Source organism: Trichosurus vulpecula, chromosome 3 (assembly GCF_011100635.1).
Source record: "Trichosurus vulpecula isolate mTriVul1 chromosome 3, mTriVul1.pri, whole genome shotgun sequence".
Lineage (NCBI taxonomy): Eukaryota > Metazoa > Chordata > Mammalia > Diprotodontia > Phalangeridae > Trichosurus > Trichosurus vulpecula.
This window is the reverse complement of record NC_050575.1, coordinates 377,516,322-377,577,269: the sequence shown is the minus strand read 5'-3', so window position 1 is coordinate 377,577,269 and position 60,948 is coordinate 377,516,322. Positions and strand designations below refer to the sequence as shown.

The window sequence follows — 60,948 nt, the reverse complement described above, 5'->3', positions numbered from 1 at the left end:
GACAATGGAGCTATAAGAGATCTATAAGCCATCTAGTCTAACCTCTTCATTTAACAAAAATGAAGAAACTGACACTCAGAGAGTGTAAGTGACTTGCCTGGTATGACACAGGTTTTAAGTGTCAAAGGTAGGATTTGAACCCACATCTTCCTAATTCCAAGCTCAGCACGTGATCCACTAAACCAGGCTACCTCCCTTCTATCTCACTAGCATAAGGCCTCATCTGGATATCAGTTAAATTTTTCTCCAGCAGTAATAATGATTGAGTCAAAATATCTGACCCAAAGTAGAATATATTTAATTTAGATACTGAGGAATTATTCAAAGGAAACCACTGGAGGTTTTTGGAGAGCAGCAAAAGCAAAAATGATTTAGGCTTAGGACTCATGACTTCTTCTGGGCATCTGGGTCCACTGCTTCCTTCTTCTGAGGCAAGCTCTTCAGCCAGAACTCCATCTTGTCCTCCTTCAGCCCCTTTCCAACAGACAGCTGGAGATCCAGCTGCAGGTACTCTTCACTCTGGTTATAGGCTGGCCAGTGGAGCAGATCTCCACCATTTGGGTCCCTAGATACAAAAAAACACATAGGTTCAGGAAGAAGAGAGGTCAGTGAATTAGCAAGCTGACATGTGTATGACCAAATAACTGTCTAGTCTGAGAAGGTGGGGGTGGAAGGGAGGAGGGAGGGGAGGTGGCAACCATGGAAATGAAACCTGTTCACCTACATTGAAGCAGGCTGCTTAATCTCTCATATGGCTCTTTGTTGAGAGATGACGTGTTCCAAGTGGAGGGTAAAGAATAACTGAGCTAAAATTTGAATTCATCTGAGTCAACTAAGTTCAGCTGAGGCCAAACCCAACAACATCCTGCCCCCAGACCACATCCTGCTGCTTCTCAAGGAGGAAGAAAGGTCCCAAGAGCTCAGAGGGGATGGTGTGGGCTAAGCAGACTGCCTCCCAAACTTGTGTTTCTTCCAAGGTGAGCGTGTGCTCTCCCTGGGCCATGAGCTAGAGGAAAGGGCTGGGTTTCCTCACCAGACCTTACCCAAATAGCCACAGATAATTTTGTTTCCTCTGAACCAAAATATATAAATCATGGAATTTCTTTCCCCCGTGGAACAAGGATCCAGGTGGCCCCTTCCAGGGAGCCTTGCCAGAGCTGCTGGGAGACCCAGGAGGCAGGATCCTCACCCATTTCGGGCAAAGTTTGCCCAATAGGTCATTATCTTCTGACTGAGTAGTTTTTCCTCTTCTGTTGCTCCACCTAAAACTAAAAACAAGAAAGGAAACAGCTCCACTTAGGTCAATATTAGGTATAAAAGTTTTTTTTTTTTCTACTCCTCCAAATGATCCTGTTCAGGCCACCAAAGTCATCTTCCTAAAATGCCGTTTTTTCTACATGTTGCTTCAACACTAAGAAACCTCTCAAGGTTTCTATTGGCCTGCGCTATCCAGGACCAACTCTGTCTGAACCCAAAGCCAAGTCTCACCCTGAAGAGTCAAACAGTTCCCTGACTCTTCAGGCAAAGAAAGGAACCCTCCCTGCTCAATACTTTCAGAGCATTTGGTACCTCACCTGGGCACTTCTCACATTTGATTTTGTATTTGTGGTTTTTTGTGCCCACCACACAATGCCTCCTCATTGGGTAAATGGGGCCTTAGCCCTTCCTAAGCTACAACAGCATAGCACAAGCTCTGGTAGCTGTAAAGTCTTTACATATGGCCCCTGCCCCAGACAATGCCTGCCATTCAAGACCCCTGCCTGGAGCAGCGCAGACAGTCTCAGTGGCAGCAGCTGGGCCACAAGGTAATGAATTCATTGGCCATGGCAAGTCATGAAACAGATAAAGGTATAAACTGGCCTTTCAGTTCTTCCAAGACAGGAGGAAGGAGGTGAAAATAGGGAGAGAAGACTTACAAAAACACAGATTTGGGGCCATCTGCAAATAATAACTCCCAAGGTTGCTAAATGAAACTTTTGTCCAACGACCAACAAATAGATGTGCTACTGGAGAAACTGAACCAAAAATAATGGAAGGAAGGAAGAAAGGAAGGAAGGAAGGAAGAAAGAAAGAAAGGAAAGGAGGGAGGGAGGGAGGGAGGAAGGCCTTCCAGCACATTGAGCAGAGCCTCTGTGGAGGATTTGTGGAAGCACAAAGACAAGAGTCACACAGGATGAGATGGTGGGACAGGTTAGGGTCTACATCAGAGGAGAGAATGAGGGCATTGGCAAAGTCACAGGTTCATTGACAAACAGATATGTGTTTTTTGTGTTTGTGGCTCATCTTCTGTTTTGGGTAATAAGCTTCAGGAAGTCAGAGACTTATCTATCATTCTTTCTTCCCCAGATCCGAACATAGGGCTTTATACATAGAACGTGCTTAATAATGTAAACTGAATCGAGAACCTGGTTCAATTCTCCTGATCACCTGAATAAGCAAGTTGAGTTAGGGGACCTCTGAGGCTGACCTTAACAAAGAGATGCCAAATCCACCCCTATTCACATTCAGACTACAGACCATTTGTCTTACAGAAGGCAAGCAGGGCCAGCCTGGTTTCTTGTTCAATGCCTCATGGAACTTTAGACTCGGGGTACAGCTCAGGTGGAATGAAATCCCAGCTCTAACATTTACTAGCTGTGGGCTAGTCACTTAACCTCTGCTTGCCTCAGTCTCCTACAGAATAAAATAGGGATAATAATGGCTTCTGCCTCACAGGTTGTTGTGAGGATCAAAGATAATGTATATAAAGTCATTTGTAAACCTATACACACTGTAAAAACGTCCACGGTTAATATTATTATTATTGGCTGTGTGACTTTGGTGAGTCTTTTTCCCTCCTCTAAAGTCTCAGTTTCCCTCTTTCCAACATGGGGCTAATCATCCTATACACACACACACCCCACCCTCATAGGGCAGTTGTAAGGATTAAATGAGCTGATATACGTGAAGGTGCTTCGTGGAAAGGTGAGGCACTGGCATTCATTCTGATGTCAGAGAGAGGAGAGCAGGTGACGGGATGATGACCCACAGCCCCAGGGATTCTGCCCCTTCTCAAACCCCCATCCCCTCCAATCACAGTCTCCACTGCTTACGAGGCATTCCAAAGACAAAATGTAGCTCATCACCATGGTCCGCCTTCACAAAATCTGGCTTGAGGCCCTTAAATACACTTGGTCGGTGCTGAAATTCATAAAAGTAGACCGGAGAGCTGGGACCTAGGCAAACATAAGAAATGCCCATGGTTATGGACACATTGAATACAGGGCAGGGCCACATGCCAGGGGCCCCTGGCCTGATTCCCTCCTTTGGAGTGGGGAGCAATGGTAGCTGGCCATGAACAGTTCCTGAAGGGCAGCCCCTTAATAAATACTATCCAAGAGTGATGCTGTGAGAGAGGACAAGAGCTGGGGTCTGGTGTAACAGGACCTGAGTTGGAATCCTGGCCCTGCTGCTGACCGACTCCAAGACCTTGGAGGAAAGCTTTTACTTCTCTGAGGCTGATTTTTCAACTACAGAATGGAGAAAACAATCCTTCACCTATTTATCATCCTGGGACTGTTGTGAGGATCCAGAAGGATAATGCCTATGAAGTGCTTGGTAACCACAAAGTGCTACAGAAATGTGGGTAACCATTACCGCTATTTTTGGTTGGCAATATCTACCCAGCACAACCTGCCTGGGGATGGGAAGAATGGGGAGGGCAGGAGAAGGAAGGCCACTGAGGGGGTTCAGCCAGTCTGGAGGTTTCCATGCTAAAGCCAAGGGCAGAAAACCTCCTTCTGTGTGTGTGCGGGTGAGAGACCCATCACCCCAAATATGAGACCTTTGGTCACTGTTCCTGTAAAGGGTCAAAGCCATACTCACTCTGTTGATATTTGGCCACTTTGAGGGAAGGAACAACAAAGACTAAGTCCCCCATCATCTCCTGGAATTGAGCCCGAAGTTCTCTGGGATCCTCAGTATCCCCTAAATACTTGTCCATAATCATATATACAATCACAGGTGGGATTCCCTAGATGAGACCCAGAAAGAGACATGTTAACAGAGAAAAGATTTTACATGGGGGTGAATCATTTGTTGATCATACGGGATGAGCCCACACAATCCATTGTTTGTGGGTCCCGGGTCCCATCAGAATCTTGTGCGACCTCCCCAGGGTTTATTCTTTTGGGGTTCAGTTCTTCAAGAAAATATTAGGCAACCACTTGTTGGGGATGGTGGAGAAGATATTTGGGCCTCAGGGAAGGGATTAGACCAGTATGAGTAGTACAGAGGCTGGAGCACAGGACCTGGAGTCAGGAAGAACTGAGTTTGAATCTAGCCTCAGACCCTTACTGGCTGTGTGACTCTGAGCAAAATGCTCAACCTCATTTTTTTCATCTGTAAAATGAGGATTATAATAGCGCCCACCTCCCAGGATTGCTGTAAAAGTCAAACCAAATAAATTTGTAAGTCACTTTGCAAACTTTAAAGTATTACATATACAAAGCAGCCATTATTTTTTATTATTATTATTATTGTTATCGTTATAAATGGTCTCTAAGGGTTCCTTCCAACTCTATGGCTCTATAAGCCCAGGACTATGAAAGAAGAAAGTAAGGAAAGTAAGTTTGCCTTTATACATCTTACCATGAGTGGGCTTAGCAATATTTCTCTGATGGTTTCTCTAGTCATTTCTTCTTTGAACTTAACCATACCTAAGCTCTATAGGGAGAGAAAAACCGCATCATGAGTACACTTGGAGAACTTTACACACTTTAAAACTAACTTGATCCAAGGAAGCCATTTTGCTCTTTAAGCTGACTCCATCCCCACAGGCTTGTTCAATCATTCCCAAATAATACCCAGCACACACTGAATAATGATGCAAAATCTAGTGCTTACTGCATGTAGGCAAGCACACACCGGACAAGATCGGGCCTACAATGTGATATCCGGTGTTTGCTGCACATGGCCCAGTACACATTGGACAAAATCAGGCCTACAATGTGATATCCAATGTTCACTGCACGTGGCCCAGTACACATTGGACAAGATCGGGCCTACAATTCGATATCCAATATTTACCGCACATGGCCAAGCACACACTGGACAAGATCAGGCCTACAATGCGATATCCAATATTCACTGAATATGGCCCAGTACACACTGGACAAGATTGGGCCTACAATGTGATATCCAGTGTTCACTGCACATGGCCCAGTACACACTGGACAAGATCGGGCCTACAATGTGATACCCAGTGTTCACTGCACACGGCCCAGCATACACTGGACAAGATAGGGCCTACAATGCGATATCCAGTGTTCACTGCACATGGCCTAGTACACACTGGAAAAGATCGGGCCTACAATTCGATATCCAATATTTACCGCACATGGCCAAGCACACACTGGTCAAGATCAGGCCTACAATGTGATATCCAATGTTTACTGCACATAGCCTGGTACACACTGGTCAAGATCGGGCCTACAATGCTATATCCAGTGTTCACTGCGCATGGCCCAGTACACACTGGACAAGATCAGGCCTATAATGTGATATCCAATGTTTACTGCACATGGCCCAGTACACACTGGATGATGCTCAGAACACACAAAGCAAGGCTTAGCATAGATTGCATAATGTCCAATATACACTAAATAATGCTAAATACTCACAGTGCTCCATCATACTAAAACTGAAACACACTGAATTCTCTTCATCTGACACATGCAAATAGTTCGATGTTACCCACATGGGCATGAGAAGCAACCTAAATGTGAATCCTTCAAACAGTCAAAGGATGTATAGTTATCTCACTATTAATGGCATATCTAATATCCCCAAAGACCCAACAGCCTTCACTTCTAAATAACCACAATCCCTTAGGAAAGGGGTTTGGCCTAGAAGTTAGGAGACTCGAGTTCTAGGCCCATCTTTACCACTGATTTGTGATGGGATTGTAGGTTAATTGCTTCTTTTCTCTAAATCTCACTTCTCTCATCTGCAAAAATTGGGATGATTGTCTTTGCGGCCTCTACCTCATCAAGGGTGCACCGAGGACAACTTTTTTATTTTTCTGTAAACTATAGAGTGCTGCATCAATATGAGCTGGAATTACTGTGCCTTTAAGATAAAGAAACTTGCAGAGAATATTTTAACCAAAGGGAATTAGAATCATCTTGGGCCTCTCTGAGGAAATCTGTAGGCAAAATCGGTCATCTAATTCTTGGAGAAAATGACCAGGGTTTGAAGTTACCTCTGACTCTTCTAGAAAAGCCTGGGACAGGGCAAATTTGCTAAAGTCATAGCTGGTAGGCATATCTAATTTGCAAATGACATAGAGCTAAGAGGGATATGGATGATGGAGTCAAGCTATCAGAGGATCTTAACAGCTCAGAGCACTGGATCAAATTTAAGAAGGCTAAATTTCATGGGGACAAATGCAAAGTCATACAGTTGGGATCAGGAAAAATCGGTTTTACAAATACAAGATGAGGAAGGTATGGTTAGACAGAATTTTGTTTTTAAAGATCTGGGGGTACTGATAGACCACAAGCTCATTATGATTCCATAATGTAATTTGGCACGGAAAAATGCAATGTGATCTGGAGTTGTACCAAGAAAGACAGAGCTTCCAGGAATAAGAAGATGACAGCTGCTTTGTACTCTGCCCTAGTCATACCACACATAGAGTACTGTGTTCAGTTCTGAGCACTACATTTTAGGAAGAAAACAGACAATTTAGAGAGTGTCTTGGGGAGGGTAAGTAGAATGGTAAAGGGCTTCAATTCATGCCATATGGGGATTGGTTAAAGGGATGAAGGATATTTAACCTAGAAAAGAAAACTGGGTAGGGTATGGAAGGGTGGACAGAGACAAACATGGTAACTGCCTAAGTATTTTCTGGGCTGTCATGTGGAAGAGGGAATTTGGAAGAAGAAAAAGACAATTTGCTCTGTGTGGCCAGAGAGCAGAACGAGGAGTAACAGTGAATAGAAGTTAAAAGAGGCTTTATGGAATGATGACCCACTGAACAGTAAGAGCTGTTTAAAATGGAATGGGAAGCCTCAAGACATAGCACTTCCTTCTCCTTGGGTGTTTTCAAATAAAGGCTGGATGCTCACTTGTGAAGTACACTGTAGAAATTCATCTCTGGGTTGGCCTCCGTAGCCACCCAAAAAACTGTCCTACTCTGAAATTCTCTGATTCTTTAGAGATTAAAAATACGAATACAAAATCCCAACAAGATCCCAAAAGTTGTGTACAGCTTATCCTGTCAGCCCATTCCACTCATGTAGGAGAAATAATGGTAGAAAAATCAAGGATCTTACAACAGGAATGACCCAACCATATTCGTGATTGTTGACACCAATGATGCTGGGGACATGGTGGAACTCTCCAGAAGCCAAGAGATTTTCAGGATGTTTGGGGAAGAACCGGCCATCCACCAGGCCAGGGATTATCTTGAAAGTCTAAAGAAAAAAAGCAGAAGAAAATAAAAGGCTAGTGTCCCTCCACAATGTTCATCCCACCCATCCTTTCCCTAGTTCATTACTTCTTGGCCACCATTCTGCACTATTGCAATAGCTTCTTATCTCCCTGCCTCCAATCTTCCTCTCAAACCCATCTCAACTGTCCTTCACAAAAGTCTACCTCTTTATGAGACAAAATTTGATCATAGTACTCCCAAAACCCTGACCATAGAACTATAAGATATTAAAGTGGGGAGGGGTATTAGAACAAAATATTAGAATAGGAAAGACTCTTAGAAAAAAGAATTATAGAATGTTAGAATTGAGGCTTAGAACATACGATGTCCAATGCTGGAAGAGGCCTAAGAACACCAAATATTTAAAGCAGAGGATGCTGGGATTGGAAAGGATTCTAGAAAGTAAAAATGTTAAAGCTGGAAAAGACCTTGGAAGGACGCTTAGAGACCATTAAGTCCAAGTTCCCCATTTTATACTGGAGGAAATTGAGACCCAGAGAGCTAGTGACATCCTCAAGATTCTTTATCCTTTGTTCATTCTCCACCGAAGGAGGGAGTGAAGAAAGAGTGTTAGGCATGGATGTAGCCCCTGCCCTAGGCTGATATGGCAGCCCTCTCCCTGTAAACCTTCAGTCTCAGCTTACAAACCTTGCTAACCGCCAAGATCTCACTTTCAGTTCTGTTTCTTAAGTACTCAACTAGAGAGGCCGAAGTACAATTCTCACAAGCAGACAGGTTGGTGATGCGCTGCAAAGAGGAAACCAGAAAGACTTAGAATTCTCATAATTGAATCCTTAGCCTACAGCCCAAAGGAAGAATTCTAGCATATTCAGTAGTACGCTAGCAAGGCATTTTTCTATAGGTGATGATGCAGTAATGGCAAGGAGACCAAGCTGGAACCTGTCTGTCCAAGGGGGTGAGTCCCCCAACCTTAAGCCTGCTCTGTACAGGGCTCAGTGCCAGCCAATGGGGATGGGGATGGGCAGGGGCAGGTTACAAATACACAGTCCCTGCTCCCAAAGAGTTTACCATTAATTCAGGGAGAAAAGACCTAAATATCCCTAAATGACACACGATGGGGTCTGGTACATTGAAAGAGCCCTGATATTGGCTCAGAGAGCTCAGTTCTGGTCCCAGCTCAGTCACCAACTCATTGTGTGACCTTGGACAAGTCACAGAATGACAGACCCAGAGAGGTAGAAGGGACCTCATAGATCATGCCATCTCACCTGTACCTGGGTCCCCTTGAGGAATGCTTCCTGCTGTTCTGGGGGTGTCAGGAAATAGGATTTGGAGCTAGAGAAGATTTTACAACCCATCTAAAAAAACCCACCTTTACAGAGGAAGAAACTGAGGCCCCAAGAAGGAAATGCCTGACCTACAATCACAGGCAGAGGAAGAAGCTGAGCCAGGAACTGAATCCTTGCTCTCTGTGCTTCAGTTTCCTCCACTGTAAAATGAGGGAGTTAGATTAGATGATCTCTATGGTAACTGTCAATTTGAACATTCAATGACATTCCATTGCACCTTTTTATAGTCCAGGAGAGCTGGAAAATCAATGGGACACCAGGCCATGGGGTTGGGAGGCCAATAAGCCTAAGGCAGGATAAGAGTGATTGCAATGGCAAAAGAACAAGGAACTTACATTTATAATTGATTCTGATCTGGAAGAAATCAAGCCAGGGAGGATGGCCACACCACTCTGCATGATTGCTCTATGGAACAAGCCTTCAGACATGGGGGACAGAACCTGGGGGAGCAAAGCACAGCAGAGGGGAGGAGGAAGCAGTCGTAGGGAGGCCCAGACACTCCTGGCTTAGCAGAGAAAGGGAGACTGTGAGTCTGAAAGCCAGGACTGTTACTTACCCTGTTAGACCCCTAAGCTAACACTATAGGACAGTCCCAAAGAGGGGCATCTCTATGGGACGCTGGCCTTCAGGCCCTTTGGCACAGCCAGGCCTAAATCCTAGTTTAAATTCAAATGGGGCCTAGTTAGTTCTGGATGCTGCCCAGGCCTCTCTGGGTATGATAACATGTCTGTACCCATTCACTGGATCTGGGCATCCATGTTCTTTGCCCTAACTACTTCCCTGAGCTTTTGAGAGCTTTAAAATGAGATAATTGGTGTAAAGTCCATTGTAAACCAGAATATGCCATGTCAAGATCATAGATTCACAGCTAGGAGAGACTTGAAGAGTCATCTAAGTCCATGCTTTTCATCTGATAGATTAGAGAAGTTTTAAAAGTCTATTAAAGTGCTGTGGTCAGCACTGGAGGAAGAGAAACAAAAAAGCAAGACACATCCTGACCTCCAGGAGTTTACAATCTAATCATGAGGAAACCAAGGCTAGGGAAGTGAAGTGATTTAGGATTTGAACCCAGGTCCTCTCACCCCCAATCCTCTATCACGCTGCCTCCTGTAGCTTTATTATCCTCCCCATCACTACCCCTCCACTGATGTCTTCATCTGATTCCTCCTCATAGCCTTGCCCCTGTGTCAGGAGGACATAGGTAGGTCATGTCAGACATGTCAAATGCACTGCTCAGAGGACCACATGTGGCCTGGAACACTCCTGAGTGTGCCAGAACCAGATAAAATATAATTGGGAGGGGCAGGCGAGGTGGCGCAGTGGATAGAGCACTGGCCCTGGAATCAGGAGGAACTGAGTTCAAATCTGACCTCGGACACACACTAGTGGGAAAGTTGATTAATCCCTCTCAGTCATGGTGCTTTCTTTCATCTGTAAAATGGTGATATTTCATGCTGTCAGGAAGATCAAATGAGATCCCATACATAAAGGACTTTGCAAATCTTCAGGTGCTATCTGTACAATGCTATCATTATTACCAGTGGCATGAAAGCTTCTCCTAGGTCCAAGCCATCTGGAAAAGCTCTGATTATAGGCCTACTAATAATCGTATGCCTATGAACCTGGCTAAGTTGAGGGCAGAGTGATGACTTTCTCAGCCACAGAAAGGCTCCGATTAAGTTTTAGTAAGAAAGGCATCCATAGCCATGAAAATAGAGAGCCCCAAAGCATCAAATAATGGTTATTGTTATCATTCCCTTTTCTATTTCTTTTACCTTTTCCCTTTTGTTGTTGATAAACTTTTAAAAATGCATCCTCTATCTCAGATGAAATAAAAGGAAGAAGGGTCTGGGTCCACCCTTAGGCCTAGATGATCAGTTAGGACTAGGGCAGGGGAGTGTAGTGGCATCTCCAAATGAAAGGCAAGGGCAGATGAAAAGAAGTCAGCAGCCCCAATGGCTCTGAGAGGGAAGAGGATAAGAGAAGAGGTAAGAAAAACTCAGGTTCATATTGGATTTGGCTATAGGAAGCCTCTTTCCAAACTGGGGTTATTCCTTTATCACCCACATGTGAGGAAACACTCATTGCCCCAGCAGACTGGCCAAAGATGGTCACTCGGCCAGGATCTCCTCCAAAGTGGGCGATGTTCTTCTGGACCCACTTCAAGGCAGCCACCTGATCCAGTAAACCCCAGTTGCCAGATGCATGCTCATCCCCAGTGCTGAAAGACATATTAGACAAGGATTGAGGATTCTGAAGAAGAGCACCAGGTTCATAGGCTCACACAATCCAGCTCACTCATTGTGTAAATGAGGAATCAGAGGCTCAAAGACTGACTTGATAGAAGTCACATACATCAGAAGCAGCACAGTCATAATTTGAACTCACATTCTCTGGCTACAAATGCAGTGCTTTTTCTACTATGATAGGCTTAGCATGTGGGGGAGGCAAAGATGACAAGAAACCTAGGATCTCATCAGGACAAATGACTCACATTTCACTGGGGTCAGATCTCACCTGAAGAACCCAAGGATGCCCAGCCTGTACTGCATGATGACCACTACCACATTCTGGGTGGCAGACAATATCGAACCGTCACACATGGAAGCAGAGCCAAAAATGAGACCTCCACCATGGATCCACACCATCACCTGCAGGGAGCAGACATGGTTTTCCTTACAGAAACAAATTCCAGCCAGTGTTTATTGCTGCTCCCTTGCTCAACAGGAAAATACTGTATCCTATTCCCTCATGTCCCATGATTAAGTAGTACTAAATGTGAGTGAATTTACTTCTTCTTAAGATATTGTATATCAAAAATAGAAAGGATATACATCAGAGCTATTCTCAGATAAAGAGCCCATTTGACCTGACTCAGAGGCAGTTCAGATTCCCCTTGGAATCTTCCTGGCACAAATCAGCTCCCTGAGGTCCTCCTGTTGACAAAGATACACACAGAAGCAAAACAGCCTCTTCTAAAGGATCCTTGCTCCCTTGGGAGCAGGGAAAAGAGGCAGGACTCCCTGGATAGATTCTAAGGGACACAGACCCAATCAGATAATAGAGAATGCACCATAAACAATGTCAGTAGTGTTCATAGGACTTTTCTATGCAACATTAACTGTTCTCAAAGCCAAACTAAGCAACCAGAACAGATCACCAGCAGAGGCTGTGCCTTCTGCTGGTTCTTACAGGCTACTCACTTTGCAAGGAAAAAAAGGATCAGCTGATGAAAACCCATTTCAGTGGCCAAGCCCGTACTTACTCTGTTGTAGTATATTTGCCAGCCCCTTTTATTATCTGTCCTTGCATAAGGAATATTGTTTTGCCCCAGAACATATGGTGGTATTACCATCTGTCAACCATTTAACACACATACACTGGATTGGGGGGGAGTGGGTCTTATATCACTGACACCAAATGCTTGCATTATTCTCTGTGCTCAAGACACCCCAGCTCCTGCATAGAAGTTCACGGTGAGTTCTGTGAGGGAAACTTGCCATTTGCAAACCAGAACCAGAGAGAAAAAAAAATGTTAAATTGAATGTTGGTTTGTTGAGATTCAGAGAAGGTTTCATGGGGGAGCTGACATTTGAGCAGTTTTTTTTCTGTTTATCTTAAGATTGTTTATTATTGTTTATCTTAACAGAGGAAACTTGGTGTAAATGGGAGAGGAATGGCCTTGAAATTGGGAAGAACAGGGTTCAAGTCCTGTCTCTGACATTTACGTAATGGCAACTGATACATTAGGCTAATGCAACTTCTCGACATGGAGAAACTGGCACCTGCTTCTAAAAGAGCTGTGATGCTCTGGAAAAGAAGTGCCCTGGAAAGATCATGGATCATGTAGAGATAATCTGGACTTGTTCCAGTTGGCTAACCATGTGGTTAGCTCCCTAACCTCTCCAGGTGGGGTAACCAAGTAAGTGGATACAGTCTACAAAAGCACCAATGCCCATCCCACCTACCAGCTCAGTGACCACACATCAATTACTTAGCATCTCGGTACACCAGCAACTCTCCAAGACTTTACAGAACAGGTGCCTATCTTCATCAGCAAAAGGAATTTCCTCTTAGTGAAACTCCCTACAGCAATGAAATGATAGATCTAGACAGGATCGAGAAGTGTTTTAAAGGCCCTCAATGCATTCCTCTAGCAATAATAACATGTAGAGAAAATTGATGCCATTCCAGATCACAGAAATAACTCCCTGAAGTTATGAGGAGGCAGATTACAGCCTGACAGAAGCAAATGCTTGCTATCAGTGTGAGCAACTGTCCAAGGGTAGAATGAATTACCTTGAGAAGCAGTGAACACCCTGGCCTGGACAACTTCAGGGAAGGCTAGATGACTTGTCAGAGATATTTAGAGAGGATGCCTGCTCCTCTGCTAGTGGGAAGAGGTGACCTCCAAGGTCCCACCCAGTTCTGATACACTAGGATTCTCATCCCCTGCTGTGGAAGTTAGAGGTCTGGCTTACCGGCAATTTGTCCCCCTCCTCTGTGTGGTCAGGAACGTAGATATTGAGGTACAAACAGTCTTCAGACTTGGCAGTAACAGGGATGTTTATTTTCAGGAACTTCTTCAGCTTTTCTATGATAGTGATATCCTGCAAACATCTGGAAAACAGAAGAAAGAATGGACCTGAAGAGAATCACAGAAGGGAGCCTCTCCATTTGGGAGCACAATGATGTCCGATTCCAACTGGAGTCTAGCTCCATTTCTACTCTTGTCCCACAATCCAACCTTACTTTGAGCCAGGGATGATAATAATAATAAAAACAACAATAATGATCTCCAAGCTACATGAAACAAAACATTTCCAATGTATAGAAAATTAGCAAAGGAGAACAAAATCCCATTAGAACAACCAAATGATGGGTGAGCCATCCCTGTTGTCCTGCCTGTTACTGGAGTCATACCAAGGATGATTTCAGTATTGATTTGGTGCAGAAGCCTGCAGAATAGGTCATATCTTAATAATTTGATTCATCTGCCAGAGCTATAATAGTTGACAAAATATTAAATCTAAAAATAAATTTTTGGATAGCAACTTTTCCCCTGACTGTTTCTATCTAAAATCCATAGAAAAAGATGAGAGCTTTGGTACAGTGGGTAAGAGTTCAGCACCTAGAGTCAGAAAGAACTGAGTCCAATCCCATCTTAGATGTTAATTAGCTGTGTGACCCTAGGTAAGTCACTTAACCTATCTCAGCCTCAGTGTCTTCATTAATGAAGATAAAAATAGTAATTATCTCACAGGGTTGTTGTGAAGAGCAAATAAAATAAAATATATAAAGTGTTTTTTAAATCTTAAAGTGCTATATTAATACTAGCCATTATGATTTATTATTGTTATAATAATAATTAACAATAGATGAACTTCGTCATGAGTAAGCCCTCATAATAGTTTGATAAATGTTTCCCTTTGAAGTAGCTAGATGTCACTGTGGATAGAGCACTGATCCTGGAATCAGGAAGACAGAACCAGTCCTTGTAGCTCCCAATCAGGATTCTTTTTTTTTTAATTAATTTATTTTTCATTTTCAACATTCGCTTCCATAAGATTTTGAATTCTAAATTTTCTCCCCCTCCTTCTCCTCTCTCCTCTCCAAGATGGTGTGCAATCTGACATAGACTCTACATATACATTCATTTTAAACATATTTTCACATATGTCATGTTGTAAAGAAGAATTAGAACCAATGGGAGGACCCTCCAGAAAGAAGAAACAAAAGAGAAAGAGAGAGAGAGAGAGAGAGAATGCAAATAGTCTGCTTCGATCTTCGTCCAGACTCCATAGTTCTTTTTCTGGATGTGGATAGCATTTTCCATCATGAGTCTTTCGAACTTGTCTGAAATCCAGGCAGGATTCTTTCTGCTACACTTTCTGACCCCTCTTGTTATTGGCTTTGTTCTCCTAGAACAATGATTCTCAAAGTTTTTTGTGTCAGGACCCCTTTACACTATTAAAAATTACTGAGGACCCTCCCAAAAAAAAGCATTTGTTTATGTGGGTGTATCTATTGGTATTTACCATACTGGAAATGAAAATATCTTAATGTTATTATAAAAATAGTTTTGGCCCTGCGGACCATCTGAAAGGGTGCCCAGACCACACTTTGAGCACTGCCAGAAACTGTTACTAAGTTAATGGTGCAGAATAAGGCCCAACATGTACATTTGGCACTCATGTGGTGAACAAAGCATCCCTTTCTTACTCCTAAAATAGTTCTCTGGGACGAAGTAGAAATAAGTAACTAGGCAGCTCAGTGGACAGTATTGAACCTGGAAGCAGTAGTACCTGAGTTCAAATCCAGCCTCTGGGCAAGTCACTTAACCTCTTCTGCCTCAGTTTCCTCATGTGTAAAATGGGGATCATAATAGCACCTACCTCCCAGGGCTTGGGAGAGGATCAACTAAGATAATATGTGTAAAGCTCCCTGCAAACTTTAAAACATTATGTAAATGCTAGCTGCTGTTATTAGTAGAGGTCAGAATACCTGGTTTTAAACCTTGGCTCTGCCACTTAGTACCTGTGTGATCTCAATGGGCCTCAGTTTACTTCTGAAAGAGTTAAGCTAAATAAACTCTAAGGTTCCTTCCAAGCTCACTCTCTGATACAATGAGTTTCTGAGAATGGTTAGTATGGACAATTATAGGATGGCAGGGCAATAGAGCGGAAAGTTCAAATGAATGAATATGTAGAAAGCCCTTTGTAAACCTTGAAACACTATATAAATAATAGTTAATATGTTTTTTCAACACAAAAGACATAATATTAGAAGCCTACGTTTAAGCCAGCCTTGAATAAGTTACTTCTCTTGGCTTTAGGTTCCTCGGCTGTGAAAAGAAAGGTCTGGCATTCAGGCTACACTAAAGCTTAAAAGGCACTAAAACCTTTGGGATTCTCTGTATATACTGGGAAATTGCTAGCAGCATTTGATTTAGTAGTAGCAAAAACATGGAAATCAGACTGATTCCCATCAACCATAGAATGGCTGGGCTAATTGTATTATATGAATGAAGCAGAATATTATTACACTGTAAGAAATAATGAGGGACAATTTCAAAGAATCCTGGGTAGTATGAGCTCCTCCTGCAGGGAGAAGTGATCAGAACCAGGACAATCATACATGCAATGATGATGAAAACCAAAACAACCCAAGGAGGTAGCTGAACTCAGATTTAATACTATAAATAACACTAGTTCCAAAGAACAGATGATGAAATCTGCCTCCCCTCAGGAGGGGGTGGGGATCTAGGGGTACAGAATGTTGCCTATGCTGTCAGACATGGGCCCTGAAGTACGCTAGATAGCCTTTGTTACAAAGGAAGGTCCCATGGAAAGTAGAAGGTGGGAAAGGGGTGTGTGCATATGAGGAACTGTAACATATATATGAAAAAGAAGGCATCCTTAAATCTTTTAAACACACACACACACACACACACACACACATACACCCACATTGAGTTGGATGGTCTCTGTGACCTCTTCCTACTACCTCTGTGACCTTAGATGAGCCATTTAATCTCTCTTAGCTTTAGTTTTCCTCTCTATAGTGATATGGGTACTAACTGCCTCACAGCACGGTTCTGAAGTTCTAAAATCCTATATAAATGTAGACAACAATCATTAAGCAATTCTTCAAGGGTGCATAGCCCTAGGAAGGAAGGGACATTTATTCCTTCAAAAAAAAAAAACAGGTATCAAGGGCAGCTAGGTGGTGCAGTGGATAGAGCACCAGCCCTGGAGTCAGGAGGAGGTGAGTCCAAATCTGACCTCAGACATTTGATGCTTACTAGCTGTGTGACTCTGGACAAGTCACTTAACCCCCATTGCCTCGCCAAAAAAAAGAAAAAGAAAAAAAAGAAACAGTTATCAAATGTCTACAGAGAATTATGCTCTAGTCCAGGGGTGGGGAATCTGCAGCCTTGAGGCCACATGTGGCCTTCTAGGTCCTCAGGCGCAGTCTTTTGACTGAGTCCAAATTTTATAGAACAAGTCCTTTTTTTAAGAGGGTTTGTTCTGTGAAGTTTGGATTCAGTCAAAGGGCTGCACTTGAGGACCTAGAGGGCCATATGTGGCCATGAGGCTACAGGTTCGCCACCCCTGCTCTAGGCACTGGGGAAGATATGAAGTCTAGATAAGACATGATGATGCCCCTGTGCCCATCTGGTAAGAGAAAGATTGAGGAAGCTACTTACATGGGTGGGTGAGAAGTTGCATTTCTCACATCACTCCATGGCTCTGGTGGTTGTGGAGGAGAAAACCTCAGGTCTCCAATGGGGGGTCTGGCAAAGGGGATTCCCAGGAAAACATTGACATCTTTGTCAAGCCCCTTGATGCTGATGTGAGTCCCTCGGATCTGTCCAGACTCAGTGGTCCTGATGAGGTCATCTCCATTATGCCCTGTGAACAAAGGGGAGAGAAATCCTCAGGGACAGAGGGCTGAACTGACATCCAAATACTCCATCTACCCAAGCCCCCTCCCAACATTCATTGGTCCTGATGTGGTTTGTGCCCTGTGAGCAAAGGTGAAGGAGATCCTCAGGGATAGACAACAGAGGGCCAGGAATTGCTGGAGATGTCCAAATAATTGCAGAGAAAAGGTCCAGGGAAAGTACTAAAAAAAAAAATCTAATGAGGTTCCCTTCTTTGCAGAAGTGGGAAGCTAATTATGGGTGCCGAACTTAGGATATGCCATCAGACATAGTTGATGTATTGGTTAGTTTGACTGAACTGATTTTTCCTTTCTTTTTAAAGTTTTGTTATAAGCAATGGTTTTAGAGAGAGGAAGACTATGTATAGGGATGAAGGTCACATAAAAACAGAATCTATCAATAAAAGCTTGGGGGTAAAAATCTGAAGATGACCAGGAAAACTTCTGAAGGAAGTGGCTCCTAAGCTGAGTATTTAAAGGAGACAATCAAACAGAATTGTCCTCCCAAACTGTCTCTCCTAGACATGGGAAAATATCACTTTAGGATGGATTGGAAAGGGAAGAGACATGAGCAAAGAAAGAGAGAAACAGAGGGGCCAGGCCAAGATGGCAGGGGAGGAGTGTGGAGAGTATTAGTAGGAGCTAAGGTTGGATAGACAGAATGCTGGACCAAGGGTCAGAGGATGAGGTTTGCATCCCAGCCTTCCCACATAGTACCTAAAGGAATTTTTGCAAATAATTTCCTCTCATTGGGTCTATTTCTCTCTTCTCTAAAATGAAGTGACTGACCTTAAGGACCTTTAAGGCCTCTTAAAGTCCTAAATCCTTTGCTCGATGTTCTGTGGTCCACAGTAACACCATCTCTCTGACGTACGAGATCAGGGGTATTTAACCTTTCTGTGTTAAGGAGCTCTGTGGCTAAAGTCTACAGACCTTTTCTCAGAATCATGTTTTCAAATGCATAGTCTTGCCAAGGAAAACAATCGTAATGTAATTGTTATTAAAATATATTTCTAAAAACAAGTTCACAGACCCCAGGTTAAGGAGTTGGAAGAAGGACTTTATAGAATAGACATATAAACATTAACAGCTCAGCCCAGCACCTTTGAAAGCCTGTCAGTCTTCCCTGTCTAATGGAATTCTAAACAAATGCAAAATACATGAGGATGTACTGAAAAACATAGGTCACTCACATACTTTGAGTTTTCTTCTCTATGACAATAGGGCTTTTTTGAGGCTGAAAATCAGGAAAATCTAGCTTCAAATCTGCCACTTGATCATTGCGTGACCTTGGTCAAGTCATTAATTTTCCCTGAGCCCTCAGTTGATTGATCTGTAAAATCAGAGGAGGACACTAAGGGCCTTTCCGGCTCTAAATCTGTGCTCCTATAATACATATCTCCCCACACACAGGTCCTATTTCTATGGTTTCCACCATGGTTTCTTTTGTCCCACCATCTCTGCTAACTGTCATGGTTCCTTTGCCATCCGTTTCTCAGTCATCCTCTTTGAAAAAGGCCACCTACATACTTGGTGTCTTCCTCTCCTCTTGCTTGGTTCTAAACGCTCTGCAATCTGGCATCCAGCCTCATCATTCAACTGGAACTGCCTTCTCCAAATTCCCCAGCGATCTCTTAATGGCCGACAAGAACAGCCTCTTCTCAATTATCATTCCGCTGCAGCATTTGGCCCTGTTGACCAACCTGGATACCTTCTCCTCTCTGGGTTTTCATGAAATTGCTCTTCATCAAGTTTCCTCTTTATCGGATTCTGCTCAGTCTCCTTCATCCATTCACCATCCATGCCAGATCTGGCTCTCTCCTAGGCCCTGTTCTCTTCTCTCTATGCTCTCTCACTTGGTGACCTCATTAGCTCTTATGGGTTCAAATATCAACTCTATGTCATTGTCTATCAGTTCTAAACACCCAGCTGTAATTTCTCTCCTGAACTTCATTCTCACATCGCAAACAGCCTATGAGACATTTTGAAACAGATGTTCTGAAGGCATCTCAACCCAAAAATGTCCAAAGCAGAACTCATTATCTTTTTCCCTAAATTCTCCCCTCTTCGAAACTTTCCTATTAATGTGGAAGATGCCACAAGTTCACAAGCTCAATGCTTTCCTCAACTCCTCACTCAGTTGACAAATCTTGTCCTTTCTACCTCTCTCCCTTCACACACCGTAGTTCCAACTCTTCATATTTCTTAACTGGACTATCACAACAGTCTCATGCCTTTCTGCATGCCAATACATCCTCCGCACAGCCACCAAAGTGATATTCCTAAAGTCCAGATCTGACCACGTCACCCCCACACACTTGGCAAAATTCAGTGGTTCCTATTACCCATCTGGGGGTCAAGCATAATATATTTAAATAAATATAACATATTTAAATAAATATATTTAAATAAACATAATATATTTAAATAAATATATTTAGAAAAATATAACATATTTAAATAAATTTATTTAATGCTTTTCAAAACCTGATCCCTTCCTTCCTTCCTTCCAATGTCCTCCCACATTTTTCTTTTCACACACTCCGCTATCTAGCCATATTAGTGAGCTTGTTATACAGCCCACATGATACTGCATTTCCCTTCTCATCTCTGACCCTCAAAATCCCTGGTTTCTTTGAAACCTTCATTCAAATGTTACATTCTACATCAAACTTTCCTTGATCTCCCCATCTACCAGTGCCCTCCCTCCCCAAATTACCACATGTACTTTTTTACATATTATGCATATACCGTCACACGTCCATTCCATCATAAGTTTCTTGAGGGCCGGAACTGTTTGGCCTTTGTCTTTGTGTTCACCAGTGCCTAACATAATGCCTGGCACTTAAATTATTGTTGTAGATGAAATGGTTGTTTTCCACAGTGAGTTCCACTGATAGAAGGATTTTGCATGTAACATGTATAGAAGGCATCAGTTTCTTAGTAGCAAATCCAGATCTGTCCCAACGAAACAAAACTAACTATAACCTCTCATGTCCAGCCCTTCCAACCAGTCAGTGAGGTCAACAAAAGAAAAAATAACCCTCAAGCCTCATACTCTCCCACCTTCCCCCAGAAACTATCCCCCATTCTGGGTCAGCCTGTAAGAGCTGCTCACCTTGGGCTGGAATCAGGAGGCCCAGGACCCCCAAAGTCAAGACCTTGGGCAGCATGGAAGTCTTCTTCCACATCTTTCTCTCTGCACAGCTTTCTGGTTATGCCTGCTCAGATCCCAGGCCTGGGCTTTAATCTGAGATGAGCTGGCTCAAAGGGCAACTAGAAGCTAAGGGCTTCTGAATTGATTTCCTTGTTAAAATTTGCTCTGCAATTGCTCAAAATGAGAATTTAGACTGAATCCCTGAAAAGCAGATCAGCAAGTTCACCCACACAGCAGAGATATGCTGGTAAATGTTTAACAAATGGCTCTCTAAGGACTCTCTGTTCCTGACTCCTCCTCAAATGACGGAGCATCCCTGGCCATCTTCTTAATACTGCAAGCTATTGCTCTGATGCCTAGCCTTTCACTTGATATGTAGGAGCAGAAAGATAGTAACAATAGCATTTATATAGCAACAAAGCACATGCATTAACTAATGAGGTCCTCACAACAGCCCTATAAGGTAGATGCTGTTATTATCCCCACTTTACAGATGAGCAAAATAAGGATCACACAGCTAGGAAGGATAAGTCAGACTTAGAACCCAGGTCTTCTTGATTCCATGTGTAAGACTATCCATGCTCCTCATGAGCATTTCCAGCCAGTCCCTCTGAACTCAGCAACCTCTCCTTCTTTGAAGTTCACTCTTTCCAGAGGGATCCATCCAGATCCTAGTGGTTGTTATCTACAACTCCCCAGATACTCTCATTTCTCTAGCTCATAGTCTCCCTCTCCTTCCCAATTCCCAATTCACCACTCATTTTTTAGACCAAGTCTTTAACTGTTCATTAGAAATAATGCAGGCAAAAAAAAATCTAAATTTAAAAAAAAATTTTAATTAAAAAATAAAGAATGCAGGCACTTTTCAAAATCCCCATTGTTCTGAATACAATTGGGGGAGGGTTGGGGTGGGGGTGGTTTAATCCTATTTTACATGATCCAGACACTAACCCTCTTCCCCCACCAAACCAATCATGTGTTAACATTTTATCACTTCTTTTCCATACTGTCACATTAACAAATATGGATTTGGTCTCAATGTATAGGCTAACATGCAGCCACTCTTCCTCCATTCTAAGAGATGCAAATACTGAAGGACCCAACAATACCAAGGTACTTGTTTTAGAACCATGTATATTAGGGCTTCAAATAGGAAGGGAGGGAGGAAGGGAGGAAGGGAGGAAGGAAGGGAGGGAGGGAAGGAGGGAGGTCAATAATGGTTTAAAGGAGACAAAAAAAAATCAGTATTGCCTTCAGTGCTACTAATGCAAGAATTCTCTAAATTATAAGATTTTGCAGTGAAATTGTCTTTCGCTACCCAAACTCCAACGATGACACTTTTCTTTATTTCAGAATTGACGTCTTTTTGTCATGACCATCTATTAAAGTATCATCTGTTTCATTGGCTTTTGGTAAATCTACATGCTTATCAGCTCCCATGTTGTTCAATAGCTCTCCAGTCTTTTCAGGGACTAAAGTGCACCCCCAACCAATTGAGTTTTGGCCTTTTCTTTTGAAAATCCTAGCCATGATTGTCTTTTCTATAAATAAGATAAATCTTTCTTTTATGATTGGAGTCATTTGGATCAAAATACTGAAAAGGTCAATTTCATTTACAGGTTTAAAATATGTTTCCTCTAAGACAACTGGATTGGGTTTTTCAAGATTTACATTAATATCTTTTTCAGGATTATATCTGTGACTAACAAAGTGCAGTAGAGACAGGCCCTTCAGTTATGTCACTTTGCAGAAGTGGGGTGCATTGTGAATAGGGGATAGAGGTAAAGTGGGTTTGTTGTACCAGAAGCGAGCAAGACACACCACAGAGTATAAGTTTTAAGTGGAGAATTTATTAGCCGGCGGCCATTGGGGTACTGTACCACAAATCAATGGCCATGTGTTGGGGTGACAGCTTGGCTTATATAGTATATGTGGGGGTACAGGGTGGGGGGAGCAGGAACAAAGGTCCTGGCTGATCAAAAGATTCAGTCAGGTTATCGTACTAGTGGGATAATCTCATTTACATTCCTTGGTGGAGTCATGGAGCCCCAGGGATATCTGCTAGAAAGGGTCTGCCAGGTTATCCTTCAGTGGGATGGTCCTATCTATTGACATTCCTTGGTGGAGTCATGGAGTCCCAGGGGGTTTGCTAAATGCCAAAGATATCTGAGTCCATTCTTTCTGGGGGTGCTTGTCAGTAGCTAGGGGTTACTCAGGGGTTCCTAATTTTCCTTGTATTACAGGTTAATAGATAGATGGGCCTTCTCTAGCTTCCACAAAGCTCAGGGTTTGGGCACTTTCTCTTCCTCTGATCAGTATTCTCCTTTCTTTCCCTTTGGTTGTGTAGACCTGAAAGTTTGGTTAAAGGAGGCAAACAAGCTAGGTGACATGTAAATTCATAATGTTTATTCCCTTAAAGGTAGCAGAGCTAGCTTACTTGTACGTACAAAGAGCCAGGGCATAAATTCTGACTGTCTGAACAAAAGAATGAGAAGGCTTAAATGCATTTCAGAACAGCCCCAATTCAGCATGCCTGTGTCACTCAAAACTTATGTTCTCCATGTATGTTTAATCACAGTATAAGAAAGTAATTTCTAATTGGATGGGTTGTAAATACAATAAGATGAGAAAGTTGACAGCATGTCCATTGAAATTATGATCCAGGACATTTGTATTTTCTTTACCGTTAACATACCATAACAGAGTATATGTCCATAAAATATTAAGATAAGAAAAAGTCACATTATTCAAGATAGTTTCTCAGGTTAAGGGTCTCATCCTTAATGGCCATAGACAGAGGAAAGAATGCTCTTAAGTCAACCCCATCTGGGCTTGTTGACCTAGGAAGAGGTATTCTCTGAGTTTACTCAGAGAACAAAGAAGTTGTTACGTCCAAACTTTTCCTCTCGTTGATTAGTTCAGGCTCTGGTCTTTATTGAAGTTACTAAATTGATATTAAATGACTATCAGTTGGCAACAGGGAAATTGGCCTAGGTCCCCATTTTCAACATCCATGTTGATGTTTACTCAATTATTCAGTCAATAAACATTTATTAAGGTCCAACTATGTGCCAGGTGCCACACTAAGCACTGAGAATACAAAGAAAAGCAAAAGACCACTGCTGCTCTCAAAGACCTCATAGTCCAGTAGGAGAGACAATATGTAAACAATTATATACAAACAAGCTAAATTTGAAATAATCAACAGAGGGAAGACTCTAGAATTAAGGGGGATTGGGAAAGACTTCCTGTTTAAGGTGGGATTTTTAGCTGGGACTTGAAGGAAGCTGTGGAAGCCAGGAGGTAGATATGAAGAGAAAAAGTATTCCAGGCATAAGGGATAACCAGCACCCAGGCCTCCCAATTTATCAAACTCTTCAACTCCCATGATGTTCACCCTCATTCCACCTTAGCTACGCATAGAAATGGTCATACCTTTGACTTCAACATCATGAATGTTCAGCCTCCATGTGCCATAACTCCATAATTTCCCTTTCAGAAAATTACCTTTAGGAAGCCTTTGGTGAGGAATGGGTGGTGAAGCTTTTATTCTTCTTTCCCCTTCCCCCAGATTCCCAGAACCCATGCTGACCCTATGAAATTTGGGAGAGTCTTGGGTGGTCTTTCTCCCCCAATCTTTCCATCAGTACAATTACAACACAGCATTCAAGCCTGGATCATTCTCCTTATTGGTAGAGAGGATGATGACCCAATGCTGCAGCCTTCATGAGAAGCATGACACTGAGCTCTAAGCAATTAGGTGGAATCAGGAAGATCTGAGTGAATGCAACTCCTGCCCTAGACATTTACTAGCTGTGCAACCTTGTCAAGTCATTTAATATGGACCATATCAATAACAAAAACAACAAAAATCATATGATTATCTCAATAGATGCAGAAAAAGCTAAAATATAACATTCATTCCTATTAAAAACATTAGAAAGTATAGGAATAAGTGGAGTTTTCCTTAAAATAAGTAGTATCTATCAAAAACTATCAGCTAACATCTATAATGTATAGAATAGAAGATTTGGGGACAAGAACTCACTATTTGACAAAAACTGCTGGGAAGCAGTTTGGCAAAAACTAGGCATAGACCAACATCTCACACTGTATACCAAGCTTAGGTCAAAATGGGCACACAATTTTGACATAAAGGCTAATACCATAAGCAAATTAGGGGAGTATGGAAAATTTTTCTTGTCAGATCTATGGATAAGGGGAGAATTTACGATCAAACAAGAGATAGAGAGGATCATAGGAAGTAAAATGGATAATTTTGGTTACATAAAATTAAAGTTTTTGCACAAACAAAACCAATTCAGCCAAGAGTAGAAGAAAAGCAGGAAAGTGGGGGGGGGGGCAGGATTTTACAGCAAATTTCTCTGATAAAGGCTTCATCTCTTAACTATATAGAGAACTGAGTCAAATTTATAGTATAACTCATTCTCCAATTGATAAATGATCAAAGGATATGAATGGGCAGTTTTCAGGTGGAGAAATCAAAGCTGCATATAGTCATATATAAAAATGCTTTAAATCACTATTGATTAAAGAAATGTACATTAAAACAGCTCTGAGATAGCATCTCACACTTATCAGACTGGTTAATATGACACAAAAGGAAAATGACAAATGTTGGAGGGGATGTGGAAAAATTGGGGCACTAATGCACTGTTGGTAGAGTTGTGAACTGATCTAACCATTCTGGAGAGCAATTTTGAACTACGTCCAAAGAGCTATAAAACTGTGCCTATCCAGCAATACCACTACTAGGTCTATATCCCCCCCCCGAAAAAAAAAACAAAGGAAAAGGAAAAGGACTTATATGTATAAAAATATTTATAGCAGCTCTTTTTCTGGTGGCAAAGAACAGGAAACTGAGGGGATTCCCCATCATCTGGAGAATGGAACAAGTTGTAGTATATGATTGTGATGAAATATTATTGTGCTATAAGAAATGTTGAGCAGAATGGTTTCAGAAAAACCTGAGAAGACTTATATGAACTGATGCAAAGTGAAGTGAACAGAACCAGAACACTGTACACAGTAACAACAAAATTGTACAATGATCAACTGTAAATGACTTAGCTATTCTGATTAATAAAATGATCCAAGACAATTCCAAAGGACTTAAGGTGAAAAATGATATCTACTACCAAAGAAAGAATATGGAATCCGAGTACAAATTAAAGCATATTTTATTTTCATTTTTCTTGCTTTTTTTTGCAACATGAATAATAGCACATTTCTTACCTTCTTAATGAGTGGAGGAGGGGTAGAAAGAGGGTAAGAATTTAGAACTCCCCCCAAAAAAATTTTAAAGAATGCCAAAAAATAATAAATTTAAAAGAAAAAACATTTCTTAAGTATCTGATCTTGTTGTTATGGAGTCATTTCAGTCAAGCCCAACACTTTGTGATCCCATTTGGGTATTCTTGGCCTTAGGAAGTGCCTAATAACTGCTTCTTGACTTGACTAGAGACCAGGGAATTTTTTTTGGGTGAAATCAGTGGCTCTCTTTTGACTGAGCTAATCTGTCAAAGAGTTCATTCAGTCCGTGTATTTTCTGGCATATTGCAATCTGATTTCTGTACATTCGCTACTTGGATAAATAAGTTGACTCACATTTGTGATGATCATGCTAGTGATGGGGTGCTTGGGTGCTTGTGCTTAGACCCTAATTCTAACAGCCTCTGCTTGGTTGCCTGTGCCTGAACCCCAATTCCAAAACCACATCCAGTTCTAAAATCACATCTCTCCCTAGCCTCAAAATACTGTCTCTCTAATTCAAGGGCAGCATGCCCCAGCAACACACTTATACCTACTGCTTTCACAGTAGGCAGCTGTGACTATCTATAGACTGACTCCCTGTGTACTGATAATTGGCTGTGCACTGGGTCATGACAATATTTACTACTTACTGACCTTACTGATATGTATCCTAGATATAGTCAAATATTTACTCTCTCATATCTATTTTGTCTAACAAGACATTTGATGAGAGCCACCTAGATATTCCCAGTCAGCCCTGACTGTTAGTTAAACTAGTGACCTTTCTCAGTCAAAACCACTCCTCCTAGTAGCCCCTCCTTGGGCTATTTCCCAGTGAATTCTGGGTAATATGCCTGCACAGTAGATACAAAAAGTGCATGCTCCTTTAAGAACTGACCATCCCTTAACCATTCCCTAATCTTACCCCAAAACACCTATTCCACCCCTAAATCTCTTTTTAAAAACTTTTCCTGCATCCCTGTAAGGTTGCAGGTTCCCTAAGAAGTCTTGCCTGCTGTAAAGTGTAACAATAAACTTTTGCCAACTTGACTTAAAGATTGCTTGGGTCCGTGAATTCATTCCTGGTGACCTTGCCCTGGGAACATTAGTTTTGGGATTCCTGAATCCCTGGGTTTTTTTTTTCTCCCTCAACATTAGGAAACATTGGTAGTGATGGGGATGGGATCTAGACCCCCAAAAGGAAAAGACCATGTCTTTGGGACCTGGACCCCAAAGCCCATGATCTCTGCCATTTGCCTGAGGCATTCAGCCCATCCTTGTCAATAATCCTTTTAACTGCCCTTTTACTGGGGCTCTCCCACTACCTAACTCCTTCCATTGTCTGCACCTGGCCTCACCCCAGACTACTTGCCACTCCTTAATCCCATACAGATCTTCCCACAGTCTTTCTGTATAAAATATCAGCCTTACCCTCATCAATTGCTCAGATTCTTAAAATCTGGTAGGCTTGTATTGGTGGCACATATAGAGTGGACTCACTAGGAATCTTTTCCATTCCAGCTGGTGTTTAAATAAACTACTTGGACTGAAAGAAAGCTTGAATGGTCAAATTCTTTCAAGGTAGACCTGTGCCCTTTGCCCTTGCATTTTGGGAATGTCTGGCTACTTCTCCCCCATTAAAAAATAATGGCCAGAAAAGCAGGCTGAACCTAAAAAAAAAAAAAATCATGCTCCTAGACCAACAACATTTAGGGGCACAGATATAATTCTGATCTAATAGCCTTCTCTCTCAAAGGTGAACTGAGTGGCCAACCAGTAGTCCCGTCTGTTCCCTTCCAGGCAAAAACCTGGGCAGCAGGCAAGATTCCAAAGATATCTATCAGTTCCTCCTAGTGAGCTACATTTAGACCAGAAAGCAACAAAAATTTTGACTCAGTCAAGGCCAGCAACGGCACAAACAAACTTAAAACAAAGATTCCCTTGGAATTGAAGCCTGGAACTTTATGGCCACTCAATACAATAGCCCACCTGGCCCAGGAAAGTAGAAAAGCTATTTAAGCGTTGCCAGCAGAAAATAATGCACCTTCCTTAAGACAAAATATCAATGCCCTCAAAACCATGGTTAAAAAAAAATTTCCAAAGCTTTTTTTTAAAAATCAAAAAGCAATTTCTTGCAAAATAAGCTATCAGAAATTATTACCATATTCTTGCAAACAGGTTCCCTCATGTAAGGTATATATTACTCACATAGGTTATATATCTCACAATGTTGAGGTCTCCAGTAGAATACCCCTGGGATCTATGCCTGGCCCTGTGCTGTTTAATGTATTTATCCGTGACTTAGAATAAAGTATAATCCATATGTTCATCAAATCTGCAGATAATACAAGGTGGGAAGGATGGTTAACAGAGCAGATGATAAGAGTCAGAATCCAAGAAGATTCCAAAAGGTTAGAATATAGGGCTGAATCTAATTAGATGAAATTCAGTAGGGATAAATGTATTGCCTTATACTTAAGTATAAAAAAATTAATTTCATGAGCATAAGATGTGGGAGGTATGGTTAGAAAGCAAATCTTAGAAAGATCTGGGGGATCTTAGTGGAAAGCTCTTAGTGGATTTCCAACCTTAATATTAGTGCCAAGTAGGTGACACAGTGGATAGAGCACCAGGCCTGGAGTCAGAAAAACTTGGGTTCAAATCCAACCTCAGACACATACAAGCTGTGTGACCCTGGGCAAGTCACTTAACTCTGTTGGCCTCCGTTTCTTCATCTGTAAAATGAACTGGAGAAGGAAATGGCAAACCACTCCAGTATCTTTGCCAAGAAAACCCCAAATGGGGTCACAAAGAGTTGAACACACTGAACAACAACAACAGAAACCTTAATATGAATCATGATTCAGCAATTAATCAATAAGCATTTATCCAGAGCTTACTATGTGCCAGACACCAGGAATACAAAGAAATGCAAAAATGTGGTCTCTGCTCTCAGGGAGGTAAGTAGATACATGTAAGATACATACAGAATCGATGGAAAGTCATCTGAAAAAGGCAACATTAGCTGCCAGGGATGGGCAGGAAAGGCCTCTTGCACAAAGTGAGCTTCAAGCTGAGTCTTGAAAGAAGTCAGATAAACCAAGAGGCAGAGGGGAGGGAGCAGAGTATTCCAGGCATGAGGGACAACCAGTAAAAAGGTATGGAGATAAGAAATAGCATTTCACATTCTTGGAACAGAAAGTAAACCAATGTGGATACATCATAAAGTAAACGGAGGAGAACAAAAGTATAACAAGACTTAAGAGGTACCAAAAGGGATCAAGTCAGGAAGAGATTTAAGTACCAAACACAGGGCTCTCTATTCAACCGTGGATGCAATCCAGTGATCCTCCAATAGATTTCCCAATCTGACATCCCCTTTCTATCACTTGCTTTTAATCTTCCTGTGTACTGGCTCATTCCCAATTGCCTGATCCTTCCACCCCCTCTAATTATCATCCTTTATCTCTTCTGCCCTTTGTAACTAAACTCCCCAATAGGTGCCTCTGACTTCTCTTCCCTCTCTCTCTCTTTAACCCCTTATAATCTGGCTTTCAACCTCATCCTTCCACCTAACTGCTCTCTCCAAAGTTACCAACAATCTTAGTTGTCAAATCTAATGACCCTTTTCTCTGTCCTCATTCTCCTCAACATCTCTGCAGACTCTGACACTGTTGATCACCCTGTCTGCCTTGTTACTTTTTTCTCTCTTGGTTTCCAGACAGCGTTATCTCCTGATTTTCCTCCTTCCTATCTGACCACTCCTTCTCAGTCTCCTTTGCTAGATCTTCAGCCAGAGCACACCCTCTAACTGGAGAAGTCCCTCCAGGATCTGTCCTGGGCCCTCTTCTCTTCTCCCTCTACATTACTTCACTTGGTGATTTCATCAGCTCCCATGAATCGAATTACCATCTTTATCTATGCTGATGATTCTCAAATCTATGTACCCTGCCTCCAATCTTGCATCTCCTACTGGATATCTGATAGACATCTTAAGCTAACCATGTCCAAAAAAGAACCCATTATACTTCCCCTAAACCTTCCCCCACTCCTACCATCCCTATTACTGTAGAAGGCAACACCATTCTCCCAGTCTCTCAAGATCACAACCTAGGAGTCATCCTTGATTCCTCACTATCTCTTACTCCCATATTCAAGCTGTTGCCAAGGCCTACAGATGTCAGCTCTACAATATTTCTATTACAAGCCCCTCTTCTCTACTCTGACATTGCCACCAGTCTAGTATTGGCCCTCATCACCTCACATCTAGACTACAGCAATAGGGGCTGGTGCGTTTGCCTGCCTTAAGTCTCTCCCTACTCCAATCCAGTCTCCATTCAGGTACCAGAGTGATTTTCCTAAAGTGCAAATCTGACCATGTCACTCCCCTATTCAATAAACTCCAGTGAGTCCCTATCACCCCCAGAATCAAAATATAAAATGCTTTGCTGGGCATTCAAAGCCCTTCATAAGGCCCCTCTGTGACAACAACCACACTGGCATACCCAGGATGGCTGATAGTGCAGGTTCTTTTATCTGCCTTACTAGTAAAGACAGCTATTTTAAGGGGTCAACAATCTTTAATTACATAAAATATAAACAGAGAAAATACAGAGAAGAGAAATAAAGACCAACAGACAGGGCTCTACTGCCTGAATCAAAACAACACTTCTATATATACTTTACATTCACCACTGGATCAAGAAAGCCTTTACCTCTGAGCAGTTGGGGAGCTCTGAACGTACAACTACTCAGAGTCTCAACCAGCGAATCACAAGATCCTCCTTGTAAGTGAGCCCCCAAAACAAAAAGCTCACCTCTCAGAATATATATTCTTTCAGCTAATAGGCTCAGAGCCAGAACCCTCCTGACTCAGTGCCTAATTAGAAATTAACAATAGTTGTGTAAGCCTTCCTACAAGCAAGCTTCCCTTAATGGGCTCTACATGAGGCCTCTTGATGGGCAGGGAAGATCTTATTCCCCATCATTACACCCTCCTACCTTACCAGTCTTGTTACACCTTACTCTCTGACACACACACTCTTCAATCCAGGGATATACTAGCCTCCTGGCTGTTCCGTGAACAAGACACTATTTCTTGGCTCCGAGCATTTTCTCTGGCTATTCCCCCATTCTTGGAATGCTTTTCCCCGCATCTCTGCCTACTATCTTCCCTGGCTTCCTTTAAATCCCAACTAAAATCCCATCTTTCCCTATAAGCCTTTCCCAATCCCTCTTAACCTTCTCTCTAATTATTTCCTACTTATATTGTATATAGCTTGTGTGTATATATTGTTTGCATGTTGTCTTCCCCATTAAAATGTAAGCTCCTTGAGGGCAGAAATTCTTTTCCCTCTTTTTGTATCCCCAGTATTTAGCGCAGTGCCTGGAACATAGTAGGTGTTTGATGAATGCTTGTTTGTCAATTGATTGGTTGATGAAATAGAGAGTCACTGAAGCTCAGTGAGCAGGTGTGGGGTCCCTAGTGGGGAAAAGCCATAAAACACAGAAATGAAAGCCATAACTTAAACACTGTGACCGGTGAAAACCATAACTCAGTTACTGAAAAGCATAACTTAGATATAGTGACTAGTAAAAAACCATAACATGGACATAGTGACCTGTACATAACCAGTCCAAACCCTGTGTTTGGGCATTTACCCAAAAGTACTGGCTTAATGCCCAAGCTTGGAAATAAGCTTATTATTAAGCAGAAACCCCAAAATATCCACCAATCTGTAATGATGTACTCTATAGCTCCTCCTCCCTTTGTCTGTTTCCTATACTTATCACTAACTTCTCTGTTTGGGAAAGCTGAGAATATTCCAGTACACAGGGATGTCAGACCTTACAATTAGCAGAGTCAGCAGAATACCAAAGAAATGATGAAGGGAGTAGGGGATAGACCAGGGGGAATCCCTGGATGGCCTGTGACCTCCATGCAGGGTGGGGTGCCCCAGCGTTGGACACTTGTGGGCCACCTTGTCAGTATAAGGATGTCCCCAAGGCACCAAAAGGAACTATTAGGTTGGGTAAGGAAGGGAAATGGTTGGTGGTTGATATGGGATGGCCCTTTCTCATAGTGTTGAGCGACACTACCAAGGTCCTAGACCTAGAAACTGAGATTAGGAGACTGCACAAGGAGATGCAGTTGGAATGAGACATGCAGAAAGCCACTGGTCTCGTAGCTGGGGACTTGGGGGACAAGGTAGATAAGAAGGTGACAAGGTCGGGGACCAATGGGAAGATAGCAATACAGGGGAAGATTCAGAGGATAGTATATAGGATTTAGAGTCTTTTTCTCTTTCTCTTTTCCCCTCTCCCTGATTGCAGCAGCCTCAGAGGGGTGGGTGGATGAGAGAGAAAGCAAAATATATTCAGTGAAGTGAAGATTATTTGAGATATGATTGGTTAAAAACAAGTAGAAGAAAGTAAGAGAAGAGTCAGATCAGAATGAGATAGAAACGAGAGAAGTGCAATTTTAAAGAGGCTTTAATCAAAGTGCAGTAGAGGGATACGTATATAGAAGGAAGGGAGAGAAAGTTCAAGCATGTAGGAATGAGAGGAGCAAGGACAGAAAGAATGTTGAAATCTGCTTGCACAGACAGTGTGAACAGAGGATTTGAAAGTAAATGGTTTGGAAACTTTGGGAAGAAAAGTTGTTGGTCTGTTTCTGTTTCTTGTATCTGTGCTTATATGTCTCTCTGTGTCTTGTTGGTTAATTTTATGCTTTTAGAAAGATTTTGTTCTCTTCCTCTGAAATTTCTGAACTGTGGTCAGGTTTCCAACACACAGAGAGAAAAAGAGAGAGAGAGAGAGAGAGAGAGAGAGAGAGACCTAGAATGACTGGTTTATTGTTTTAAAGCAAGAGAAGGTCATTTCACTGATTATAAAGAGGCAGGTTTGGGGATTATGTCAGTGAAAGTTTCAAGGCTTGCACTCTAGAACTGGACTGGCACCTAACCCTTTCCTGGCTCATGAAAAAGGGGAAAGCTTTTGTGTACCAGGACACAACCAAAAGGTAATTGAATTCATTCTGGTCACATTATAATGAGAAACATTTAGTGTCTCTCTGAATATGATGTTTAAGAGAAGACAGAATTTATTATATTATTTGGCATTAAGACAAATTTGGAAAATGCATGGATCTGAAATTCATTAACTGAGTAACCTTAAGCAAGTTACCTCAGTTTACTTCTCATGAGTATAAAGTGCTTAACAGAATGCATAGCAGAAGGCAGACACTATCTATGTTAAATGTTATTATTTCCTTAATTGGGTGTAATTGCTTCATACTTGATAACTTTATATGGGATTTTAGATGTGATCAGTATACAATGCCAGTGGTGATGAGATGCCTGATTTTCTTATAAGGTAATTTGGGAATGCATTCAACAAGATTGGAGTCACCTGATCAGTAATGGATTTGTGTCAGGTTTCAAATACATAATATTGTGCAAATTGGTAAACTTTTGTCTCAGGTATGTCAAGCAACTTTTTATAACTTGGATGTATCAGAGTATGAACTGAAAGAAACTTTTAAAAGACAATGGAAAAACTGTATGAAATCAGTTACGTTATTTCATCAGCCTTGCTAATCCTGTTTTATAATGTTTTATAAATGCAATTTAGGGAACCCGACATTTCCACCTTTGCCTGCAGTTAAGGGGAAGTTAAATCCACAACAATTTGACTATCACTTATGAAAGTGTTTATGTTAACTAAGTGCTAACTAAGTTATTCAGGGTTATTGTCATAATGTTGAAACCTAAAATTGGCAATTGATTACCATGCGTGGAAAGGAGGGATATGGAAGTCTGCAAAAGAGTTAGTCTATTCCGTCTTGCACAGGGTGGGGGGAGGCTGTCAAAGAGCACAGCCCACAGCAGCTCTGAAGGGTAGATGGGGCAGATAGGGGCATCAGGGTCAGCCCCTTCTCTGGGGCTCCTGCCAACTCCCCTTGTTTTGTAAACTTACCTGGTTCTTGGAAACCAACTGTCTGGGCAAGGTCATCAGCCCTGGGGAAGGAGCTTATTTGGGTTATGGAGTTCCTAAACAATGAACTTGGCTGGCTGAGGACTTGCGAGTTTATGTATAATACAGAAATGGTTTCTAATGATTGGTCTTTACACCAGGACAAATTTAAACTTGAAAAGAAAATAAAGGCGAGTGAAGAATATTAAGTAAAATCATTTATATATGTTTGAGTCCTGGTAAACCTTTATTGCTTATTGTAACTCCATGAGAGGAAAAATAACTATATCCAATCCTAGCTGTGATTGGTGAAATTTGCCATTTGAGATAAAAGCTCTTGGGACTGTAATTGATTTTGTTTTGAGGTTTGAATTTAGGTATAGTTGTCTGACATATCATTAAGTCAGTAATCCACCATTTGAGAGAAATGCCACAAGCTACTCAAGAGGGAATATGACCCTGATCTGTCACAGGTAAAGGTTTGTATCTGGGAGAAGACAACCTTTGGTTTAGCCTAAGGTAGGGCCCTTCTGGCTCAGTTTCCGCATTGTGTTCCTTTTGAGCAGAAATGTTTCCCACCAGCTGTTCCTGAGTCTGGCTATGAGGTGGAATTGTTACTACATGGTTGGTTTTCAACTGTGACTCTTACCTGAAGTCAAACAGAGCTAAGGATGCTTTATCTTGTTGACTCATTAAGGACCAGTTTGATGCTGTTATAATCATGTCCCTGTTTTTTTCCTTTTATAGCAAATTTCTATAACCTGATCAAGTGGTCAATAGGAGACAAGGGCACAATGCAAGTATGTGAGATCTTGTTGTTTTCAATCTGAATGTAGTCATTTTATATCCTAAACAAGTTAATAAATGAGTATCTGGCCTAGTCATCTGCCTGTTACTAGATTATACACACACACGCACACACACACACACACACACATGTATACATACATACAAATATACATATACATACATATATGCATATATGTCTGTATGAAATAAGGTCCTTAATGTTTCAAAACAATGTAAGAACTGCGTATTGACATAACTGTTTGTAGGACCTAGCTATTATTCTATTAATTACTGAAATTAAATTAGAAACATCTTTGGTTTGGTTTGGGGAAAAAATTTTTAGTGTAGTCAGTTTCTTAGAGGAATGTAACTCATGGAACATTCTGTGTTATATTAATGAAAAAGTCAATCTCATTCAAGTTTATTACTAATGTGGAAATAACACCTGTTTCCACTGCATGTCCTGTAGTACAAACATGTTTTATTATAAACATCTTATTTGATATGCACCATTTTGGAATTAATTACTTAAGTATCCTCCTAATTCTTTTATTATAATTGGAGTAAAGTCAGCCTCTTATAAGTAAACTCATTTCTGCAACTATTGAACCTAGGGGTGGAAAGCCTCTATCTGCAAGAGTGTTGTTACTTATGTTTTCATGTGTAGGACTGAATCCTCAACAGCATCTGATCCTCCTAAAGGAATGGAAATCAAGAGTGGAAAATTTTGAAAAAGTAACAAGATCAGAGAATCCTGTATGTCAAATGTAAATGATTCTAATGGGATATGCAAAGACTTAATTTTCTGAAGTTTCAAGTGAATTATGGGTTCCTAGTTTGATGTTCCCCTTATAGCCCTATTGTTAATAAATCAGAATTCCAAGGTCTGAGCTGGTTTTTACAACACGAACTAGTTACTGGAGAAGGAAAATTTGAGAGGCTGTGCCAACTTGTACTGAGATTTGTTTTGTAAGAGATTTCAGCAAGAATATCTGAGAAGTCTCTACAAATAACTTGGAATGAGAAAAACAATTCTACTGAAGAATTGCCCCTGAGGACAAGACATTTTCCAGATTTCCCCAAGAAAAGATGTTCCAGAGACCAGATGACTACATGGGAGGTCTGAGTTCCAAGATGAAATTTGTTGATTAAATGGATATTGGGAGTGGGTTGATGATTATTATTATTGTACCACCTGTGTTGTTGTTGTTGTTTGTTTGTTTTGCTATATCTGGATACCAAGTTCACTCAGATATTGATGTCATATAAATTTCCACTCTGAAATTAGTCCATGGCTTTGGATATTCTTACTATGGTTTGTGCTGTGATTGGTCAAACTCAAAGTCCTTACATTAACTTATCAGGAAAAATCATGATGTATCTCCCATCGAAAAGGAAAACTTGAGAAAATCAAATGATTCTAATCCCATTTTGTAATTGATTGTACTCTCTGTTGTAAAATTGCCCAAGTCGTGTTTATTTGTCTCTGAACCTAGTTCAAAAACTCAGCTGGCCTGTACTAATTTAAGTTCAGAAATTGAACTCATCAAATGCCACTGATTTTTCCTTTATGACCCACAAATTGTAACAACTGTGGGAATTTTCTTATTGGTCACATTGTTTTCCTACCTGTGCTTGTGTTGCTTTTGAAGTTTATGCTTACAAAGGGGACCATCCCTTCTGGCTATACCCAAAATGCCCCCAAAAGCCCCAGTGTAGAGAGATTTCCAGGACCTTGCAGAAGATATTCAAAAAGAATGTATGGGCACCTTTCAGGGGTGGATTGTGGGGTCCCTATTGGGGAAAAGCCATAAAACACAGTGAGAAGTGAAAGTCATAACTTAAACACTGTGACCAGTGAAAACCATAACTCATATACTGAAAAGCATAACTTAGATATAGTGACTGGTTAAAAAAAAAACCATAACATGGACACGGTGACCAGTACATGACCAGTCCAAACCCTGTATTTGGGCATTTACCCAACAGCACTGGCTTAACGCCCAAGCTTGAAATGAGCTCATTACTAAGCAGAAACCCAAAAATATCCATCAATCTGTAATGATGTACTCGATAGCTCTTCCTCCCTTTGTCTATTTCCTATAATTATCACTGGGCTTTCCTGATGTCTTTGTGGGATCTATCCATTATTGAGACTGTTTCGTCTGGCAGCCTCCCTAGAGTGGCCCCTAATGTAAGTAACCAGATTGATTAAACTATTACCTGTAATCATCCTGGAGCTTCCAGCCTCTTTCTTTGGTAGAAAACTAATTTTGTTTGGGGAAGCTGAGAATATCCGATTACACGGGGATATTAGACCTTACAGCTGGGAAGTGACATGGGCAGACCTTGGCTTTAAAAAAAAATCACCTTGACAGCTAAGTGAAGGATAAAATGGAGTGGGGAGAGCCTTGAAGCAGGGAAACCAATGAGGCCCAATTCAAGTATTCTAGCCAGGAGAGGTGATGAGGGCCTAAATCAGAGATGTGGCTGCTAGGAGTAAAAGTAGAAATGCTACTGTGAAAGCACAAATGACAAAAGAAATGACAAAATCTGGCCATAGATTGGAGTGAGAGGGAGGAGTCCAAGATGACACCGAGATGGTGGGCCTGGGTGACTGGGAAGATGATGGTGCCCATGACACTAACAGGGAAGTACAGAGGCATGAGAGGCTGTGGGGGAAAACATCATGAGTTGTGTTTGACTTATTGAGTTTGAAATAAGTATGGGACACTGATCAAGATGTCCAAGAGGTAGTAGAAGATGTGGTACTAAAGCTCAGGATAGAGGGAGATCATCTGGGAATCCTCTTCCTAGAGATGATCATTGGATCCACGGGAACAGATGAGATCACTGATTGAGATAGGATAGAGGGTGACAAGAAGAGAGCCAGGACAGGGCCTTGGAGCATAGGATAACTACAATCAGTAGATGTGATATGAATGAAAAACCAACACCAGCAAGGAAGCCTGAGGGGTGGTAGGAAAAAATAGGAAAACCAGGAGAGAGCAATGTAAAAACAAACAAACTATAAATAAGTGGGTTAAAAAAACAAACAAACATAAGTTCTATTTTAGGCTGCACTGAAGGACATAGTTCCCATACAGAAATAACAAAGTGATGATGCTCCCGTACTCTGCTATTGTCAGATCTCATCTGGAGAACTGTTTTTAGTTCTGGGCACTACAGTTTAAGGACACTGGAGTGTGTCCAGAGGACAACCAAGATGGTAAAGTGTGCCATTATAATAGGATTGACTGAAGGAATCAGGGAGGTTTAACCTGGAGAAGACTCAAAGGGTACATTCATAGTTGTCTTTCAGCGTTTGAAGGATTATCATGTGGAAGAGGGCTGGGCTTCTTCTGTTTGGCGCCAGAGGGAAGAATCTGAAGCATGGGTAGAAGTTGCAAACAAGACAAATCTAGGCTTAAAGTAGGAAAAACTTCCTAACAATTAGAGCCACCCAAAAGTCAATGAGGCTGCCTGGAGAGGTGGTGGGTCCTCCCCCTTAGGGGTCTCTAGGCAGGTTTCATGACCACTTGTCAAGTATGTCATAATGGGGATTCCTTCCATGGATGAGTTGAATTTAATGGCCATGGAGGTCCCTTCAAATTTTCTGATTCCATTTGTTTCCCTTATCCTCTTATGGATAAGCATTGTAGGCTTTCAATAGCAAGCCCCAGACTTGGTCAGTTTTAGGGGAGTGCAGGTTCTCAGGAAGGCTTTGAGGAAGAGACTCATGAAGGAAGCTGAGGAACTTCTGTCTCCCTCACCATCCTCAACAGTCATGGACTCTAGTAGTAAACTGAGAGATTCCAGCCAGAAGTCTGAGAGTTCTCCAGGTTCAGCTGGAGAACACTCGGTTTAAAAAAAGCAGAGACACACATGGATACAGAAGTTACTTGGAGGAAATAGTTTCAAAGAATGGGACCTTTGACATCTAAGAAGAGAGGAAGTAAGTAAATAAGTACTTACTCTGTGCCAGGCACTGTACAAATATTATCTCATTTGATCCTCACAATACTCCTGGGAGATAGGAGCTATTATCCCCATTTTACAATTGAGAAAACCAAGGCAGACAGAAGTTAAGAGACTTGCCCAGGGTCACACCGCTGCTAAATGTCCAATACGGACTCAAATGTTCCTGACTCCAGGTCCAGCATTCTATTCACTGGGCCACCTGGGAACCCAATGGAGCAGCCTAGCAGAGCACTGCATGAAGAAAGGACTTCCAAGCCTACAGTACAGTTGTGAGGGGCTTTTGCCATATGCGTACCATCCTACACATTCCTCATTGCTCTCACAGCCATTATACTCTATAAGTGTGAACTCACTCTTCCTTTCAATGCTGGATCTTCGTCAGGGCATGCCTTTGTTTACAGAGGGGATGTTGCAAAATTACAGTCTTTACAATACCATCTTACTATGCCTTTGCTAAGATGTAATTGTGTATATTGTTAATGGAAAACGCGTTGGCATAGGCTTACGAGCTATACTGCTAGGAGTGAAGACCTAGAGGATTACCCCCAGAACCCAAAGTAGTAGCAACCCAACCCACAAGTCAGAGCACAAAAGAGGAAGTCATCCAGAAAGGGAGTTTACTTGTTGTATGATGGCAGGAGGGAGGAGAACAATATAAAGAACAAATATATACAGAAAAAATACAAGGTAATTAGCTTGGGAGGGCACTAGCAAGTGGGGTGGGAGGGGAGGAAAGTCTTTATGTAGAAGGTGAAGGCTTCTATTAGGTCAGATGGGACTATATTCCAGGCATGAAGGATGCAAAGGCAAGGTCAATGCATACAGAACAGAGAAGCTAGTTTGGCTGGATGGAAGAGCAGGGTAATACATGAGGTTGGAACAATAGGTTGGTACAAGCTGTGAAGGATTTTAAAAGATAAACTGAAGAGTTTAAACTGAAGAGCTCATGGGTCAAATGAGCAAATATATGGAAAATGCTTTGAAAACTTTTAGAGTTACTATGTGAATGTGAGCTGGAATGCCAAGTTCAAATAACGAGCAGAGATCATCTTGGCCAGGACACAGTGTTCATGAAAGTGAGGACGGAACGTGAAGTAAGTCTGGGAAGGTAGGCTGCTGTACTATTTATTATAAAGGAAATAATTTTAGTAACCGAGCGGAGGGTGAATTGGAGACAGGAGATAATGAGAACACAGATGAGAGACGGTATGTGGTAAACAGTGACGATGGCTTCAAGTCTGCAGGTGATGGTGTGGGCAGATATGTTGTGGAGGTGGAATAAACAAGACTGAATTCAAATGACCTGAGTCACTGAGAAAGCAATCTATTAACTCTCCCAACTTTTCCATATAAATTATTATCAAGCCACATTTCTCTATCCTGTACCTGCACAATTAATTTTAACATTTTTTTAAAACTTCTTTTTAATGGGGTATTTTACCCCAAACAACAGAACCTATTAAACATGTTTGGAACTACGCTCTTTAAATGGGAAAGGGAACAAACATTTATTAAGAACCTACTATGTATCAGGCCCTGGGCTAAGTACTTTACAAATATTATCTCATTTGAGCCTCACAACAACCCTGGGAGGTGCTGTTCAGTTGTTTTTCAGTCATGTCCGACTCCCTGTGACACCAATTGGGGTTTTCTTGGAAAAGATACTGTAATGGTTTGCCATTTCCTTCTCCAGCTCATTTTACAGATGAGGAAACTGAGGCAAACAAGGTGAACTGATTTTTTAGAGTCATGCAGCTAGTATCTGAGACCAGATTTGAACTTGGGAAGGTAAGTCTTCCTAACTCCAGGCCCAGCACCCTATGAACTATGGCGCCACTTAGCTGCCCTGGGAGGTAGACACCTTTATTACCCCCTTTTTGCAGTTGGGGTAACTGAGGCAGACAGAGCCTCAGTAATTTGCCCAGAGCCACACACCTCATAAGTGTCTGAAGCTGAATTTTGATTCAGGTCTCCCTGACTCCAGGCCCAGGGTTCTATCCATTGCACCACCTTGCTGCCAAGTCTAACTATTAGTTACTGTTTCCCCTCTGTATTTTACCTTGTATATAGTTGTAGTTTTGTACAGCTGCATACCATTTTGTAGACTGATCTAGAGCTCTCATCTCTTTGCATGGTATTAATGGGGTGCTTGGATGCCTATGCTTGGACCTCAATTCCAAGATCACATTTCCCCCTAGCCTCAAAACACTATCCCTGGCAGCCTCTCCCCAGCCCAAGGACTGTGCTTAGCAATTACTCATGAGTGGGCCCCAGCAAAAATCTCTCTCCCCGGTATAGTAACAAACCGCACCTGTAGTAATTATTAGTTTGAACTGGCTTTGTACTGGCTCATAAAGATATTCAGTACCCACCGGATTATCTAAACCAACTCCCTATCTCATTATATGCATCCTGGACTCGTTATATGTATCCTAAACTTAAGACATATGGATTCTCACTATGTCTATCTTGTCAAACAAGACATTGTTTGGTGATAGGGCAATCCTCAATCAGCCCTGACCTAGTTAATTTAGTGATGTGGCAGACCTAAAAACCATACCTCCTTGTGGCCCTCCCCTTTGGACTTTTCCCAACCAACACTGGGCAAAACACCTATGCAGTAGATATAAAAAGTGCATATTCCTTTAAGAACTAACCACTCCTTAACTACTCCCTAATCCCACCCCCATCACCTAGCCAGCATATTTGGCATGTGTTTTGCTATAGTTTATCCTATATAAACTTTAACCGTACCCTTAAGGTCACAGGATCCTTAAGGACTTTCGCCCACTGAAAAGCAAAAATAAATTTTTGCCAACTTGACTTAAAGAATGCTTGAGTCTGTGAATTCTTTCCAGACAACCCTTTCCTTCACCTTGGTCCTGGAGAGGTCCCTAAACTGACTCAGTATCAAGTTTTCTGTGTATTCACGGGAGCTCCAGAATTGGAAGGGACCTAAGAGATAACCTTTTTATCTCTTCCAGGTTTGCAACCTCAGTCACCCTTAATTCTTCACTCTCTATTCCCCATCATTTCCAATCATCTGCTAAGGCTTATCAAATTCAGCTCCAAAACATTCAGCTTGAAATGGATAAATTGTTGGTCTGGGAGTAAGAAGACCTGGGTTCAAATTCTGCACTGCTTACTACCTGGACTCAGGTTCCTCACCTATAATAAAATTAAGGTATTGGACTCTTCAGTCTCTTAAGTTTTCTTCCAGTTCTGACATTTTATGTTCTAAGAGTCCTTCCAGATCTAACATTCTATAAATATGAGGTGGGGGAGTAGGGCCATCCCTAGTCCTCCGGACTTTCTCACCACTAGACTCAGAAGACTCCAGAGGACTCTGCCTCATTTAAAGCCAATTCACTTGCAGGTCAGACATCACTCTCCTGATGGTGATATCATAGGTCCTCTTTGAGAACGAAGGGCAAACAACAATGAGGTGGGAGTGGGGGGCGGGGAGGTCAAGACAGACTCTGGGGTTGCTAACCACAGGTACCACAAAGATGGTGGTTCCTTCCAGGGAAATAGTAAAGTTAGGAGGAAAGGAGGATTTGAAGAGAAATCAATCAAAGAGGGATTATGATGTGCTGGAGATACAAAAACAAAACACTCTCTGCTCTCAGAGTTTATAATCTATTAGGGTAGATGTGCATGCAATTAAGTAAATGCAAAGTAATTAGGGCTGGGGGGAGGGCCAGGAATAACTAGTAGCACCTGAGGTCGGATGGAGGCTGGAATCAGAAAAAGGCTTATGTAGCAAGTATTGCTGGAGCTGAGCTTTGAAAGGAGCTAGGGATACTGAGAGGGGACGGGGAGGAGCATGTCCTTCCCAGCCATGGGAAACAATCCATGCAGGAGTGGGGACAGAAGATAGAATGCTGCCCACAAGAAACAGCAAGGCCAGTCTGGCCTGGATGTGGGGAGCATGAAAGGGAGAAGGGTGCAATAAGCCTATTAGAGTAGGCAGAAATAGGATTGTAAGAGGCTCTAAATGTCAGAGGAGTTTTTTTTGTTAGGTTTGGTTTGGATTGGGTTTTTTTTTTAATTCTAGAGAAAATAAAGAGCCAATGAAGCTTTTTGAAGAATGGCATCTTGTACTTCAGGGATATCACTGGCAACTGTGCAGAGGATTGGATTGGATAATGATTCCCGATATGGATATGTGGAGCCTCAGTACCTCCGGTTAGAGATGTCCAGCAGGTCAGGAAGGCCAGGAGTTCAGGAGAAAGAGTCAAGCTTGTAGTAAGTTTGGGAGTCCTCGGGGGGAGCAGAAGAGATCACCAAATGAGATTACAGAGACAGAAGAGGGAGCAGGACAGCATTGTGGAACACTCACAATGAGCCAGCAGGAGATGATCCAAAGCTCTGTGCTGGTGCACACTCCTTGAAACCTTCTCTGATTCTTTTTAAAGGAGGGTTTGCTAATTGTTTCCTAAAGCCCCGTCCTTCTTCCTTTCTCGGTGGTCTGTCCTATCTGGCCCTCTGGATTCAATTACCATCTCTACACAGAGGACTCCCAAGTCCTGTTCAAGATCTTTCTCTCCATTTCCAGGTCTGCAGGACCAATCTGCCTGGACTTGCCAGGCGCATGTCGGGCTCTTATGTTCTTGTGTCCCAGGTGTATCCCAACCCGTTGCAGGCAACTAGATGTCCTGGTGGATAGAACTGGGCCTGGAGTCTGCAAAACCTGTGTTCAAATCTAGCCTCTGACACTTACAAGGTGCAGGACTCTGGGCAAAGCACTTTAACCTTTGCCTCGGTTTCCCGAAATCTGTAAAATGAGGATATCGGCACTTGTGAAAATCAAATGAGATAACAATCATGAAGTGCCTGGCCCATAGTAACAGATACATAAATGTACGGCATATTATTATAATGATGTCCTTCAAGGAGGATGCCAGCTCCTGGAAAACAAAGGCAGTTTCATTTGTCTTTGTATCTGAAAGGCCGTACACGCAGTAGGCGCTCAATAACTGCAGAATTGGGGTGCTGGAGTAGCTCGACTTGGCTGGCAAGAGTCGGGGATAAATTTTCATTGTAAGCATTTATTCCTCGCCTCAGAATCCGCAAATATACCGATCAGGGCTTGGTGCATTATTATGTGGATCGTCTAGACTTAAGAAAGGGTTAATACTGCTAACTAAACTTAAAAGAATGCCCAGCCTACATCCCCGCCCCCCGCCCCACCCTCATCCCAGCGGAGATCCAGGCGTTAAACATTAACCAGCACGCCCCAGGCTGGAAGGACACTTCCCGCTCATCTAGTCCAGTCCATTCATTTTACAGAGGGGAAGGCTGAGGCTCACGGATGTGTCGTGAATTGGCACTGGGAACACACTGCTCTAGCGGACTCCCCCGCTGCCCGTTCCGATCCCCGGATTTTCAGAGCCCCTCCTCCCCCTCCTTTCCCCTTAGGCGGCCTAGGAAACGGAGACGAGCGGTGTTAGAATGCAAGGAGAATATTTTTGTCCTCTCTGCACCACCGTAGCCGCCCCTCCCGGAAACTCCCATTGCTTCTCCGCAGCCAAAGCCGCACACCGGAAGTGAGCCTTGCCGGCAGGGGCGCCCTATGAACGGCCTGCCTTGGGTCCGGCTAACATGGTAGGCGCAGGCGGCGGCGCTGGCCTAGGCGGCCTCTTGGAGAACGCGAACCCGCTGATCTACCAACGGTCCGGGGAGCGGCCTGTCACCGCAGGCGAAGAGGACGATCAGGTCCCCGATAGCATCGACGACCGGGAGATCTTCGATATCCACAGGCGGCTAGGAGATCCCGCGCCTGCGGAGTTTGGCGGGCCGAGAAGCCCAGGGGCGGGGACGGGGACGGGGACGGGAACGAGAACGAGGCTTCGGGCATTGGCAAGAGAGGGTCCGGCTGGAAGCGGGGCCGGGGCCTGACGGGGGCGGGGCGTGAGTGTTATCGCCCTGAGGAGTTGGGCAGGGCCCGGGTGGGGTGGGGGCGGGGCCTAGGTGGGCAGGGCGGGGCGTGAACACCATTACGGGGGAACTTGGGCGGAGACTGGGACAGGGGAGAAAGCTCTGGAGCGCCCTCTGCTGGCTTTGGCGCAGTAGTGTTTTCCTTCACTCGCTACGCATACCTGATCCGGTCCATCAATGACCCCGAGCACCCGCTCACCTTGGAGGAGCTGAATGTGGTGGAGCAAGTGCGGGTGAAAGTGAGGAAGGGATGGAGATGGGGTGTGTCCTGCCGTCGTCTTAGGGATTTCTGCCCCCTCCCCCAAGTGATTTCCCCCGGTAAAGATGAACCTATCCATAGGGATGCTTTCTCAGTCATTAAATCAACTAGCTTTTATTAAGCACCCATTTTGTACCAGGCACTGTGCTAAGCGCAGGGGATATAAGGGAAAATGAGCATGGCTTGGGTGCGTGTGTCTGTGTGTGTGTTTATAATGCTTTAAGGTTTGGGAAGTTTGTGATGCCAGCACCATCCCTATTGTCCAGAGGCGGGAGACTGAGATTTAACAAGGCAGGTGATTTGCCCAAGGTTTGCTAGCTGGAAAGTGTCGGGGTCAAGGACTAGCACTCCGGTCCTTTCCAGAGCTAATGCTCTTTATTCCTGATGACCTCTAAAGCGCCTATAGACCCACCTCCTATAGGAAGCCTTCCCCAACCCTTCTTAATTCCAGTACCTTCCCTCTGTTCATTTATCTTGTATAAATGGTTATGTATATATTTGTCTACATGTCTCTCCCATTAGATTGGAATCTCCTGGAGGGTAGGGACTAGCTTTTGCATCTTTTTGTATCCCCAGCACTCATCAGTGCCTGGCACATATTTAGACCACTAGTAAATATTTATTGAAGTGAATTATTCTTCTTGGATGGAGCTGCAGCTTCTAAGATAGCTGTTTTCTTTTGCAGACTAGTAGAATTCTTTATTTCAATATAGAAGAAATACTACATAGAGAATTGGGTTTTTTTTAATATTCTGAACTTAATACCAAATAAAAAGGTGTATTTCCATATTCATAGTAGAACAGAAAAAAAGGATTGTACGTGAAGCTGCAGATTCCCTATTATGTAGAACTTGCGCTTTTTTAAAAAATAAGTACGGAAGTTTATCCTGTAGCTTTCAAAACTGTCCTGCTTGCCTCTGCTGCTTCCTGGGCATCTTTCTGTTGTCTTCTCTATGCTTTAAAAAAAAAAAGAAGATTCCTTAATGGCTCCCTTTTCTAGGCAGCTAGGTGGCACAGTGGATAGAGTGCTGGTCTTCAAGTCAGGAAGACCCGAGTGCCACTCACTCAGCTGTGTGACCTTGGACAAGTAACTTAACCTCTGCCTGCCTCAGTTTCCTCTTCTGTAAAATGAGGATAATAGCATCTATCTCCTAGGGTCGTTGTAAGGATTAAATGAGTTAATATTTGTAAGTTTTGCAAACCTTACAGCACCATGTAAATGCTCGTTCTTTTGGGGGGCAACCCTATGTCTTTCCCTGCTTGTCCTTCCATCTCCCCTCTTAGAAAAAAAGAAAAACATAGCCTTTATAACAAATATGCATAATCAAGCAAAACAAATTTCCTCATTGGCTGTGTCCAAAAATGTGTCTCATTCTACATCTCAAGTCTACCACTTCTCTCAGGAAGTGTCTAGCAGACTTCATCATTAGTCTTCTGGAATCACGGTCATAGGTCATTGCATTGATCAAAACACTTTCAAAGATGTTTTTCTTTATAATGTTATATAAATTGTTCTCCTGGTTCTGCTCACTTCACTCTGCATCAGTTCATATATTTTTTCCAGGTTTCTCTGAAGCGATCCATTTCACCATTTTCTACAGCACAGTAATATCCCATTACATTCATATACCATAATTTGTTTAGCCATTCCCCAATAGACAAGTACTCCTTGAGTTTCCAGCTCTTTGCTACTACAAAACGTAATAGCAGTATTAGCTGCTATAAGTCATTTCTTTCCTCTGATCCTGATTATAGCCAAGCAATAGTATAGCTGGGTCTAGTCAACAAGTATTTATTAAGCTCCTGCTATGAGCTTGGCACTGTGCTAAACACTGGGTCAAAGAGTATGCACAGTTTATTGATGTTTTGATCATAGTTTCAAATTTCAGATGGCCAGACCAATTCATAGCTCTGTCAACATTGTATTAATATTCCTGTTTTGGGGACAGCTAAGTAGATAAAGCACTGGCCCTGGAGTCAGGAAGACCAGAGTTAAATCCAGCCTCAGACACTTACTGGCTGTATGACCCTGAGCAAGTCACTCAACCCACTAATCCCATTTTGTAACTAATTCTGTTCTCTGTTGTAAAATTGCATTCTTTATTCATTATTCAGAGCACCATTTCATATGTTTGTTGATAGATTGGATTTCTTCCTTCCTGTTCATATCCTCTTAGATATTAAATTTTTATCAGAGAAATTTGGTTCAAAGATTTTTTTCCCAGTAACATATTTTCCTTTTAATTTTAACTTGATTGCTTTTATTTCCACAGACATTTTTGATGTTATGTAATCAAAATTGGCCATTTTATTTTCTGTGATCCTTTTTGATCACGGACTCTTCCTCTATCCATACATCCAAAAAGGAATTTCTTCCTTATTCCTCTAATTTGTTTACGATATTGCCCGTTGTGTTTAAGTCTTGCATTCATTTGGCGTTTATCTTGGTATATGGTATGAGATGTTTTCTATACCTAGTTTTTACCAAATTGCTTTCCAGTTTTCCCAGCCGACTTTGTCAAATAATGAGACCTTACCCTAGTACTTACAGTCTTTAGGTTTATCAGACACTTTGCTTCAGGGTTCATCTGGGCTCTGTTACATGCCAAACCTGTTAAACTCATCAACCTCTCTGTTTTCTTAATTGGTTGGTACCAAATCATTTTGATGGTTACTGCTGTGTGGAATAGTTTGAGATCTGGTATGCTAGGCCTCGTTTGGTCCCTTTAAAAAAAAAAAAGACTCCACCAAGATTCTTGATCTCATGCACATAGAGAATTCAGGAAGGGAAGCAAAGTGGGTCTGCGCTGCAGTTTTCCTGAGCAGTTCTGTGGCAGTTTAACCATCGAGGGAGCACCATCAGAGCATGTAAGAGCCCAGAGAAACAGAATAGTTTTAAAAGTTACAACTTGAATTTATTACAAACTTCAAAGTAAAGCGTGCTGTACATAATAGTGTCACAATTTCATGCCTGAGTCCCCCCTTTCCTGCTCAGCTTCTGATATGGAAATGCTCTTTTTATTTGGCTTTAAGTTCAGAATTTTTAGCAGCAGCTTAGAGGCAGTGTGGGCCTTTCTGTCTAGGCATCAGTATTGACCTAGGTGTTTCCCTCCCTATGGCAAGTTGACCTTAACATTGGAAGAAGAGCCCAGATAAACAGTAACTAAAACTCTCTCCTTTCTCTGCAGGTTAATGACAAGGAGAGTACAGTGGCTGTGGAATTTACTCCCACAATCCCTCACTGCAGTATGGCAACATTAATCGGCCTGTCCATCAAAGTCAAGCTGATCCGCTCCCTGCCCGAAAGGTTCAAGGTCAGTGAAGGATGTGTGTGCTCCCTACCTACATGATTGCTCTGAGGTGTCTGTTATCTCTTATAAAATGTCTTTGAGGAATGAGGAGCCATAAATCTCCTTCTAAGTCACCTTACCCCGTATCCTGAGAGGCATGGGGGATGGGCAATTAGCAAGGATCAGAATTTCTTCAAGGCCTTTTAGTGGCTCTTTAATTCTTCCTTCCAGATGGATGTTCACATTACCCCTGGAACACATGCCTCAGAACATGCCGGTGAGTATGGGCCCCAGTCCCACACTTCTCTTCCTGGCAGTGCCCTCTCAGTTCCAATGGAGACACCCAGGAAAGGATGGAATTAGGTTGTTGGGTTTTTTTTCCCCTGGTTTCCATCTACTCAGCATGAAATCTTTCTCCATTTCTGGGATGTGAATTAGGGCAAGTGACCTTCCGTCAACCCTATTTCCCAAGATCATGATGAGTCAGGAGGAAAGATCTGGATCAGACACCATCTCTTTGCCAGCCAACCCTAGTTTCTTCCTGACTGCCAGTATATCCACTCCCTCAGCTTGGGGGGAGGGGGGGCGGCATGGTCAGTGGAGATCTGGTCCAAGGATTATGTTCCACTTGAGGAGAAAGAGCAACAGGATCAGGGCAAACAGCCAGCTGCTAGTTTCCTATTAGATGTATGGGAAACTTGGCCTGGAGCCAGCTAAATGAAGTGGAAAGGAAGAAGGCCATTCTGGGGAGGCAAGTGTGGGTATTTGGGGCTCCCTCCCCATTCAGCCTTTTGTGCCTACCTGATAAAAGGCAAATTAAGACTTCTTGCATTTACTTAGTACTTCCTGCCTGCCTAGATGGGTCCTGGGAGGGGGCACAGGAGATGCATTAGGCAGGTTTTTCACTTCAGACATTTCTAACCTAATTATTGAGAAAGAACACAAATAATTTAAGAACAGTACTACAGTAGTGAGTGTGAGTGTTGTGTGAGATATAGATACATCACTTATTATCATCCTCATTACTATTGCTGTTATTAAATTACAAATAACAAATGCTTAGGAAATTCCAAGTCAGAAGAAACATTGTTGATTGAGGTAAATCCAGAAGGTTTCACAGGGGATGAGTCCTGAGGATACAGATTGGTGGGAAAGCAAAGATGGTTACTGCCAGGGAGAACAGAATGAGCAAAGAGAAGGGAGGCCAAAAGCCACCATGGATATACATCATAGTGAGGAGATTGGCCTTGAGAGAAGGGAAAGTAGGGTCCAGGTGGGGCCAATCTGATCTGTAGCATGCTGACCCATCCAGAATTGGCCTTGCAGGGAAATGGAAGCCACTCAGAGTTTTGGAAAAGAAAGTGAGGGTTTAAATGGCATTTGGGAAGTTAGTCTGCTGGCTTGTGCCAGGTGAACCAGAGGCCAAAGCCTGAAGACAGATGCCAGTTCATTTCCTGAAGTAGCCCAAGTATGGAATGGCAGTGGTTGAGCAAGGGTGGTGGCCTGACTGTGCAGACAGAGGGGAAGCTGAATGGTCTTCTGAAGGAAGAAACAACAGACTTGGCAGCTGACTGGATAGAGAGAGAAGAATTAGGGATGACTCCAAGAGAGCACAGCAGAAAGGGCATTAAGCCTAGAATCAGGAACTTGGGGTTCTAGATCTTGCTTTCCAGAGCTATTACTTGAGGCAAGTCAGTGTCCTTCCTTTGGCACCAGTTTCTTCTGAAGTGAGGAGTTGGGCTGAAGAGATCTCTCAGGTCTGTCTATTCTTTGTTCTTGGGTCCCTTACAGTATGAGGTCCTTTCCAGCTCTGGCAGTCTCTGCTCTCAGCCCTCAGACTGTGGGACCACCAGGCAGGAGGTGCTCAGGAGCAGCAAGGGGCTAGGCCCTGGGGGGGGTCCTACTTCCATGACCCACCCCACCTGTTTCTGCTTGTTTCTTGTCCAGTGAACAAACAGCTTGCTGACAAGGAGCGCGTCGCAGCAGCTTTGGAGAATTCCCATCTACTGGAAGTTGTAAACCAGTGTCTGTCAGCTCGGTCCTAGCTCACTTAGGAGAGGAGCCACTGAGGATCCTACAGCTCTCACCTGTCCATATGTGTCCTTTCTGCCTTCCCACTTCTCCCCGTCAATTTGCACTCACACCCCGTTGTGTGTCTGAGGAAAGCTGTGTGGGAGATGCTGTGCCCACTGCAGCCACTTGGCAAATGGCTGTCTGGGTGGGCACAAGGCAATACAAGTAAATGAGGTATGCCACTGAAGAGGACATTGGAAATAGTTTAATAAACCTTTAACTTATACTTCACTGTCAAAAAGTTTCCAAGCCATGTGTTTTCAGAGGAGTTCCCAAGGTCAGTGCTAGGCCCCTTCCATACCCCTTGTCCCTCTGACTCCTAGCAGAGACAGGAAGCATACCTGGGGGGAGGGGGGGAAGGGGTAGGGGGAGCAGGGCGGGGAGGGGAGGGGAAGGGTGCAAAGCGGCAGGGAGGTCCTTGGGTCTGCATAAAGAGCCTAAGATGTCTGCAGCTTTGTGCCTAGAGGCAGAGCGGCCTCAGGAGGATGTGGAGGAGTTGGTGGGGACTGGGAAGAATGTTAAGTGAAGGGCTCAGTACAATGGGCCGATGGCAGAATTAGCCACTTGGAACCAGAAGGATGTGGGTAACTTGGATCTCTGCTTCTAGACAGAGAGCCATTTTTTATGCCGGTAGCCCCCGGCCTGCTGGGCAGGCGTGGGGCTAATAACAGGGAGCCCTGGCCTGGGGTCACACCAATCGCTTATCTCTGGCTATCGGGCTTCCATCTTCAAATGAAAGGATTGAAATAAATGATCACTGACGACCTTTCCAAGATCACTTTCAGCTCAGACATGGTGTTCTAGCATTCTTTGAGTCAGTGTAGCAAAAAGGAGAGAAAGCAAGCCTTAGGAGTCCAAAAAATCTTGGGTTCAGGTTCTGCCACCAACACTGGCTATAACCCTGGGCAAGTTAATAGCCATTAAGCACCTACTATGTGCCAGGCACTGCTAAGCACTGGAGATAGATGAAAGAAGAAAGTCCCTGCCTTCAGGCTTACTATCTACTTAGGGCAGGTAGGGGCAGCCTAGGTAGCTACATGGCATGGAGAAGTCAAGTCCAAAATAAAATGCAGCTGGGTGGAAGGTAAGTAGATGTCTGTCCTGTGCCCCCTCCTAAGATGGAGGCTGAGGAGTTTGTGGCTCCACCCTCCAATCAGAGGGGTACAAGCTCTCAGGAGCCTAGGCATCTCCTAGACTGAGGCACAGGGCAGATGCCAAGCTCCTTCAGAAGAGGGTGTTTTCTACACCAATGAAAGCACAAGTCCAGAGTTGAAAGAAATCCCTCCTTGCTGAGATGCCCTGCATGCTATGTTCATGCAGCCCCTTTCTCTCTAGTGGTCTGGGGTCCTAAGAAGACGTAGTGCTTGATAAAAGCTCATGATTCAGCTAATGTTTATACAGGGAACAGCCAGAGAATAGATGGGAAAGAGGGGCATCTAGTTTCCCAAATGTGTGCCATGGTTTGGCAGTACCTGCTGTACTCCTTGAGGCAGTATGGCATGGTGGATAAAGCGCTGGCCTTGGGATTAGGAAAACAGGTTCAAGTCCTGCTTGACAGGTACTGGCTGTGTGACCACAGGCAAATCTCAACCTCTTGGTGCCCCAGGGCCAAACAGTGTAAGATAAAAGGTTACCCATGAATAACGGGTGTGCAGTGAGGAGAGTGCTGCAACACTCCATTTTGGGCTGGCTTAGATAACAGAAATCAGTGATTGGTCTCATGCCTTGAGGAATTTGTAGTCTGGTGGGAAAGGAGGGACCGTGCACAGCAGTGGTGTCAAAAATAGAAACGGGTGGCGCAACGAACCCCATAAAGTAGCATGTTTTATCATATTTTTATTGATTTTGTTAAATATTTCCTAATCACATCTCAATCTGGTTCCTGCCCCATTTGGAAGTGTTGTGAGCCACGTGTTTGACATCCCCAACGTACAGATAAATATAATGCAAAGTACAGTATAAAGTAAAGGACAAAGAATAGGAAGGACAAAATCTGGAATTGGGTCTGAGGAGAGATGTGCCATCTCCAGCCAGGATGAACAGAAGGTTTCCTGGAGGACTTGGCTTTTGAATGGGACCTTGAATTGGATGCCACAGATGGAACTGGGGGCTTGGCAATAAAAGCCTTCCAAGAAAAGGGGATGGTTATGGGCAAGCATGGGGTGGAAGCAGGAAAATACCACTGGCTATGGCCAGAACAGGGCAACTATGTGACCCCTGCCAAATTCTGTCATGTCTCTGGGCCTCAGTTTCTCATTCCACAAAATGGGGTTGGACTAGATTATCTCTAAGATTCTTTCCGATTCTAAAATTCCACAATTCTATGTAGTATGACATAAGACCAAGAAAGTGGCTGTCACCAGACTGAAGTTTTCTGTGGGCAAATCCTTTAAATTCTTTGACCCTCAGTTTCCTTATGTGTTAAATGGGGAAGGGAGGAAACAAGCACTCACTAAGCATTTGCTAAGTGGCTTGGTAGAGAGTGCTGGGCCTGGAGTCAGGAAGACCCGAGTTCAAATCCAGCCTCAGACACTTACTAGCAGTGTGACCCTGGGCAAGTCACTTTATCCCATTTGCCTCAGCTTCCTCATCTGTAAAATGAGCTGGAGAAGAAAATGGCAAACCATTCCAGTATCCCTGCCAAGAAAACCCCAAATGGGGTCAGGAAAAGTTGGACACGACTGAAATGTGCCAGGAACTGTGCCAAGAGCTAGGGATACAAAAAGAGAAATACAGTCCCTGTCCTCAAATGGAGAAAGACAACATGACAGAGAGCTAAAACCAGGGAAGGGGGAGATGAAGAGATCTGGCACAGAGGCATGATTTTGAGTCCAGAAAGTTGGGAACAGGGCCAGGAGGTAAATGAAGGCAGGCTGGCCTGGATCCTTCACAAAATGGAGATTCTAGGAGGGATCAACCAGTGGGAAAGGGGAGGGAAAGGGTGTTGTGGAGCAGTATTCCAGGAAGAGCAAGCCACGGGGTGTCAGAGTGTTCTAGGGCCAGCAGGCATGGGAAAGGATGGGAAAATAATGGAAGCATGATTTGAATGGGGATGACAGTCCTTGTGCTGCCTGCCCCACGGGTGGTGTCATGAAGGAAGCATTCGGTAAACCTTAAAGGAATGTCTGTGAGGAATGCGTGTGTCTGGGAGCTGATACTCTTAGTATTCCTACATTCTGTCTCATTGCTGGACTACATCTGCTACATGCTACATTTATCATATGTTATTTTAACTCCTTGACCTAATTAGGGTGGGTCCCCAAAGGTGCTGCGAATTTATGACTTGGAATCCCATATTTGAACTCTTTTCTTAGTACAAGACAGCATACTGCTTTAAGATTTGCAAAGTTTACACATTTGCAATTATACACATTCTCATTTGATCTTCATCACAATCCCCGGAGTTAAATGCTGGAGATATTTGTTGTTCAGTCATTTCAGTTGTGTCTTCCTGACCCCATTTGGGGTAGGTTGGTTTGTTTTTTTTTAGTAAAGACACTGGAATGATTTGCCATTTCCTTCTCTATCTCATTTTATATGAGGAACTGAGGCAAACAAGGTGAAGTGACTTGCCCAGGGTCACACAGCTAGTAAATGTCTGAGGCTACATGTGAACCAAGTTCAGTGCTCTATCCACTGCACCACCTAGCCTCCTGATACTTAGTATACCCATCTTATGGCTGAAGAACTAAGATGCCGAACGTCTAAGTGACTTGTGTAAATATCCAAGGTGGGATTCAAATTCAGGTCTTCCTGAATCCAAGTTCAGCGGTCTCTCCACCAGACTACACTGCCTTCAGTGGGGGCAGGTGTGCCCAGTGCTCATGAGTAAAGCATCTGGTGGGTTTAATAAGCTGAAAACTCAACGTGAGTCAATAGCGTGATACGGAGGCCCAGAAAGCCACTGTGATCTCAGACCATGTTAATGCAGGAATATTCCAGAAGGAGAGAGAGATGAGTCATAAAGTCATACATAGTTTCAGCACTAGAAGAGACCTTAGAAATAACCTAGTCTTACCCAGGAAACTGAGTCCTGGAGAAAGTAAGTAATCATGGTCACACAGCTGGTAAGGGAGTGAGAACAGCAGGCCTTCTGACTCCACCTGTAATCTTTCCCTCACCACACTGAGGCCCCTCTGTGGTTTTACCAGGATCAGACCACAGCTGGAATGAAAAACCTCATCCAGTTCCGGAAGGTCCCCTTCAAGAGAACTATTAAGGGACCAGAGCATGTCTATTGGACAGTGGCAAGGACAGTGAGTGGTCTGGAAACAAGAAATACCTAAAGGAGCTGGGGAAGTTTATCCTGGAAAATATAAAACGTAGGGTGGGTATGATTACTGACTTGAAGGATTAGGAGGGCAATGGGAAGAAGGACTTGCTCTTCTTGACCCCAGAGAGCTAGGACTTTACAATCTAATGGGAATGACAACATGCAAACAAATATATACAAAGCAGGCTATATACAGGATAAGTGTTGTTGGGTTGTTTCAGTCGTGTCCGACTCTTTTTCACTCCATCTGGGCTTTTCTTGGTAAAGATACTAGAGTGGTTTGTCATTTCCTTCTCCAGCTCATTTTACAGATGAGGAAAGTGAGGCAAACAGGGTTAAGTGTTTTGCCCAGAGTCACGCAGCTAGTAAGTATCTGAAGCTGGATTTGAACTCAGGTCTTCCTGACACCAGACTCATCACCCACAGGATTAAAAGGAAATAATTGACAGAGAGAAGGCTCTAGAATTAAGAGGTGTTGGAAAAGGCTGGATTGGATTTTAGTCAGGGCTTAAAAGAAGCCAGAGAGGCCAGGTGGCAGAGATGATAGGGAAGGGAAGCTTTCAGGTTGACTTAAGGACAACACTTAACTATGGAAGCTGTCCCAAAACAGGATAGGCTGATTCTGGAGCTGGTGCGATCCCCACTGGAGGTCTTCAGCTGAAGCTGAATAACTGCTGCAGTCTGACCTTAAGTGACCATATGTGCCTGTAGTCCCTGCCCTAGGCTAAACCTTGAGGATATAAAGACAATGAAAAGGCACACCTGCACTTTTTTACATTCTACTGGGAGGAAGTGACATAAATAAGTACATATGTGATCATCTGAGGAGATAGAGAGATATAATTAGAAGGCCCTGGGAAGGCTTCCCGTAGGAGGTGGGCCATGAGCTGAGCCTTAACAGAAGCTAGGAATTCTAAAAGGGAGATTGGGGATGGGAGCAGGGGGTGCAGTCCAGGCCTCAGGGACAGTCTGCAAAGGTATAAAGGCAGGAGATTGAATGCCAGGTTTAAAGAACAGCAAACAGGTCAGTATGGCTAAAAGGGAGAGTTTGTGAAAGAGAACCATATGGAACAAGGCTAGAAAGGCCACATTGTGAATTAATAACCATCTGAGGAATTTGTATTTCACCTCAAAGGCAAAAAGGAGTCTCTCAGTGAAGCTTCTTGAACTTGAATGTGATATGATTGGATGGGATTTAGGAAGTTTACTTGGGTAGCTTGAGTGGAGAACAGATTGGAGAGGGGAAAGCCTAGAAAGGAGGTGACCAATCAGAAGATGAGGGGTGGAAAGGGTGGAGAGAAATGAAGGAAGGTGCTGCTTGCATCCAGAGAAAGACATGATATGTGCGTGTGTATACATACATATATGTATATATCTACATATAAAGTATGTATATGTGTGTGTGTGTATAATGTGTGTGTATAATGTGTATGTGTGTGTGTGTACATATATATATATATATATACATATATAATGTGTATGTCTAATGGTAGCCATGGGGGGGACGGGTAGGGAAGAAAGTTACACAATAATTTTGTTGTATATTTAAAAGGAATAGCAATGGGGAGGAGGGCAGGGAGGGAGGGAGAGAGAAAAATTTGGAACTCAAAATCTTATAAAAAATGAACATTGAAAATTATCTTTACATGTAATTGGAAAAAATGAAATACTATTTACAAAAAAAAGGAATAGCAAGTTGTACATAAATCTGATGTTTCAGGTGCAATCCTCTATTTTTCTATTCCACTTTGTTATGGAAATACTTGTTTTATTTCTTAAGTTCAGAATTGGAAAAATAACTAAGTAAATTTAAAAAAATTTTTAAAGGGTGGAAAGAAGGTTCAACTATGTCAACCTTAAAACTCAATAAACTTCAGTAGTTCCCTATCACCTCCAGGATCAAATAGAAAATCCTCTGGCATTCAAAGCCCTTCATAACCTAGCACCCTACCCCCACCCCTGCCCAAGACACACACACTTTTTTGGGTCTTCTTATCCCTTCCTCCTTTCTATATACAATCCAGTGGCCCTGGTCTTCTGGCTGTCCTTCCAACAAGACACTCCATCTCTCACCTCCAGGCCTTTTCTCTGGCTGTACCCCAAGGGTGGAATGTTCTCCTTCCTCACTTCTGCCTCCTGGCTTCCCTGGCTTCCTTGAAATTCCAACTAAAATCCTACCTTCTATAGGAAACCTTTCCCAATCCCTCTTAATTTTAGTGCCCTCCCTCTGTCAATTATTTCCTGTTTTTCCTGCATGTAGTTTGTTTATACACATTTGTTTGCTTATTATCTCTCCTATTAGATTAGAGCTCCTTGAGGTCAGGAACTGTCTTTTGCCTCTTTTTGTATAACACACACACACACACACACACACACACACACACACACACAAAATTAGCATAGTGTCTGACACCTAGTAGGCACTTAACAAATGTTTATTGACTGACTGATTAAGAAGGGGACAGATATAAACTATCTCATGAAGATAGAATTGACAAGATGTCCCTTGGGGCATAAAGGTTAAAGAACAGGAAAGAGTTGAGCATTCCAAATTTAGGAACTGAATAATGAGAAGAATGATGATGTCCTCAACAGAAATAGAGAAATGTTGTTGAGGGGTGGATTTAAGGGAGGAAATTGGTTCCGTTTTGGACATGCTGAATTTGAGATGCTTTTGAACATTCGCTTGGAGACATCCAACAGGCAATTGCTGATTTGAGACTGGTTCTCAGGAGAAAGACTAGGGCTGGAGATGTAAAATTGAGAGATATCTGTGTAGAGATGCTAGTTGAATCCAAGAGAGCTGATGATATCACCAAGAAAGAAGAGTGCAAATCGAAAAGAATGGATGCCACTCTACAGAAAGAAAAGACCTATACATATAAACAGGAGTACCTTTTGTTGTAGCCCAAGAATTAGAAACAAAATAGGTGCCCATCAATGGAGAAACGACTGAACAAATTGTGGTACATGAATATAATTGGAATATTTCACCATAAGGAATTATGAGTATGATGGTTTTAGAGAAAACTTGGAAGGCTTATTTGAACTGATGCAGAGTGAAATGAGCAGAATAGAACCAGAAGAACAATTCATACAATGACCACAATAATGTAAAGGAAAATAACTTTGGAAGACCTTCAAAGCTCTGCTCAATTCAGTGGCTAACCAGGATTGTAAAAGATGAAACAGACTTTCTACCTATTGGCTGCTAAGTGTTAGACAAGAGGTATAGAAAGAGACATGCCTTTACAGACATAGTATGTTGATTTAAGATGCCTATGGAACATCCATAGTATAGCAAGTATAGTTGCTTAACTATATTTACTGTTTACAAAAGAGAACTTCTATGGGGGAAGAAGAGTTGGTGGATAATTGGAGTGATGCTAAGAAAAGAAAAAGGAAGAGAAGAAGGAAGGAAGGAAGAAAAGATGGAAGAAAGGAAAAAAAGAAGGGAGGGAAGGAAGAAAAGAAACAAAAGAAGGAAAAGAGGAAGGGATGAAAGGAGAGAAGGAAGGAAGAAGAAATGAAGGAGGGAAGAAAAAGAAAGGAAAGAAAAAGAAAGAAGAAAGGAAAGGAAGAAGGTAAGGAAGAAATAAAAAGCAAGAAGGAAGAGATGGGGAAGGAGGAAGTAAAGAAGGAAGGAAGGAAGGAAAAGAAGAAAGGAAGGAGGGAAGGAAGAAACAGAAAGAAGGAAGGAGGAAGAGAAAGAAAGAAAGAAAGGAAAGAAAAAAAAGGAAGTAAAGAAGAGAAAGAAAAAAAGAAGGAAGGAAGGAAGACTTTAAATATACCTAAGAGCAGAAGAAAGTTCAGAAGGAGTCACAAACAGAACAGGAAGTTTTCTTATCATTGTATACATTTAATATATACTTTGTATGAAGCTATGTAGCACAAATTCAGTTTCAAATATAACCACTTTTCTGTTGTTGATATTTGTTAAGTACATAATTTTTTTTTAAATTAAGGAGAGAGAGAAGTGAGTCCAGCATAGACAGGCTGGGGATGGGAATGGAGGGGTGGAGGCTGGGGAGAACCCACCAAAAGCAATGGTCAGGCAAGGGAAGAGAACTAGGAAAGACCATGGGAGAAGAGAAAATTCAGGTGAAGAGGGAGGGTTAACAGTGTGCAGCAGTGAAGTCAAGAAAGATGAGAACCTAAAATTCATCCAATTTATTATCGTGGGGGTTCCTGTTCCAGTTCAGGCCTCTGGGTGTCCTCTGGGGTCCTTCGCAACTTCTGTGATTGAGATTCTGTGATAGTTACAGGCCAGCAGGTGGCGATAGAGATTTGCAAGACATAAGGCTCCCTCCTCCCTCCTCCCACCCCCACCCCCAAAAACTGTATAGAAAAGCCACTGACTGCCCAGGGAACAAGCTGTAACTCTTTTTCCCCCCAAGGGAGCGGTCCCCTACTTCCCTAGCAGGACTGTTCTTCAGTCATCCCAAACAGAATGTTCCTTGTGCTGGAACACTCCAGCAAAGATGCTAACGACCCACTGCAGTTACACATTCCAGGGTTTTCACTGTCAGGAACCCTAGTCTCCAGACCCCAAATTCATTGCTTTTCACTACACCATGAGAACCGAGGAGAGGGAAGGCCATGGCAGACCCCTCCCCAAGGAGCTGTCCGGACCCAGATGGTCTGAGCCATCCATTGGGAGGGTTGAATGGGACATTAGAACATAGACTATCAGCACTAGGAGATCCCTAAGAACATAGGACATTAAAACATAGACTGTTATAATTGAAAGGGTCCTTGGAGATTACCTAGTCCTATCCTAAAAGGGAAACAGGCCAGAGGAGGTGATACATGGGCAAATATCCACGTGAGCATTTGGAAGCAATGAGCCCTCGGGGGCTACCTGGGTGCCAACTGGGAGTACTATCACCACCACCCAACTCCCTGAACATCCATTTCAACGTAGCTATTTCTGGGACCCTACTAATAGGAAAGTCCTGCCAATAGCCCTGGCAAAAATCCCAATTTCCAAAACTAAGAAAGGCAAACTTTTTGTGTTATAAAAAGGTCCTGTACAAAAGAAGCATTTATAGCAATTCCCCTACAAGCACTGCTACACACACACACACACACACACACACACACACACACACACGCACGCACTTCCCTCCCTAGGTAAGTTTACTTTTTTTTTTCCAAGTCCCACTACTTCCAGAAAATCCTCTATGACCCCTCTAGCCCACAAAGACCACACTCCATTAACTTCAATTCAGTTCCTTGTATTTTATCAATGAGCAGCTAGGCGGCATAGTGGATAGAGCACCAGGCTTGGAGTCAGGAAGACCTGAGCTCAAATCTGTCCTCGGCCACTTACTAGCTGTGTGACCCCAGACTTAACCCTATTGGCCTCAGTTTCCTCATCTATAAAATGAACTGGAGAGGGAAATGGCAAACCACTCCAGCATCTCTGCCAAGAAAACCCCAAATGGAGTCACAAAGAATCAGACATGACTGAAACAACTGAACAACAACATTATGTCGATCTTTCATAGTATGTCAAAGCTGGAAGGGACCTTAGAACATAGACAATTACATATAGCTAGAAAGGATTTTAGAAGTTGTCTTGTGTAGCAGAAGGGAGGCCGGGATTCAGAGCCAGAGACCTTGGGTTCAAATCCTGGTTCTGTCACTTGAAAGCTGCGTGACTTTGGGTTCATCATTTCCCTTCCTGAGGTCCCTTCTAGCCCTAAATCTATGATCCTATGAATGGCTAAACAGATTAGGGCACCTGAATATATGTAATAGAATAGTACTAAGCAGTAAGAAATGACAGCCATGAAGGAGTCGGAGAAGCATGGTAAGACATAGGAATTGATACAGAGTGAAGAAAATATATATAATATGTATGTGTATATACATACATACACACATGCACACACAGATATGTATGTGTGTGTACATAGATATACATATATATAATCACCATAACAATTGAAATAGAGGCAGCTAGATGGCACAGTGGACAGAGAACGGAACTGGAGGCACAAAGTTCAAATCCTTCCTGAAAGGCTTAGCAGCCGTGTGACCCCAGCCAAGCCACTTTGCTCTTTTGCTGCCCTGTGAAATGGAGATAGTCACAGCTCCCACCTCCCAGGGTTGTTGTGAGGATCAAATGAGATGCTTGTAAAGCGCTTTGCAGACCTTCAAACACAGTATAATTGCTAGCTCTTAAATGATTAAATGGGGAAAATGCGAAAGTGAATGTTATGTAATTATAGCGCTCACTGGGGAATTGCTGAACAGATGTACCTCCTTCCCCTCTTTGCAAAGGTGGAAAGCGATGAGTGTCAAACAGGCAATCCACTGCCAGATTCACGTAATGCATTGGTCGGTTTTGCTGAACTTCCTTTTCCTCTTTTTTATTCTTTATAACAAGGGATGCCTCGGTGGTTAGGGTAGAGGAGATGGATATATTTTTGAAATGAAGATGTAGTTTGTTTTTAAGTTTGTTTTTGTTTTGATGGAGTTGGAAGTAGGAGCCAGGTATCTGGATTCCTAGGCTGTTATTTCTACTTCACAAGCCTGCCTCCTTTTACTCCAGACAAATGCAGGGCAGCCAAGGGTTGAATCCATTAGGATGCTTAAACTGTCACGCTCACAAGGGCCTGACTCATTCTGAGAAAGTCGGTGAAGTTAGTGTCATCATCTGGCCCCATGACACCTGGCCATGCACATCCCTCCCTTTCTGGCC

The 60,948-nt window shown here is 42.7% G+C and overlaps 2 protein-coding genes across 2 annotated transcripts; one reads left to right on the top strand and one right to left on the bottom strand.

Moving 5' to 3' along the window:
* Nucleotides 1-275: 275 nt before the first annotated feature.
* LOC118840809 (pyrethroid hydrolase Ces2e-like) lies at nucleotides 276-20,484 on the bottom strand. The gene is made up of 13 exons (XM_036748160.1): nucleotides 20,348-20,484; nucleotides 16,994-17,198; nucleotides 13,266-13,404; nucleotides 11,302-11,435; nucleotides 10,852-11,005; nucleotides 9,120-9,224; nucleotides 8,123-8,221; nucleotides 7,317-7,457; nucleotides 4,630-4,704; nucleotides 3,865-4,012; nucleotides 3,093-3,215; nucleotides 1,190-1,268; nucleotides 276-565 (listed from the first exon to the last, which is right to left on the bottom strand). Exons 1-13 carry the CDS (start codon nucleotides 20,418-20,420, stop codon nucleotides 385-387), a joined length of 1,656 nt encoding a protein of 551 aa, XP_036604055.1. The 5' UTR covers nucleotides 20,421-20,484; the 3' UTR covers nucleotides 276-384.
* A 23,461-nt stretch (nucleotides 20,485-43,945) lies between these two features.
* Nucleotides 43,946-50,207, top strand: CIAO2B (cytosolic iron-sulfur assembly component 2B). Its single transcript, XM_036753126.1, has 5 exons — nucleotides 43,946-44,156; nucleotides 44,504-44,583; nucleotides 47,792-47,917; nucleotides 48,125-48,170; nucleotides 49,841-50,207. The coding sequence occupies exons 1-5, from the start codon at nucleotides 44,009-44,011 to the stop codon at nucleotides 49,936-49,938; spliced, it is 498 nt and encodes a 165-aa protein (XP_036609021.1). The 5' UTR covers nucleotides 43,946-44,008; the 3' UTR covers nucleotides 49,939-50,207.
* The last annotated feature ends 10,741 nt before the right edge of the window (nucleotides 50,208-60,948 follow it).

What these genes read in the sequence shown, in the direction of transcription:
- LOC118840809 (XM_036748160.1), bottom strand. Translation starts at nt 20,420, where the DNA reads ATGTGGAAGAAGACTTCCATGCTGCCCAAGGTCTTGACTTTGGGGGTC. An exon ending in AGGAGGGGGACAAATTGCCG is followed by an intron (nt 11,436 to 13,265) that starts GTAAGCCAGACC and finishes TGCTCCCTGCAG; the next exon opens with GTGATGGTGTGGATCCATGG. An exon ending in GATCAGAATCAATTATAAAT is followed by an intron (nt 8,222 to 9,119) that starts GTAAGTTCCTTG and finishes TCCTCTTTGCAG; the next exon opens with CGCATCACCAACCTGTCTGC.
- CIAO2B (XM_036753126.1), top strand. Translation starts at nt 44,009, where the DNA reads ATGGTAGGCGCAGGCGGCGGCGCTGGCCTAGGCGGCCTCTTGGAGAAC. An exon ending in TGGAGCAAGTGCGGGTGAAA is followed by an intron (nt 44,584 to 47,791) that starts GTGAGGAAGGGA and finishes CTTTCTCTGCAG; the next exon opens with GTTAATGACAAGGAGAGTAC. An exon ending in CCCTGCCCGAAAGGTTCAAG is followed by an intron (nt 47,918 to 48,124) that starts GTCAGTGAAGGA and finishes TCTTCCTTCCAG; the next exon opens with ATGGATGTTCACATTACCCC.